Source organism: Xenopus laevis, chromosome 7L (genome assembly GCF_017654675.1).
Source record: "Xenopus laevis strain J_2021 chromosome 7L, Xenopus_laevis_v10.1, whole genome shotgun sequence".
In the NCBI taxonomy this organism is placed as follows: domain Eukaryota; kingdom Metazoa; phylum Chordata; class Amphibia; order Anura; family Pipidae; genus Xenopus; species Xenopus laevis.
The window spans coordinates 29,036,320-29,108,408 of NC_054383.1; the positions used below are offsets into that span (position 1 = coordinate 29,036,320).

At 39.9% G+C, this 72,089-nt stretch overlaps 3 protein-coding genes across 4 annotated transcripts; 1 reads left to right on the forward strand and 2 right to left on the reverse strand.

The window, feature by feature from the left end:
* Positions 1-2,659: 2,659 nt before the first annotated feature.
* LOC108696163 (MORN repeat-containing protein 4) lies at positions 2,660-22,079 on the reverse strand. 2 transcript variants are annotated; one of them, XM_018225262.2, is made up of 6 exons: positions 21,759-22,079; positions 12,920-13,061; positions 12,313-12,410; positions 10,176-10,290; positions 7,555-7,664; positions 2,660-3,423 (listed from the first exon to the last, which is right to left on the reverse strand). In XM_018225262.2, the coding sequence occupies exons 3-6, from the start codon at positions 12,377-12,379 to the stop codon at positions 3,266-3,268; spliced, it is 450 nt and encodes a 149-aa protein (XP_018080751.1). In that variant the 5' UTR covers positions 12,380-12,410; positions 12,920-13,061; positions 21,759-22,079; the 3' UTR covers positions 2,660-3,265. The 2 variants fall into 2 exon arrangements, with proteins under 2 accessions (XP_018080751.1, XP_018080750.1); XM_018225261.2 differs by lacking the exon at positions 12,920-13,061.
* A 168-nt stretch (positions 22,080-22,247) lies between these two features.
* pi4k2a.L (phosphatidylinositol 4-kinase type 2 alpha L homeolog) lies at positions 22,248-47,965 on the forward strand. Its single transcript, NM_001127807.1, is given in 9 exon segments — positions 22,248-22,721; positions 39,507-39,707; positions 40,976-41,107; positions 42,335-42,488; positions 43,860-43,921; positions 44,696-44,792; positions 45,886-46,019; positions 46,583-46,642; positions 47,010-47,965. Coding segments are annotated over 9 exon segments (1,410 nt in total). The 5' UTR covers positions 22,248-22,313; the 3' UTR covers positions 47,172-47,965.
* An 11,019-nt stretch (positions 47,966-58,984) lies between these two features.
* Positions 58,985-67,229, reverse strand: avpi1.L (arginine vasopressin induced 1 L homeolog; the record flags this gene model as incomplete). The annotated part of the gene is made up of 3 exons (XM_018225263.2): positions 58,985-60,085; positions 61,893-62,239; positions 66,984-67,229. Coding segments are annotated over 3 exons (786 nt in total), but the record flags the coding sequence as incomplete, so codon positions are not given.
* Between the last annotated feature and the right edge of the window lie 4,860 nt (positions 67,230-72,089).

The window sequence follows — 72,089 nt, forward strand, 5'->3', positions numbered from 1 at the left end:
CCTTTCTCATAGTAAGTAGGGAAGCACCGAATCCACTATTTTGTATTGGGCCGAACCCCTGAATCATTCTCGAAAGATTCAGCCAAATACCGAACCTGCGTATGCAAATTAGGGGTGGGAAGGGGAAATAATTCTCCTCCCCGCTCCTAATTTGCATTTGCAAATTATGGTTCAGAATTCGTTCGGCCAGACAGGAGGATTCGGCCGAATCCGAATCCTACTGAAAAAGGCCAAATCCTGGCCAAATCCCGAACCGAATCCTGGATTCAGTGCATCCCTAATAGTAAGTGACCCCTAACATTTCAAGCTGTACAAATGCCATTATTTGTTTTGAGAAAATATTTGATATTGCTGAGATGAACTGCCTTAAGGCACACTACGATTTCCATGATCCCTTACAAGAATAAATACAGTTTCGACACTGAACAAATGCATTATATCACTGTACTGTGATTGCCTGTTAATAATGAGGCAAAGTGGAGAATATATTCCAATACATTCAACTAGTCATAAACCTCGGGTAAGCACTAGTTTCTATATGGGGGCATGCTGTGTTCACTTTTCACCTTGACCCCAGGGATTTGTACAGGCAGCCTATAGTCATATGTTTTTGGCCTTACAGAATGGAGCACAAAGCATCACACCTGTTAAGGTAAGTTGCTAGTGAGGGCTGGAGAAACTCCTGTCTACAGTAGAACAGAATCCTACCAGACATTAAATGGGTTGTTTAACTTTCAATTAACTATTTGTACGATATAGATTCTGAGACAATTTGCAATTGGCCTTAATTATTTTTATTATTTGTGGTTTTTTAGTTATTTAGTTTTTTATTCAGCAGCTCTCCAGTTTGCAATTTCAGCAAACTGGTTGCTATGGTTCAAATTACCCTAGTAACCAGATATCAGATATCCAGATATTTTACAACAGGGGGTACAATAATCCCTATATCTTTATCTATGCACATGCCTTTAAAGGTAACAGTTTGATTATGATTCAAAATAATATAAAATTATTTGTTAAAGGGGTTGCTCACTTTCGAGTTAACTTTTAGTATGATGTAGAGAGTGATATTCAGAGACAATATGCAATTATCTTTATTTTTTATGGTATTTAAGTCATTTAGCTTTTATTCAGCATCTCTCCTGTTTGCAATTTCAGCAATCTGGTTGCAATTGTTTAAATTACCCTATGGAATAAAAATAGGAGGGGGACTGAATAGAAAGATGAGTAATAAAAGTAGCAATAACAATACATGTGTAGCCTTACAGAGCATTTGTTTTTTAGATGGGGTCAGTGACCCTCATCTGAAAGCTGGAGATGAGTCAGAAGAAGTAAGCAAATAATTTAAAAACTATAAAAAAGAAAAATGAAGGGCAATTGAAAAGTTGCTTAGAATTAGCCATTCTATAACATACTAAAAGTTAACAGTTAAAATGTATGACACGTCAACAGCAAACATAGCACATTTATTTTAAATACAGATCCCCTTTACTGTTCAGAGTAAGTCAACGTGTTTTACAAATTGATCGAAAGTCAATTCTTTGGGGCAAGAGGATTAAGCCGGTCGCTCATGGGCAGTAATATCCACGTTCTATCATTTCGTGAGATGATCAGCAGGATATCAGTGCAAACTAGCTACATGTTTGGATTGTGAAATTGGGCTTCTTCTCTCTGGCAAAAGTGTTGACCGTATCTTTCTGCCGGCAAAATACACTGAATGTAAAAGTGAAGAAGGCCTGCTCATTTAATTAATTGTTTTTTTGTTCTTAAATTACCTTTTTTCTTAGCTGTCCAGTTGGTATTTTAACTTCTATTTGGTTGCTAGGGTCACAACCAAGAATAGTTTAAATTAGGGATGCACCAAATCCACTATTTGGGATTCGGCCGAATCCTTGAATCCTTGGTGAAAGATTCGGCCAAATACCAAACTTAATCCTAATTTGCATATGCAAATTAGGGACGGGACAGGAAAGGAAAAAGTGGAAAAAATCCTTCCTGGGAAAAGTCACGTGATTTCCCTACTCGCCCCTAATTTACATATGCAAATTCGGTTCGGCCAGGCACAAGGATTCGGCCAAATCCGAATTCTATTGAAAAAGGTTGAATCCTGAACTGAATCCTGGATTTGGTGAATCCCTAGTTTTAATGAAAACTTGGAAAAAAATACCATCTAAACAGAAAGGCAATTAATAATACAGCCTCTCAATTAATCTGCTTCATTTAAATAGCATGCAGTTTCCTTATTCAGAATGGCCTCCTGGGGAAGGGGGAGTAATGTCCAAGAAGAGTCAGACTACACTGGCCAGTGAATTTTTGTGGTGTTCTGTAGTGTAATGTAAACATTCAGATTTTAATTTAATTACAGGTACCTATCAACTTATTGAGAAACAATGACCATATCCCCTATTTTTACACTGTGTATGTGTAATACTTACTACAAAGAACAATACTAAGGTATTCCATTCTTCTCAACGTGTGCAGGTATGGGACCTGTTATCCAGAATGCTCCGGAGCTGGGGTTGTCCGGATAATAGATCTTTCTGTAATTTAAGTCTACTAGAAAATCATGTAAACATTAAATAAACCCAATGGGCTGGTTTTGCTTCCAACAAGGATTAATTATATCTTAGTTTGGATCAAGTAAAAGGTACTGTTTTATTATTACAGAGAAAAAAAAATAGCAATTATTTGATTATAATGGAGTCAATGGGAGATAGCTTTTCTGTAATTCGTAATTATGGATAACGGGTTTCTGGAAAACGGATCCCATACCTGTACCTGCATAGTTAACATATCAGATATTTAGAAACTAGGATTTCCCTTTACGTTAGAAGTAATATGCAAGTAATGGCTGAAGCATTATTAAACAGAACAAATGAGCGAGTGGATAAAGCATTCAGTTAGTGGAACAGTACTGTACTGTATATTATAAAACACGATTTACATGCATTTAAATAACTCCAGTGAGTGTTTCTTGATTTGCAAATACTACTAACTTCTGAAACATGAAGACATGGTAAATTTTCATGTAGAAGCGGCCTTCCGATATCCGCCGTCGCTGGTGCAGAAGTCAGCTTTTCAGTACGAGGCACTGTCTGTGTTCCATTGCACTTGAGTGGAGCTGTAATGTAGCTCAGTCTATAACATTAGGTAAACCGTTTCCATTCTCCTGACAGCTTTTCCGTTATGATCTCGGCTGTTCAGGAAACAGTGTAAACAAGCCAAACAAAGGAAGAAACGAGTGATAAATGATGATGCTCTCCCGTTAAACTTGGTTCACTGCAATAGTGCAGGCAGCTTTCGAGGCACTTAAAGCCCTCTGGATTGCTGTTTGACATTTTTCTCTCTTTACTAGTTTGTTATTTTCAAACAAGCCTTCGTTTCTTGGAATCCCATGGGAACCATCAGAATATGTCAACAGTCCTGTGTGCATAAAAACAGAACCACTTCTTACCCAAGGCGGAAAAAAAAAAAGGGTTTTCCTGCTATTTTTGTGTTTAGAACTGTAAAGGTGGCCATAGATGTTAAGATTTTTAAAAGATCTTTTTCGTTATGAGAGGACCAAGCAAATCCTGAAACGATTGTTTAAATGTTTGATTTGTCCTTCAACTAAAATGGCTATTTCAAGTGATATCTGTCTATTTGAAGCAAGAAAAACTGTGGGTAGCTGCCTGCTTGGCCCTGCAAACAGTTGGACAACGGATCAATTTCACTGTGAAAGATGAAGATTTTCTAACCTGAATGATCGATTTTGTGAGCGATGTTGGACGAAAAATTGTTTGATGCACAATTATTCTTTGCCCACTAACCTCTAACCACTAAATCGATAATTTGATGAATTTGTCGGATTACACGAAAATTGGTCTTTAGGGAGAGAAAACTCTTAGGGGCAAATTCACTATGCGCCGAAGCGCTTAACGCTAGCGTCAATTCGCTAGCGTTCGTTACTTCGCAAATTCACTAACGGACGCTGGCGTAACTTCACTAGCGTAACTTCGCACCCTTACACCTGGCGAATTTGCGCAACGGACGTAACTACGCAAATTCACTAACGTTCGCATTGTTCTGAACGCTACCTTTTACGTTAGATGTCCTTCGCCACCTCAGACCAGGCAAAGCGCAATAGAGTAGATAGGGATTTCTTCAAAAAAAGTTAAAAATTTTTCTAAGTCCCAAAAAACGCTGGCGTTTTTTCTATATTATGGATGATAGGCTGAAAAAGATCGAAAACATTTTTGGGGCTCCCCTCCTTCCCCCCTACATTTCCTAACTCATGGAAACTTAACCATACAGTGGGCACATGTGTAGGGCAAAATAAAAGTTTTATTTGATGTTTTGAAGGTTTCCCAGGCATTTGTAGTGCTGCTACATATTCCTCCATTAAATTTGAATTTGGCGGCGTGTGCAAATTAACCATCGCTAGCGTAACTTCCCATCGCTTAGCGAATCAACGCTAGCGCAACTTCGCAACCTTACGCTACCCCTGAGCGCAACTTCGGATTTTAGTGAATTTGCGGAGCGCTGGTGAAACTATGCCTGGCGAAGTGTGGCGAAGTGCGGCGAAGTTACGCCTGGCGCAACTACGAATCTTAGTGTATTTGCCCCTTACAGTCTATGGCCACCTTTACAGGTAGAACAGATAAGGGCATATGTATTAAAGCTTCAGTTTCGCCAATCATATATTATGCAGGCAAATTTAAGGCAATCAAGGTTGCGTTCTATATATAAAAGCTTTTACCGCTCAATGCATTTCAATTCGAGTTTTTGCAATCCCAAACTTATGATTTAGCATACACTATATAAATTTGAAATTGACCAGCTCTGTCGAGATATCATAGAAATCAATGGGAAGCAGTCAAGCGGATATTTTCTGAATTATGGTATGTGGATAATTGTCTTTTTTTTCCACCTCAAAAACTATAAAATTGCAATTTCACCTATCTCTTCAAACAGCTTGAAGATAATGGGAAAGCTGTGATTGTTTACTTCTAGCACAATCCTGAATTTTCTTAGATAAGGTCAGATTTGAATACATTTGTAATGGAGATTGATCACAATAATGCCTAGCTACAAAATGTTTAACAAATGTGCTCCTTACTGCAACTATATGGGTTACAGCAAGCAGCGATCGCAACAATAAACAAGAGAGGCGACATGCCTGAACCCATCCATTTCCCCTCCTTCTATTATCCTCTTGATTGTCGCCAAGCTTCGTCCAGTTTCTCAGGAAAATATTTTCGTCAATTTACCATGGCTCAAAAAAACTCCCCTTTCAATAAATGTTATAAAACTGGTAGGAAAATAAGCAAAAAAATACAACCTCATTTTCAAAAAAAGTTTTGAAATACGTAAAGGCAATGGTATTATTTTGAAATGATTTAAACCCTATGCAGTTTAATTGCAAATAGTACATAAACAACATATTGAAACTGAAAAATTGTATTGTTTTATGAAAAATATATACTTGTTTGTGGGCATATTTCCCACTGTGCTGCACCACCTCTTCTTTTAACAACACTCTGTAACTAAGGAGACCAATTGCTATAGTTCAGAAAGTGAAATGTCGTCCTATACTTGCCAAGGGGTTCCGCTGCTCAATAGTCCAAGGTCTCATTTGTTCTATTTATCCTTTCATAATGTGCCAAATGTTTTCCATGGATCAGGACTGCAGATAGGCTAATTTAGCACCCGGGCTCTCATGGTTCAGAGGGGTATTACGTGCTGAATGTGGTTTAGCATCATCTTGCTGAAATAAGTAAAGCCTTCATCTTGATGGCAGCATATGTTGCCCAGTATACAACGTATATTGTTTAGTGATGACTTCCCAGATGTGCTACCCACGCCAAATGCACTAATTCAGCCCTACCGATAACAAGCTGAATAGTCCTTCTTCTCTTTAGCCTGGAGGACGCAGTGTCCATGATTTTAAAAATATTGCAATATTTCCAGTTGTTTGTTGCCAGTCCCACATTTTCAGTTAATTTGATATGTTGTCTTCATACTATTTGCAATTAAACGGAGAGTTTAAATGATTTGCAAATCCCCCCATTCTTTTTTTATTCGCATTTTACAGTTTCCCAGCTTAGAAAATGGGGTTGTATTACATTTGCTTAGGATAAAAAAGTGATACAAAAATGCAAAAAATTTCACTTTTAAACAAAGTAAGAAAATAAAACACAAAAACTGAACCAAAAATGTCCCATTTTTAACGGCTGATATAAGTGAAAATAAGAATATTGTGACATTTTCATTTTAATTTTATGCTGGCCACAGACACACAGATTCTATCGTACGAATCAAGGATTAGTACGATTTTCGGATCGTGTGTGGAGTGCGCCAACGTCTTTCGTCCGGCGGAGATCGGTCGTTTGGTCGATCTGTCAGGTTTGATTTTGACCCGACCGATCCCGCCGGAGTCCATTACGCATCATAATCGGATCGTTCGGCCATACACCCAAACAATCAGATTACCCCCGATATAGCCATGCTTGTTAATGGCATATCGGGGAAAGATCCGCTCGTTTGGCGATGTTGCCAAACGAGCGGATCTTTGCGTCTATGGCCACCTATAAGTGTTGGTGCATTGCTGAGTAAACGTTCTATATCTATGAGAGATGCTGAGTTTAAACGCTAGTGGGGCCAATTCACTAAAGGTCGAAAAAGTGAGTGTTTATTTATAGCATGCCTTAAAAATCACTTATTATATTTTTTAAAATTAACGATCGATTCACTAAAAGTTCACTTGTCTAACTTAAGAAGCAATATTTTAAGTTCATTTTAGCTAAATTGTGTGTGGTATTTTATAGCATGCGTTTTGTGCGATATTTCAATGCATTTGATATTGTCACACGTTATTAGTGCAATCTATAGCACCTAAGACATTCGGGATGCCACTGGCAGAGTAGAAGTCTCTTTTTACAATATTCTAGTCATTCCTTTCCCTGGGAAACTTAATATAATTCCATGACACAGAACATAGTGCATTCTGGACCTGCCCAAGGTATCATGAAAATGTGTTAGTGGCTGTAGGTAAGGCTCCAGTTCCTCATAAAGGTTTTTAATTGCTGGCCTACAGCTCCTCACTACATCTTCCTCTATTAATCCATCTGATGTTGTTTAGTAACGCCTACTGCTGGGAGGTGTTAAATTTTACAGTAACTAACGCACTATTTTTTGCTTTTATCGCTTAAAAGATGTTACTGAATAATGCGTTAGGATTAATTCATTTCTATAAGTATCGCACTGCGATTAGAATACCGCTGTGCAGAAATGTGCAGAAAATACTTTGATGAATCGTTCCTTAAATAACGCGTCTTAAATAACGCACAAAATTGTGCGTTAAGGATTAACGACCTTTTGTGAATCTGCCCCATTGTTTTTTATAAGCAAAGACGTCACCATTTTTCATGTTAGTTTTGTCACCAGAGGGCACTGTGCTATTAGACTGAGCCTTGGACAAGTACATTATGTTATGGAGAAATTACGCCTGCTTCAAGTCAAACAAATAAACAGAATAATGCAGATAGATAGGTTTGATCAAAGATTTCTACTTACCATACCCTTCAACCCGACCCCCTTTAAATTCTCCCTCAAATTTCATGTTATCATAGCGGGTGAAAACACCAGTTCCTTGAAATTTTCCTTGAACAAACTCCCCTTCATACCTGAAAAGGATACACATAAATATTTCAGTTCTAGAGTCTGAACCATGTAAAAAATTATAGCTCTTGTCGTAACAATTCTTCTTATAATTCGTGTAGTAATGGGTCACTTAATTGTTAGTTAACAGGAAGATAAAAACCACCCCTACCATACAAAGCCAATAGGGGCTGCCCTAACAAATTATTCTAGACATGACCAGACATACTGTAATTGTAGAGTGAGATCCTATTTGTATTAGGGATTCAGCCGAACCCCCGAATCCTTCATGAAAGATTCGGCCGAATACCGAACCGAATCCAAACCCTAATTTGCATATGCTAATTAGGGGTGAGAATGGAAAAACATTTTTTACTTCCTTGTTTTGTGACAAAAAGTTATGCGATTTCCCTCCCTGCCCCTAATTTGCATATGCAAGTTAGGATTCGGATTCGGTTCGGCTGGGCAGAAGGATTCGGCCGAATCTGAATCCTGCTGAAAAAGGCTGAATCCTGGCCGAATACCGAACCGAATCCTGGATTCGGTGCATCCCTAATTTGTATGTCCCAAATGTTATTATATGGATATGTCTATGAAGGTTTTCATTCATGTCATGATATACAGTATCTAGTAGTGAGAAATCTAAAGTGAATGGGCTGGAGAGATTTTGAAGTTTCACCTCTCAACCTAAGGGCCATTTTCAGTGGTACAGAATTCCCTGGCACTTTAAATTTCAACATTCATTGTACTACTGAGACTGGGTCAGACTCTCAGCTAACACCTACCTGTTTAAGTTCAGTGGACCACTGTGATTGGATTTTGGTGACTGTATTACCCATAAGGGGTTAAAATGCTGTGGAATTCAATAGCACTCTGAAGTAGCCCCTTGGATGAATTATGAAAAATTTTTTGAGATTACACAGCACGTCCAGTTGCTCAAGACACATCAATATTAGACAAATAATATTTCAAATAGGCTCGATCATTGCCATGATATTGCCTATTTACTTAACTTATGAACTGATGTAAAGGATCTTTTTAAAAGGGTTGCACGCCTTTAAATTAACTTTTAGTATTATCTATAGAGTGATATTTTGAGGCAATTTGCAATTGGTTTTAATTTTTAGTAGTTGTGGTTTTTGAGTTATTTAGCTTTTGATTCAGCAACTCTCCAGTCTGAATTTTCAGCAATCTGGTTAATAGGGTCCACATTACCCTAGCAACCATGTATTGTTTTGAATAAGAGACAGGAATATGAACAGGAGAGGGCCTGAATAGAAAGATAAGTAATAAAAAGTAGCAATAACTAAAAATGTGTAGCCTTACAGAGCATTTGTTTTTACATGGGGTCAGTGAAGCTGGAAAGAGTCAGAAGAAGATGGCAAATCATTCAAAAACTATAAAAAAGAAAAATGTAGGCCAGTTGAAAAGTTGCTTAGAATTAGCCATTCTGAAACATACTAAAAGTTAACTTAAAAGTGAACCAACCCTTTTAGAGTAATTTCTAGTATGTTTGTACTGGATACAACCAGAGCCATGGGAAGTAATAATGCTTTTGTCAGCTTGCTGTCACATGGATTTCCTTGTTTTGCAGCTCTGATAATGAGTCACTTGTTTCAGTTGTCAGTGAGGGAGACTATTCATACCCTCTCTATAGTTATAAGAGGGAAATGCCTACTTTTAGTTAATCATGAATAATAGAGTAAAAGGGGCACTGGGGGTCATAACACAGAACCAATTTACATCTAACTCACCAATGCCTTACCCTCGGGGGATACCTGCGTTTTACAGGTTATGCCTAGCACTAAAGACTGAGCCGCTTGGGTATGTGAATGTGTGGGATAGGACTTGTACAAACAAATTACTGTATACACAAACAATAACATGTGGTAATAGGGAACTGGAAAATATTAGTCACCATGTGGGCTTCAGTGCCCCTTGGTACACTTCTACAATTATCTGGTCTAATGAAGGGAAGCAACCCATAAGAAATTCTCTTGCATTTATTGGGCCACTGACCCAGAAAAGTGTTATTGAGAGATGTAGCGCTATGTCGTTTTAAAGGGGAAGTTCACCTTTACATTAACTTTACACCTATTCTAGTCCCCTTTACTTCTTGTCTTCATTAATTGTGTTGTTTGCAAATTTAAATTATTACACTTCATATTCTGGCTTATTCCAGCCTCCAACTCAAAATGGTTGTCAGACATTCACCCCTGCAACCAAATAAAAGACTGATTGTAAAGCTTTAGTATACTGTTATATTATTCTTATTTTTTATTGTTTATTTTTTTTCCTCTTCCATTTTGATTTTCAAGACCAGGTTGCTACAGTAATTAACAGTTAGCAACCAGATAGTTTAAACTACAACACTGGCTTTAATGGACTACAGCAATATTATTTGCTTTACCAATTAAAAAAATAAAAAAACAGAAAATACATAGAAAATGTATATGTAACAAGAGCCAGCTTGTCCGCTGCCACTTTGCCATGGCAAAATGCCAATCTAAAACATTAATTGATTCATTTTTGTTAACCTTGAGCCATCTGGAAAGGTCAGAACGCCACATCCGCTGAAAAGTCCATTTTCAAACTGACCCACATAGATGCTTCCATCAGCAAATAACAACTGACCAATTCCGTGCCTCCGGCCTGTAAAAGCGACACAAGTTTGCTTTACTCTACAGCACTCTATCTTAAGTCAAAAGTAATACAGAGGTTAAAACAAAAAAAATATTGTTATATTGCAGTTGGTGAAATTACCAATCTTCCACATATTATATAAGATTACATTTTTGGCACCTACAGGCTTCTGTTTTCAGTACTGTGATCAACTACACATAGTATCCTCTACTTCATGTTGCATATCACCCAACTAAACACATAGGGGCAAATTCATCAAGGGTCGAATTTCGAGGGGTTAAATCCCTCGAAATTCGACTGGGGAATAGAATCGAATAGACAATTCGGGCGAATTTACGCGCTGGCGAATAGGCGCTCGATCGAATATTCGCTCAAAGGATTTTCATTCGATCGAATGCCTTTTTATTCGATCAAAAACTTGGAAAACAAGCCTATGGGACTTTCCCATAGGCTTTTAAAGCAATTCGGTAGGTTTTAGGTGGCGAAGTAGGCAGTCGAAGTATTTTTAAAAGAGACAGTACGTCGACTATCGAATGGGCGAATAGTTGCAGCGTTTTTGCGCTCCATCTATTCGAATCATTCTACTGAGGCGAATTTACGCCAATTCGATAGTCGAGGAGCACAAAAATTCGAAGTTTTTTTTACTTCGAATCCTTCACTCGAAGTTAGTGAATCGGCCCCATACAGTTAGGCCCATAAATCTTTGGACAGACAACTTTTTTTCTAATTTTGGTTCTGTACATTACCACAATGAAAACTCAGATGCAGTTAAACTGCAAACTTTCAGCTTTAATTCAGTGAGTTGAACAAAAAGATTGCATAAAAATGATTAGAGGAACTAAAGCCTTTTTTTTAATACAATCACTTCATTTCAGGGGCTCAAAAGTAATTGAACCATTAACTCAAAGGCTATTTCATGGGCAGGTGTGGGCAATGTCATTATCAATGAAGCAGATAAAAGCCCTGGAGTAAATTTGAGGGTTCGGAAAATAAAGTCCCGCTAGTGCCATCCCGCTGGCGATTTTTCATTCTAGCCGGCGGGAAGGCAGTTAGGGGAGATTGTCGCTCCGAAGAAGAGGAGATTTCTCGCCGGGGCGACTAATCTCCCCGAATCTGCCAGTGTGCCCTTACCTTTGATAAACAACCTCCCTAGATCTTTATTGTACAAAAACAGGTAAAGGGTTTTTTCCCAAGCTGCTGCCAAAAAGTAGAAATCATGGGATTGTCAAAAATATCATTCTATGCTGTAGAATTAATATTTGTTCTTACTAAATCCAAGGGCCCTACACCAAACAATGCAAAGAGTACCAGTACATTATTCCTTCTGTGCCAAACTTTACAACATATTTAGTTGGGTAGTGTTCTCCTGGCAAACGCCAAAGCTATACTTGCCCATCATAGTGCTATAGTGTCAGACAATGGTATGCCACTCTAGGTGTGAGGATGCTAGAAAAAAAACATGTTTTCTGGCAAATAGTGTTCATGTTGCTTCCAGTGTGTAAGGGCCACACACCCTTTTGGGTCAGGACTTTAAAGGCAGCTGACACAGAAGAACAGGCAGGGACACAGTTCAAATCAAAGGCAAGGTATCCAAAGGGTTAAACAAACAAAGAGGTAGTGTAGTCAGAAACTTGATGCAGGGTCGGAACTAGAATATCAATCAAAATTACAAATAACAGTGCACCCAACTTACTATATAAGTCCAAAAATCGAGCATCTAACAAGGGTCTCTTTTACCTCTATTCCTTTAAATGTAATAACTGTTGTGATGACAAGTGCAACATGGTGACATTGACAGTCACAGTGCTGCTTCCAACACAAAGACAGTTTGGAGCTCCACATTGAGTGTTCCAGCTGAGGGAATGCAATTTAATATTGGAGTTTGGATACTTTTGGTAATATAATGCACTGAAATTCACCTGCACCATGATGCTACACAGAAAGCTTTTTACATTCTCTGCAAAACACAATTTGTTTTTTATTGCAGAAAAAAATTCCATCATTATTTATTTCCCATGATGCTCTACCAACCTTCCTTCCATTCTCCATGATATTCTTCCCCACTAGTGTACTTAAAGGAACCTTTAATAAGCGTCATGTTTCTGTTCAGTTACAGACAATGGGGAAATCTGCAAGAAAACAAATTAACAAAACAAGTTAAAAACAATAAATATGGTAGGTACACAAAAAAAAATTCCCAGAACTCACCGACAAACAGAGCCTGTACAATACACCGACAGATAGGACTCTGTATAAGAGAACAGCGTGACAGTGGGGCTGATTTACTAACATAGCAGCTAAATTGCACCCGCAGGGAGGATCCATACAAAACACAGTAACATATAGCACTACACAAACACCAAAAGAAAGGGTCCATAAAATACAACAGCAAAAAGGATCAGTACAGCACACACTGAAAAGTTCCCTACAACACAATAAAGGGGAAAATCTGTACGGTCTAGAGGGGCTGCACTCATACATACTGTGCCATGTGGGGCTGCTTTAATATATACTGTGACACATATATACTGTGCCATGTGTAGTGGGGCTGTACTGATATATACTGTGCTATGTGTAGAGTTGTTGTACTGATATATATATATTATGCCATGTGGGGCTGTACTGATAAATACTGTACCATGTGTAGCGGGTTGTACAGGTGAGATTTCAGTTTATATCGTTTGTAGTTTCTGCTCTGCTGTCATATCCACTTAGTCTCTATGCATATCTGTAACACTCTCTTTTCATCTGGTATACTGTATGCGACAGAAGGATGTTGGCTAAGAGGGAAAGAAGACAAAGGGTGACAGGAGACAGAGACAGTGGGTGGAAGAGATCTGACAAGACATAAAAGAATGACATTCACAGCTGGAAGCTGAGAGAGAAAACATAGGCAAAGACAGACAACGCAGCATAGATCACAGACAGATAATTGCAATAAATGCTGAAGGCTGGCAGAGATACAAGGATGTGAAGCCAACAACAAAGATGTTTTCATACGGCTTTTCTGCACTGTAAGCCAACTATATATGTCTTATATTTCCTAGCTAAAGTTTATTTAAAAGCATATCATAAAGTAAGTCAGTGGTGCCCCGGGGCAGGATGAAAGACATACAAATGCATTGGTGGGCTACTTCTGACTTGCGACCCTTAGTTAGAACAGTCCTGATTCCATGTACATCTCCATAATCGAACCAATAAATGCAAGGCCATCCCTCCTTGGACATTAAACCTTTGGTCAGGACCCCCTTAGCTTATTAAAAAGGTTACAGACATAAGAGAACATTATCTATAGAAGAGACCTTTAAGCTAGGCTTGCAGGGGTACCCAAATATCACCCTAAATTGCCTTCAGGATAAGCTCTCCTGCCACTGCTCAGAACCCTAAGACAAGTATGGAAGCTACTGGTCTTCAAGTTGTAGAAAGATGTTGGGCATGTGTATCCCCCAAACTGCGGCTGAACAACTGACAAGGTATAACCTAGATGTGGTGATTTACTGCAGGCATGTGGGCTGAATATGGCAGCTCTATATCACTCTGGTCCATTTGCTTTATTTTATTTCAGATGATATTGGTGATGGTGATATTTTGTTCAGGAACCATTGCTTCTCATTTTACCCCATAGTCTGTATCATAATACAGTAGTTGTAGAACTAACCACACCAGTACTATATTAGCATACAATCGAACAAGCCACAAAACCAAACAAGCAAGGGTAAGAGAAAGGTGGAGGGAACTCTACTGTATGGGAGGCTATTTATTAGCAACTGTGACCTACACAAATGTATAGGGTCAGTGCAAAGAGAGTTACAACAAAATTCCCCAGATTAGATAGCCTTTTAGCTACACTTCATTATTATTAACACATATTTTAGTCCACCAACATATGATGAAGTGTGGTACAACAGAATGCTGTATACAGATACTGTACATTGAGCATGCCAATACAACAATACAACCAATACATTCCTGTTTTTTGAAGGTCAGTCAAGATTCTGACAGCTCAACTCACAGTCCCGGATTGTTACTGAAATGTCTCAAGTTTATCTTTGATCTCCTGCACTGAACAGCCAAAAAAAAAGAGATGCAATGCTTCTAAAATGTAATTAAATAAGAGGCTTTTGGCATAGAGCCCAGAATACTTGGCAACTGCACATGCATACATTTGTAACATTTGTGTGCCAAGTTTATTGCCACACCCCCTAAATACCGGCTCTATTTTACAAAATTTGGCAGTTTATGAAAAGTGAACACATTTCTGGGGGTTTTAGGGTTTGTGTTATTACAGTTTTGCTAATGAAATTGCCCTTTAAGCTGCAAGTCTCAGTTTTCCCCAATAAACCTGCATCTAAAATATTTAAAATTGTGATAGGCAATAGGTGCAGAGCTTCTCATATTACTTCCCATTAGAATAAAGAATGTGTTTCATTTCAAGTAGCCAGTGTGTTGATCATTTTACAAAATGCCTCACCTGCTGAAGAGACTTTGCAATAGGGTTGCCACCTTTCTGCTTCCGGAACTCCGGGCTGGGACAGGCAGTGATGTCACAGGGGTGGTGATGTCACGGGGAAGGACTACTATGCGCCAATCGGTCTATTAATTAATGAGAGTCCTGTCTGGTTTTCCAAATTTGGAAAACTGGGCAAGCAGCTTTGACCCGGACAGCCCTTACAAAAGCTGGGCTGTTTGGTGTCAAAATCACACAGGTGGCACCCTACTTTGCAAATGAGTGAACACAGTATTTAAATGAACAGTAACACTAAAAAATAAAAGTCTGTTAAAGTAATGAAAATATAATGTGCTGTTGGGCTGCACTGGTGAAACTGGTGTGTTTGCTTCAGAAGCGCTGAACTAGATTATATAAACAAACTGCTGTGTAGCCATGGGGGCAGCCATTCAAAGCTGAAAAGGGAAAAAGGGCACAGGATACACCGCAGATAACAGAAAAGTTCTAAAGAATCCCATTGTATACTACAGAGATCATCTGTGTGTATTATCTACTGTGTATCCTGTGCTTTAAAGGCTGCCCCCTGGTTACCCAGCAGCTTGTTTATATTAATTATATAGTAATCTTTTTGAAGCAAACGCACCAGGGGAGATTTAGTCGTCTGAGATAAATGTTCGCTACTGCGGGAGACTAATCTCCCCAAAATGCCTTCCCACCAGCAAGAATGTGAATCACAGTTGCTGGAAGTTTCCTTGTGATGGCTTATGCCATCACGCTGTTGATTCACATTCTTGCCGGTCGGAAGGCATTTTGGGAAACAGTGCATTATATTGTCATTCCTCACACAATTTTTTGGTGTTACTGTTCCTTTAACCTATCCATTAAGTTTGCTCACCAGGGCAGAAATAGGCAATTTAACCAGCTAGAAACAATATTTGTTGTAAGTCTCTCCACAACATATTACATTTGATTTGTGTGTTAATTTTGGCTTTAAAATCTGAGAAATCAAAGAAATATGTTTGTATATGCTACATGAAAGGCCATGTACATTGTAAGCTCTTGTGAACAGGACCCTCTGATCCTATTTTAATTCATGCTTGCTATAAAAGAAATGTAGTGCTGCATAACTTGCTGCCACTATATAAATAAATCATGATGAATATCCTGTAAAATAAGTACTTATAATACACAAAAGCTATGAATATCTTGTAAATTATATCCTTATAATACACAAAAGCCATGAATATCCTGTAAATTATATCCTTCGGCCTCGTGAAACTCCTCGGTAATTTATAATATCCTTATATTTTACAAGAGGGGGTACTTTATTCACTATATAAATAATGCTTAGTGATGTAATTTATGTGACTCATTTTAACTTTTGTATAATACAAATGCACAATCTGTTGTAAAGTATGAGGATATTAGTAACCTCAGAGTTCCACGACCTGTATAAAAGCTTTTGGCCTTCGATGACATATAATACCCTGATATTTTAGGGTACATTAATCCCTATATCTTATCTGTATCTATAACTATGCACATCCCTTTTAGGGTAGGGGCACACTAGGCTACTCGGGGAGATTTAGTCGCCTGGCGACTAATTGCCTCGTCTTTCTGGCAACCAATCTTCCCGAACGCCTTCCTTCTGTCTTGCGCCAGCTAAAATGAAAAATCGACTGTGCTAAAGCACACGCGGCGCTTCGTTTTCCGAAGTCACCCGAAGTTGCCTAACGAGGAGATTTTTCATTTTAGGCAGAGGGAAGGCATTTGGGGAGATTGGTGCCGCAAAGACGGCGACTAAATCTCTTGGAATCGCCCAGTATCGCCCCTACCCTAAAGTTTACAGTTTGATTATGATTCATACTGATGAATATGGCTGATATGTTTAAGGGATTGTTCACCTTTGAGTTAACTTTTAGTATGATGTAGAGAGTGATATTCTGAGACAATTTGCAATTGGTCTTCATTTCTTATTATTTGTGATTTTTAAGTTATTTAGCTTTTTATTCAACAGCTTTTCTGTTTGCAATTGCAGCAGTCTGATGGCCAGGGTCCAAATCACCCTAGCAACTATGCACTGATTTGAATAAGAGAGTGGAATATGAATAGGAGAAGGTCTGAATAGAAATATGAGTAATAAGTAGCAATAACAACACATTTGTAGCCTTACAGAGCATTTGTTTTTTAGATGGGGTCAGCGGCTCCCGTTTGAAAGCTGGAAAGAGTCAGAAGAAGGAGGCAAATAATTAAAAAAACAATACAAAACAAATAATAAAGACCAATTAAAAAGTTGCTTAGAATTGGCCATTCTATAAAATACTAAAAGTGAACTTAAAGAAGTTATAATAAAGGCAGAATAAAAGAATGCCTTCTTCCCCATAAAAATTTATCATGAGTGCCTACCTACAGCACGGTTACAGTTTATATGAATATTGTCTCTGCTATGTCACCACAAGCCATTTTAAACAGGGTATATCCTGCATACTACAACCATAATTGACATTCCAAAAAAGAGAATAATTTTCTAAAACACTAAAAAAAAACTGAACTGAACACAATTTTGAAAACATTGGTTCTCTGCATCATCATTAACTGTTTTATTCTCAGTGTCTCTTTGGTGGCAAAAGGTTTACATTACTCTGTTACAGAGAAAAGGTGCTTCAGAATGATTAGATCTAGACAGCAGGATCAGATGATTTAATCGACTAATGGATTCTTCAGCTTCCTTCCTTCTCATAAATGATGGCAGAAAGCAGCCGTCTCAGTACTCCCCTGATACCACTTGTGTTAATAACAGCGAAGAATAGAACATGAGACCAACTCCTCCGCCTCCTGAAAATTCGTTTATGCTGAATCGTACCAAGCCCACCTATCTAGCAGCGCAAAGCCCGTTTAGAAAAGGAGACAAAGGCTTCCAGCTTTTCTGTCCACTTTACTGATTATATAGATTTAAAGCCTGAGATCTTGCTTCATATTGGTATTAAATAAAAATGAAAAAATAAATATTTAATGGAACTGAGTTAATTGCTAACATAGGTAGATAGATTCAGTTAGTGGTGTCTGGTTGTTGTGAACCACACATTAAAAAAAGGTAAAATGTTTATAATATCTGTTTTAAAAGTACCTGAGACAACTGAGTGTATTTTGCTTATTGAGAAATACCTCCAACCATGTTGAATGCATTCACACTGAACAAATGAGGGCTTTCCAGCTGTGCAATAGTGGGATTTTCATGCATGTGCTGAGTTCATTCTACACATCCCACAGAACATTATTATTTACATTACTGTATTCAACAAATGTCCTGAACCCATATTCCAAGGATGTATTCCCCGTCTGTGTATGCCATAATGATGCCATAGAGTTTAAACTGGCCCCAAAATCGCAATCGCAAACTGTTTTTGCAACAAAATATGTAACGAAACTCCAGAGCAGGTGTTAAAGGTTTGCAATGCGCAATTAAGATTCGCAATGCAATAAAAGCCTAACGAGGTATATTACATTGCGACAGGCGAATTTTTATTCACAAAGTTTTGCTCTTTGGGAATTTTATTACACCCCCCCAATAGATTGTTATTTTTTTAATGGAAACTGGATGTCTTTTGTTCTTTTTAAAAGACCTATTTTCCCATCAATTTGCCTTTTGTGACACCCCCTCAGAGATAGGGATCTTCAGATATTGACTAATCTCATTTATTCAGTCTCAATCAATAAGTGTTACTCAATGTATGCATTCTATGTGTTGCTGCATATGAATTTGTTGTAATTTACAAAGCTAATTAATTATAATTATTGTTCCCTAGTAAGTCAGCTGAGCCTTCTTTGTCTTTCTGTACTAAGTATGGGCTGATGCAAAGCTGGTGTTTGAGAAAAGGGAATGAAGGAAAAAAATTGGATTAATCTGGGGAGGGTGAACAAAACTCATTGTTGTTAATAGGGATGCACCGAATCCACTTTTTTGGATTCGGCCGAACCCCCGAATCCTTCACGAAGGATTCGGCCGAATACCGAACCGAATCCGAACCCTAATTTGCATATGCAAATTAGGGGTGGGAAGGGGAAAACATTTTTTACTTCCTTGTTTTCTGACAAAAAGTCATGCAATTTCCCTCCCTGCCCCTAATTTGCATATGCAAATTAGGATTCGGATTCGGTTCGGCCGGGCAGAAGGATTCGGCCGAATCCTGCTGAAAAAGGCAGAATCCTGGCCGAATCCCGAACCAAATCCTGGATTCGGTGCATCCCTAGTTGTTAATGAACTAAAATTTACAGCATCCCTCTGACAGCTGCAAGTTGGACGGCTGCAATAAGTATACTAAACATATCTAACAGCTGTTACAAAATGTTATGTTTATGTGTTATATACTGTTACAGAGTATTACAGGTATGGGAACCATTATCCAGAAAGTTCCTTTCTTTTTTCTCTGTAATAATGAAACAGTACCTGCTGCTTGATCCAAACTAAGATATAATTCATTCTTATTGGAAGCAAAATCAACCTATTGAGTTTATTTAATGTTTACATGATTTTCTAGTAGACAAAGTAAGAAGATCCAAATTACAGAAAGATCCATTATCTGGAAAACCCCAGGTCCTGAGCATTGTGGATAACAGGTCCTGTATATGAAGGAATGCAAGGACTCCAGGATTTGGGTCTGGATTTGGCCAAATCCCAGCATTTTTTTTAAAAGATTTGTTGAATCCTACATTTTAAGCCAAAACAAATCTGAACACTTGGCTGGAGTTTTTCTAGCGGTGTATTTCAGCGGGGGCGAGGAAATGCCATATATCTCTCCAAGCCATATCAACTGACGGTATTCATTCGTCTAAATACAAGGCGGCATTGAGAGGTGTCATTTAACATTAAAGCCTGTTGAGTAGTTAAGAGAGCAACAGCCACCTTGAGATATCCTTGTTGGATGGGTGCTCAAGCAGCTTGATGCTTGTCAAGGGTATGAAGTGATAAAGTAAAGAACAGGCTGCGGCACTCTCATTTACAAAAGTGAAAAAGTGTTTAAAGGAGAAGTAAAGCGTAACTAAAGAAGTAGCTAGAAAGGTTGTACATTATGTTTTGAGCTTCGGTACCAGCCCAAGGCAACCACAGTCCTTTAGCAGTAAAGATCTGTGTCTCCAAAGATGTCCCAGTAGCTCCCCATCTTCTTTTCTGCTGATTCACTGCACATGCTCTGTGCTGCTGTCACTTACTGAGCTTAGGGACTCACTCGCAATATACAGTACACATAGAATAGAAATGTCACAATATAATGCTGATTAGTAATTAATACAGATAATTACTACATGGCAGCACAGAAACCAGTGCAATTAGCATCAGAATTTAATAATCGGCCCTGTAGCATCAGCTTTTACTAAAGGACAACCTCATTTTCTGCTTAATTATTTGCAACAACCCCTAAGTTTAGCTTCTCAACAGCTGCTCAGAGCCCACTGAGCATGTGAGTGTCGCAGACACTTTCCAAGATGGCGACCCCCTGTGACAAGTTTGAAGTCCTGGATCATTGATGCTATTGAGATGCTAAAACTTTAGGCTGATGCAGTAAGTCCAGTGTACAAAATATGGCATTTTTAGGGTTTAGTTCTCCTTTAATTGTGGTCAAAGACCAGGCAACGTTTTGGGCCTTTCCTCAACCTTTCTCAAGCCAATATTAAACAAGCCATTAAAGCTCTGAACAACTGGAGAAACGACTTTGTTTACAGATCATTCCATTTTTAATAAAAATTCTAGTATGAATATGCACATTATGGCATGGATTTACTTTGGTATTCGTCTGTTTTTCTGTAGAGGATTCGGTATTCAGCCAAATGCCTAAATGATCAATTCAGTCTCAATTTAAGCACGTCGATTAAAGGAGACATATAGGATAAATGCAAGAAACCTAATTTTGTAGGTAATTATAAATAATATATGGTGTTGCTTTTACATGGTGCTAAAAATGAACATTATCTTTAAAAATAGCCCCTTTATTGTAGCTCCGTATAGATGATCACCGGTCCCCAGGCCCGGCAATCTGTGGGTTCTGGCAAATGCAAGTGGGGCTGCTATAAGGTCCCATAGAAAGGCAGTATTTAGTGGGCAGGTGAGGGCTGTTTGGGCCTATATGCGGGCTGATTGGGCCTCTGTGTACCTGAAATGCCAGGGCCTATTTTAATTCTCAGTCCGGACCTGCCGGTTCCTGTCTGTGTTTCATGTCCTAATGTTCCCTGCCAGAAGCACAGTAGGAGGGGTACAGCCTATCACAGCCCTGCAGTCACACAAGCACAGACAGGCTTCAGTTCCCTATCAGGTCCTGCTAGCTGCTGATTGGTTCCTGTCCTACAGTGCAGTGAGCTGAGAGCCTCTGGCTCCCCTGCACAGCCTGGGAATTCAGGGAACATGACGCGAAAGGGAAAGGAGGGATTATTAGGGTTTTTGCAGAAATAATTAACTATTTTTTAAGCATAATTCTTCTATATCCAAATGAGTATAACAGACTGGTACATTCTTATTTTTTACACAAAAGGTCTCCTTTAAGTGCTTTCCTGGTGCACATAAATGATTCCTAATTAGGGGCATAACTATGGAGGAAGCAGACCCTGTGACTGTGGGGGGCAGGGGGTACAGCAGGATAACCTATTCTGCCACAGTTTAGGTGGAGCCCTAAAATGATTTATTGTGTGGGGCCCAGTAGCAGGTATTCAAGGCACTGTTTCTGGAGCTAAGCACAATATATATATAGGCTGGGAGGAATGTATGTGGCTGGTCACTCTCCTGTGGAATGTCACAATACAATGCCACTGTCCCATGCTGCTTACTCCCCCTTGGCTTCTCTGCGCAGTTATTGAAATGCCTTTCAGTCTGTAGCAGACAAAACCCATTAGAGGAGATTGTGCGACACGACTTACATCACCTTGTGCTACACTGCCACTTGCCTCACTGGCTGCTCCTCCCAGCAGCACGGTTACCGTCCTATCGCTCCCCAAGCCCACAAACCCCACCGGCTCCACCACAGGCCCCCTTTTGCTTACTCACCGTAACCTCCTTAGGGGTAACTCATTCCTTCTGCATCTTCTCTTCACTACCAGAGCAGACTACCCGGCCAGGCATCGCTCTTTCTCCTCAGCATCCGTCAGCTGAGTCCCCCTCGACCGTCGCCATGACGACCACAAGACATCTCTGCTTTCGATTGGGTGGCGCCATCATGTGACGCAGGGTGACTAAGAAGTAGACAGCAATAGTTTAATTTATTTTATATTTATTTAAATCACATTCTTCTACAGTTGCTGCACTAACAATGATTGCCAGCGTAAGTCACCAGCTGAGTATGAGTTAAACAAAGGATGTATAGCTGAGACAGCAACTTGCACGTCGCTCGAGATTGCTAAAGTCGCCATTTTAGTTATTGGCGCCAGTACCAACCTGACGTGTGTTTTGCTTCGCACCAGTTAGGTGTAGCCCCTCCTTTCAGCCTCTCCATTGGCTGGCGGGATCCGGAAGTTTGGAGTCCCACTTGTGAGTCAGCTGATTGTCACCTGTCCTGGGTTAGTGGTGTCCCTGTTTGTTTGTGTGTCACTTCGGGAGGGGAGAATGGATGAGACCAGCCCGTTAGTATCTCCGGACCGGGACCAGACCGAATACTCTTATCAGTCTCAGTGCTCTCCCGGAGCCACAGTTCCGCTTAGTCCCAATGGGCGCTTCTCAGCCTTACCGGGGGTAGTAGTTCGAATACCGGGCACGGCTACATCATGCGGATCAGCGGCGTCCGGACCGTCTCCTCCTGGTTCTCCATGTGACCAGGAGAGGCAGCCTCTGCTGGAACGTTCCCAAACCCGAGCAGCGGCAGCCCAGGCCGAAAGAGAAATGAATAAGTTTCCTGATGACCCCGCGTTTGCTGAGGTGGTGAAGAAGGCGGAGAAGGCCATCATGAGGGATATTTTGCCCGAGAGGATCTCCCAGGGATCCAGTGGCAGCTACTTTGTGAAAGATGAGCAGGGGGTAAGTGGCAATCCATAGGATACAGCTTCATCTTGCTCATTGTTCCTTCAGTCATGGTTTCCAAGCATTCGGCTGTGAGAGGATCCTGGGAGATGGACTGGATAACAGATCATGTAGGGCCACAGGTTGCCATCTTGGCTAGGAATCTGGCAGTGCACCATCTTTAGCTTCATATGCTGCTGATCTCAACACAACTCTGCCCTTAAAGGAACAGTTCAGTGTAAAAATAAAAACTGGGTAAACAGGCTGTGCAAAAAATTTCTAATATAGTTAGTCAAAAATGTAATCTAAAAATGCTGGAGTGAGAGGATGTTTAATATAACAGAACAGAACACCACTTCCTGCTTTTCAGCTCTCTAACTCTTGAGTTAAGTCAGCTACTTGAAGGGGAGCCACAAGGGACATAACTGTTCAGTGAGTTTGCAATTGTTCCTCAGCATTCAGCTCAGATTCAAAATCAACAGTTATGACCCATGTGGCCCCCTCAAGTCACTGATTGGTTACTGCCTGGTAACCAATCAGTGGCAACCTAAAGAGCTGAAAAGCAGGAAGTAGTGTTCTGTTCTGTTAGACACCCAGTCACTCCACAAGTAGCAAATGTGCTAAAACCTTAGTGTTTTTATTTCGATCTCCAACACAACGTTTCGAAAGGTACAACCTCCTTTATCAAGTGTTCCTGATAAAGGCGGTTGTACCTCCGAAACGTTGTGTTGGAGATCGAAATAAAAACACTAAGGTTTTAGCACATTTGCTACTTGTGTCTGCCATCCTATTTCTTCAGCGTATGTAACAAGGGAACCAAGTAAAGCGGCAAGGTTTCTGGATAGAGCACCACCATAATATAGCCATAGCCTTTTGAACTATTGGAAATTACCCAGTCACTCCACCCTTTATATATTACATTTTTGGCTAACTAACTATATTAGAAACATTTTTTATTTTGCACAGCCTATCTATTTACCCAGTTTTTATTTTTACATTGAGCACTTCCTTTAACTAAACGGCCATGGCTCCATCAATAGCTTTGGATGGTAAGCTGTCATGGCTCCATCTTTAGCTTGGAATGCTAACTGTCATGGCTCCATCCTTAGCTTCGGATGCTAACTTGTCATGGCTCCATCCTTAGCTTCGGATGCTAAGCTGTCATGGCTCCATCCATAGTTTGGGGTGCTAAACGGCCATGATTCAATGCTTAGCCTGGGATGCTAAGCGGTCATAACTCCACCCTTCACTTGGGATGCTAAGCTATCATGGCTCCATCCATAACTTTGGATGGTAGGCTATCATGGCTTCATCCTTAGCTTTGGATGCTAACTGTCATGGCTTCATCCTTAGCTTCGGATGCTAACTTGTCATGGCTTCATCCTTAGCTTGGGATTTAACTGGCATGGCTCCATCCTTAGCTTGGGATGCTTTCTTCATGTCAAGCTAAAAATGAACCCCTGAATTGCTCAGCAGCAGCTCAAGCTAGGAAATGGGCATGACAGGTTCAGTAGCATGCCAAGATAAGGATAGCCCTGATACGTATAAGTCTATCTTTATCTTGGGATACTGCTGAACCTGTCATGCCTGCTTCCTGAACTTGAGTTGCAGCTGAGCCTCTCAAGGTTCCATCCTTAATTTATGTTGCTGCTGAGCCTAATACAGCTCTGCCCTTAGCTTGGCTCCATCTTTAGTTTGGGATTCTGCTGAGTTTGTCACTGCTTCATCCTTATTTCATAAGCCTGACACAGTGCTATCTTTATATTGGGGTGCTGCCCAGCTTGTCATGTCTGCTTTCTTATCATCATTTGCTGCTGAACCTCTCAGGGTTCAATTGTGGCTAGGGTAGGGATGCTTCTAAGCTTCACATTACCTTGGAATGCTTCTGGGTCTGACCTACTTTCTTATATATCTTGAGGTTCTACAAAGTTTATATACTTTTTGTCCTAACAGATTCCCACTATATGCTTGGGATGCTGATCTGGTTACTTAGGTCAGCTTGCTAAAGCTGCTAGGCATAAACATAATCACTTGAACACCTGCCTAAGTTTGGTTTTTTGGTGCTCTGTCACCACCTATTCCTTAGGTTGAGATGCTGCTGACCATAATGTATCTTATTTTCCATTATGAGATGCTGCTGAATGTAATGTTTCTCAATTCTTAGTAAGGATTGCTGCTGTGAATATTGCAGCTCTTGCTCTTATGACAGTGTGGGAAGCTGCCGAGCATAATGCAGCCCATTACTCAGCATGGGATGCTGCCCAAATCCAACACAGCCTTCCTCGTCTAGGGATTTTAGGTCATTTGCCAAGGGAATCAGGATGCAGTTCTAAGCTACATTCTATTTTATTTTTATTCTATTGTATCACAGTATGTTTTTGGGCACACAGTCCTTTTACTGAATCAAGAGTACTGTCAGTGCTGCGACATGAGCACAGGAGAGAGAATTATTCACCAAGTTTAAACGTCCACACAAAAGTCAGACTTTTAGACTTGGTGCATATGAAGATTTGTTGCCATTTCTGTACTGCACATGTGTCAAGTCTAAAAAAGGAGCTGGCCATGCCTGGGAGGTAGGGGAAGATTTTGGTGGTCTGCCCGCCCAACAAGCAAATCATAGTGGGGGGCTACTGAGACATGTGAAAAGAATACTGCATTAAAGGGGTGGTTCACCTTCAGATTCTAAGCAACTTTAGACTTTAGTTTATGAGTTATTTGCCTTTTTCTCCTGACTCTTTCCAGCTTTCAAAAGGGGGTCACTGACCCCGTCTAAAAACAAATGCGCTGTAAAGCTGCAAATTTATTGTTATTGCTACTTTTTATTACTCATCTTTCTGTTCCGACCCTCCCCTATTAATATTCCATATTGTCATTCAAATAAGTGCATGGTTGCGAGGGTAATTTGGACCCTAGCAACCAGATTGCTGACACTGCAAACTGGAGAGCTGCTGAATAAAAAGCGAAATAATTTAAAAACCACTAATAATAAAAAATTAAAACCAATTGCAAATTGTCTCAGAATATTGCTCCCTACACCATACTAAAAGTTAACTCAAAAGTGAACAACTCCTTTAATTTGCCAATGTGGTCCTCACCTGACTGAATTTTCAAATCTGTCTCATAGATTTTGGGCAATTTAAATTTTTTGGCATTTGAAACAAATTACCAGTTCACTGAGAAGCCCTTTGTACCCCTCCTTTCTGGCAGCTGCAACCTTTGTGCTTCTCATTATACAGATGGCTTATGATGTGGACTGATAATTTGCCGATAAGAAGTAGCATGTGACTTTACATACAGTTTCAGTTTTTGCCTTGTGTAAGAAATAACAAAAACATGCTTATTTCTTACTTTTTCATTATGTTAAAGGGGTGGTTCACAATTGAGGTATTTTTTAGTATGTTAGCAAGTAAGTCTTCATTATTATATATATTTTTTGAGTTATTCTCTTTTGTCTCTTTCCAGCTTTGAAATGGGTGATCACTGGCCCTAAAAAACAATTGCTCTGTAAGGCTACACATTAATTATTGTTGCTGCTTTTTATTACTCATCTTTCTATTCATGCTACTCCTATTCATATTCCAGTCTCTCTAGACCAGATCACTGAAACTGCAAACTGGAGAGCTGCTGAATAAAAAGCTAAATAACTAAAAAAACACAAATCATAAAAAATGAAAACCACTTGCAAATTGTTTTAGAATATCACTCTCTACATCAGACTAGAAAATCATTTACAAACCCTGTTCATAGACTGTCCTATTTAGATTTTTTTGTAATATAAAACACATTTTAAGTTGAATTGATTTAATCATTAACCTGATACCCTGGGCCTGTGCTTCTGTTAGCAAGCACCATAGAGCAATACCCTTCCTGCTTCTTCTTTCTTCAGTGGCCCCTGGCCAACACATGTGCAGTAGAGTGAAAAATCTGCAGTTTTTTGGTTAAAGCTTGGCTTTCAGGTCTACTTTGCATTCACACTGTTGCTAAGAACGAGGAAGCAGGAAGACTCTCTGTGTTGCTCGCTGAGAAGTACCCTGGGCTACTGCAGTTTTCTGCTAACAGAAGAACCGACCCTGGTACCAGGCAAGTGACTATAATCACTGGGGGGGTGCATAACATTTGGCACCCTTCGGTGATTAACCCCTCTCATTAAAAATGTAACATTTATTTAAAATTTCTTTTTAAGAAAAATTACATTTCCAGTGTGTTATTCAGTACAATATTGGCCAAGGGTCTGAATATATTTGCATAAATAATATTTAATATTTGATATCATGCATTTTTAAGACAAGCCCTTCTATGGAGCACATATTATTGCAAGTAATTAATGAGCACAGCAAAAATTTGAGGCCGTACTTGAAAAACAGTTAAGTGTTTATTTTTATAATTCCACTATTCCTATTGTTGGTTAATATGTCATTTTCCAAGAACAGCCATTTCAAAACCATCACATAACAATGACGAGAATTTGCCCCAACCAGATTAACCAGATTAACCAGATTAACCAGATATGCTTCCAGAAAGATAAATTGACTAGTGCATGTATGGGATGTATAAAACAGGAGGCTACAATAAACAAACCTTACTTTTTAATTGATTTAACTTTGACCTTTTTTCTGGAATAATAATAAACTTGGTTTAATGTATTATATTATGCTTAAGGTCTGGTGATTCAAATTACGGATAGAACATTTTCAAGCTCAGTGAAAATGTATTTTCTTTGTGAAGAGCAGGGGTCCCCAATCTTTTTTTACGCATGAGCCACATTCAAATGTAAAAAGAGTTGGGGAGCAACACAAACATGAAAAAATTTCCTAGGGGATGCCAAATAAGGACTCTGCCTATTTTGTAGCCCCTATGTGGATTGAAAGCCTACAGGAGGCTCTATTTTGCAGTACACCTGTTTTTTATGCAACCAAAACTTGTCTTTAAACCAGAAATTCAAAAATAAGCACCTGCTTTGAGGCCACTGGGAGCAACATCCAAGGGGTTGGTGAGCAACATGTTGCTCACAAGCTACTGGCTGGGGATCACTGGTGTAGTAATAAGGCTAAGGCCAATGGCAGATGGGTAATTTTTTGTGTAAAAACAAACCCGTCTGCCACTGCCAAAGCACATAGGCCTTCATATGGTCACTGCTGGCTACCAGTAAAAAAATGGCATCCTGAGTTTTTTCAAATGGGAAATTGGATAAAATGCAATTTATACTCCGATTAAGTTAAAGGAGAAGGAAAGTCATTTAGCACTTGGGGGTGCCAAATGTTAGGCACTCCAAGTGAATGTAGTTACTTACCTGAAACCCCGGGCCAGTGCTCCCATCAGCAGAAAATTGTGGTTATTCCAGGGAGCACCACGCAGTGCTCCTTCCGGCTTCTTCTTTCTTCGGTTGCATGTGCATTAGAGTGAAAAGCCAAACTGTAGCTAAAAAGTCGGCTTTTTCATTCTACTTAGAATGTGTCTGGCCCAGCAAACTTGAAGAAAGAAGAAGCCGGAAGAGGAGTGCTCAGTGGTGCTCGCTGGAATAACCCATGGCCGGTGCAGTTTTCTGCTGATAGGAGCACCGGCCTGGGGTTTCAGGTAGATAAATACATTCACTTTGGGTGCCTAACATTTGGCACCCCCAAGTGCTAAACGCCTTTCCTTCTCCTTTAAGAAAAATTTTTAAATGTTAGTAAATCTTACTCCAGGTGATCCAACAGTTTTACTATTAGCCCGAATTATAATTATTAAAAAAACCTGTGAGACGAGAATTGCTGGGTTAACACTGTAGTGCATTTCAGGGTTCTTCCTCAGGATAATAATGGAAGTGAAGACTGAAAATAATGAACTGGAAGGAGAACATCCTCTTTTGTTACTGATTACATACAGCTCACATGATAATATTCAGTCCGCTGATTTAAAGTGCAGTGTCATTTGTGGTTTTTCGTTTTAGAGCATGATTTGTGTTAGTGAATTAATCTTCAAGAAGGCAGTCACATTTTTATCGCATTCCCAAATCATGTGATCACGGTTTGCAGCATCTGATCAGTGCAGTTCCTTTGGTAAAATAACACAATATTATAGCAATTTCCATCCAAGGGTTCTATAAGCTATGCATACCTGAATGTAAAAAATGGACAGCAGTGCATTAAAGGGGATCTCTAAAAGAAAGTGTCTGGCTTTTATTATTACAGGTTTGGGATCTATTAGTCTATCAGTCTGTCCCTTTCTCTTCTCTGCCCTTCCCTGATGGTTCTAACTTTTGAAACAATGTAGCAGAAACTAGCTGATTAACAACTTGGAATATGTTATTTTGGATTGTTCACCTTTGAGTTAACTTTTAGTATGACGTAGAGAGTGATATTCTGAGACAATTTGCAAATGCTTTTCATTATTTATTATTTGTGGTTTTTGAGTTATTGAGCTTTTTATTCAGCAGCTCTCCAGTTTCTACTGTCATTTCAGCAATCTGGTTGCTATGGTCCAAATTACCCTAGCAACCATGCATTGATTTTAATAAGAGACTGGACTATGTATTGGAGAGGGTCTGAATAGAAAGATGAGTAATAAAAAGCAGCAATAACATTACATTTGTAGCCTTACAGAGCATTTGTTTTTAGATGGGGTCAGTGACCCTGATTTGAAAGCTGCAAAGAAACAGAAAGAGAAGGCAAATAATTAAAAAACTGTAAAAATAAATAATGAAGACCAATTTAAAAGTTACTTAGAATTAGCCATTCCATTGCATACTAGGGGGGTTATTTACTGAACTCCGAATGGCAAAAACCCAAATACAGGTATATGTGTTTTTTTTACTATAAAATCAGAATTTTTTGGGATTTATTATACCCCGAGGATTGAAAAAGTAAGAATCTGAAAATCCGGCATCTCAGACCTGTTGAGGTTGCATATAAGTCAGTGGGAGAAGTCCCAAAGATTTTTTTTTTATCTGCGCTTGGTTTCGTTCAATAATCCAGGGTTTTCAGGCAAAAATTCTGAAAAAACTTTTCGGGTGGAAAATCCGAAAAATTCGTAGGATTCGTCTTTTTTCACAATCTTTTCAAGTGTTATCCCCACAAACAAAATTTTCAGGAAAGTGTATTAATAAAAAGGCGAAAAAACCAGTGCAGATTTGGTCAGTCTTTTTCAGAAAATATTTAGTTAAATTTGGACTTAAATAACCACCTACAAGTTAACTTAAAGGCGAATCACCCCTTGAACAGGTAATTTTTTTTTAAAATTTACATTGCAGTTAAAGATGGAAGTTTGTAGATCTTCGCTTTTTAAGTTTCCCGCGTTGCAGTTCCCTGTGACTGCAGATATATGCTGTGCTTGCTTAATACAGCCATATGTAAACACTTTTAGGGCCTTATTTATACAAATTTGAGTTTGTGGGGGAAAAAAAACCTGCCAACATGGAAATAACCAGACAAAATGCATGTGACTTTTCTTTTTTCTCAGGTGCATTTTTTTCCACAGAAGAAAACTTGCACACAAGTGAGACTCATTTTGTTCCATTCATTTTCAATCAGGCTGAAAAATATTCCATGCTGTGGCACTTGTCCATTCATTGGCTGCATCTGCAAGGAGTGGTTTGATTTATTATTGGAGTTTATTTTTACTTCTGTTCCTTTTTTTTCCCCAAAATAAAGTTATAGAATATTCCCATAGATATCTATACAACCTTGCCAGCTTTTACTTGCTGTGGTTTTTCTGTTTAGTTTTCACTTTTTTCTTAAAGGGCAGAGACACAAGCTGCTATTTCGGAAGATTAGTCGCCCAGCGACTAATCGCTTCTTCTTCTGGCGACTAATCTCCCCGAACTGCCTTCCAGCCGGATAGAATGTAAATCGCCGGTGGAATGCACTCGGAACACTTTGTTTTCCAAAGTTAACTCACGAGGAAACTTAGGGCGACTTTGGAAAGCCAAATCGATCTGAGTGCCATCCCACCGGTGATTTACATTCTAGCCAACGGGAAGGCAGTTCAGGAGATTAAACGCCCGAAGAAGAAGCAATTTGTCACTGGGCGACTAATCTCCCAAAATAGCAACATGTGTCTCTGCTCTAATAAATCCAAACTTTTGGTGATTTCAGAAATACTCACAATTCTCAAATTGCAAAAGCCTCCAGCATATTCAATTTTTTAAATATATCTGCCCCTTAGGCCTATGGCACACTAGGAGATTAGTTGCTCATGATAAATCTGTGCTACAGTGGGCAACTAATCTCCTGCAAATGCTTTCCTATTGGCAGTAATATAAATCACTGGTGGGAAATCATATGCAGCGCGTCGTTCTTCTGAAGTAACCCGAAGTTGCTATGCGAGGAAACTCCGGGGATATTTTGCAAAACCGAAGCAACATGTATGTTTTGCCTCTAGCGATTTACCTTATTGCCAAATGGGAAAGCATTTGCAGGAGATTAGATGCACGCCCCCTCATTTCTGGCAGTCTGTGACTTTCATATAAATGCATTCAGATATAGCTATTTGCATTCTTGTGCCCAAAGCTGCATAAATTTGATATTGGCATTTCCTTCTCGGGTGCCATGTTCTGTGCATTGCGAGTCTTAGATTTCTATCTGGATAATTCTCACTGCCCTGATTCTCTTGTTTCACGGTGCAGCTGTTACCTATCTGTCGCTTTCTCTTGCTGATGGCATTGAGTGATATTTAAGCCGCACACTTCCTGTGTATGTGGCCAATGTGGGTTTTTTTTATATAACCTTTTACTTTCCTTGCAGTACCTTGCTAAACGAAACTAGTCTTCGCTTACCTGCACTTCACATTTACGGCATGATAAGGGACTGCTTCAAACCCCATCTAACAATGACAGTAGTGTTTTGTTTACAGTTCCTCAATCTTCAACTGAGGCATTTAATCTTCTATCTCACAGAACCACTTTACCGCATAGAAAAAAAGCATTGTTCCTTTTGTGAAAGAGACTTTGTTTTCAATGAATAATGTCGTAAGTGCTTGAAAAATAAAATATATCATTGTTATGGTGTTATAAGCAATTTTTTAAATAACGGGAACATAATAGAGAGTGCACATCATTCTATGCCTCCTCCTGCTTTGTTCTCCTTAAGGGTCAGGGCACACAGGCAGATTCGAGGAGGTTAGTCGCCCGGCAACAAATTTCCTCTTCTTTGGGGCGACTAATCGCCCCGAACGGCCACCCCTGCCTTCCCACTTGCTAAAATGAAAATCGCTGGCTGGATGGCACTTGGATCAATTTGTTTTCCTAACTCACCCGAAATTGCCTCACAAGGAAACTTCGGGCAACGTTGGAAAACAAGCGCCGCAAGTGCCATACCGCTGGTGATTTCTCATTATAGCCGGCGGGAAGGCAGTTCGGGGAGATTGTCGCCCCGAAGAAGAGGCAATTTGTCGCCAGGGCGACAAATCTCCCCGAATCTGCCCATGTGCCCTTACCCTTACAGTGCTTGTATGAGTCTGTGCCTCTGGCACATCAGGAAAATGTTCATGTCAATTCAGTTGCACTGTTTACAATTGCCTGTTCCTATAAGAGCTGTTGCTACTGAATCCCTGATGTTGACTTCTGGCCTGTTACCTGACTATCCCTGCTAGACTTGTACTCTGCTTGATCCATTTGTCCTGATCTGATTTGATCCCTACCTAGTAGACATGTGCGGGTCAGGAAAAAATCAACCTGCACCAACGTTAACCCATGGTCACCCAGAGTTCAACCCAAACCTGCCAAGCTGCAGGTAAATACGCGGGTCCTGCGGGTTTCAGTTTAACCTTAACATCACTATTACCTAGCTGGTGGACCGTTTCTACTTTATATAGAATATGTTGGGTTTGCACAGTCCGAGCAAATATACAAACTAATATACAAATAAAAGGTGGTATAAAAAAAATCTCTTTATATATAGTATAGCAATACAGTGTACATCAATTAAAGTTATATCTCATAGCAATAAATACACAACAGTTTAGTCAGATATAGATCCATACCACCCAGTCATATGTTTGATGCAAAAAGAACAACAAGGAGCGGACACACCAGCAATGAGAATACCCCAATGTTTTGGCACAATAGCCTTTTTCAAGCCTTTGTCAAGAATCCCCTCATTGCTGTCAAGTGTATCCACTCTTGTTGCCTGGGTGTTATGTATCTATGTCTGACAATACTGTTGTGTATATATTGCTTTGATAAAATATAACATTGATTGATTTACATTGTGTATATAAAGAGATTCTTTTTTTATAGCACCTTTTGTTTGTATATTTTCTCTGAGTGTCCAACATACTGTATGCTATATAGAGTCTATGGGTTACTTAATGTGGGGGTACCTTTGTGTTGCCTCGTATAAAACTATTGCAAATTTTTGCTCTGTTGCTGGAGTGCCCGCCACGTTGATCTGTATTTTTGGACCTTTTCTACTTTGCCAGTTTTACCTGTTTTGTCACATCTACTTGTTACTGTCCATCTGGCTATCAGTGCCAATCCTGCCTATCTTGACTGTTCTGCCTGTAACCAGGGTCGACTTAGTCAGTGGGACACTGGAAATAAACTCGGTGGGCCCCCAGCCCTCGTTAGCCCTGCCTACACAGACCCGCTTAGTGATGGAAACTCTCACCTTTACCTGTCCCCTGGCCCGATTGCGGATGCAACAAGTTAAAAATATGGTATGGAGTGGCGGGGGGGGGGCTTTGGCAGGAGCCGAAGGGCAGAGGGAGACTGCAGCTTTGGTGGGTTGCCTGGGGGTGGTAGACCCAACCTGCGCAGCGGTGATGTCACAAAAGGGGTGGGACAGATGCTTGTCTACAAATTGACATGCCAGAAGCTGGCAGTGTGAGGTTGCGGGTTTGGAAGGGACCTCTCAACCCAAACCTGCCCACAACCCAAAGATTTTTTGCAATAGCCGTCTCGAACCAGTGGGTTTCGAGCCAGCCAGCGAGCACATCATTATTCCTCTGCCATTACCAGTCTTTCCTGTCATGCCTATTCTGTAGTACCTGCTTCATTCTTGGTCCCTGACCTAGTGGCCATTGTCCCTTTCAGTAAAATTAGCCTCTCCTGAAGGTTATCACCCAGACAATACCTTTGTTTTTTTATTGTTAAAGGGTAGAACTACATGGCCGAATTCAATGCATTTTCGGCAGATCCGACACGTTGCACCAAAACGCAGGCATCAAGCTGGATGCGACGGAAAATAAGCTAAGAAATACAAATGTCGGATGGTGTTGCAGCATTCATCCAATGCGACACGACTGTCGGATGCAGACGCTGCACAATGCGTCTGCTACCTACAGTCGTGTCGTGTCCGATGAACGCTGCGACACCATCCAACATTGCAATAGCTTGCCTTATTTTCTGTCGCATCCAACTTGACGCCTGCTTTTTGTGCAGCGCGTCAGATCTGCCGAATGTGCAATGAAATCGGCCGTATAGTTCTACCTTATCTGTATAATTAGGAGCAGATCTATGTTATCCCCCCAATTATAGTTACTCCCCCATCTTCTTGACTACTCGTGGACATGGACTAAACAGGCCATAGATTTCTTTTAAATGGTTAGTGTCAATACTAAATAAAATCTATTGGACATATATGTTATCTACATGATGCAATTTCATGTTTGTGTTCAAACCAAAGGTAGCTTCAATTCAAGTACTGGATAGACCTCAGGCATTGCTCTGGGTTGGAAACAGGAGTGGTTAGGAGAGGGTATTGCATTATGTGGGTGGAATTTATGGTGCAATAATAGATACACTTCAAGTTTCGTTTCCTGGAACATTTCACATGATATTTAACATTCCTAGCAATATCACACAGCTTTTCCAGTAATGAATGTTTAGGCAATTCATCTTTTGAATTTTTTGAGTTTTATCTGCTCAGTGCAAATATGATCAAGCAGGAAATTAAAGTTTTATCTCACAGACAAAATCATTTTCTGTATGTTTCTGGTGTTATTATATTTCAGTTCATCTGTGCAGTCTCTCAGATTAACAGAACCTACATGCATTGATTATGCTTCCAATAGAATGTATATAAGGAAAAAAAATACTTTGGTCAATGGCATATTTTTAAACTTAAACTTTTTTTGTCCGGTTTTTATTCATGGGGTAAGTAGCCCAGTTCCTGGGGGATAATGCTGGTGAACTAGAACCCCAAAAATATCAGCCTGCATAGGAAATCTTCAACTGTTAGTGATTATTTTATGAAGGGAAGTCCCAATGCCTAAAGAAAACAACTATTTATATACAGGTATGGGATCCATTATCCATTATGGGATCCATTATCCTGAAACTTCAAATTACGGGGAATGCTATCTCCCATAGACTCCATTTTAACCAAATAATACACATTTTTAAAAATGATTTCCTTTCTGTCTGTAATAAACATTACCTTGTACAGGAGTAGGATCCCTTATCCGGAAACCCATTATCCTGAAAGCTCTGAGTTACGGAATGGCTGTCTTCATAGACTCCATTTTATTTGAATAATTCAAATATAATTTGTAGACTTAAGGTATGGAGATCTAAAGTACAGAAAACTCCTTATCCGAAAAAGCCCAGGCCCTGGGCATTTCGGATAACAGGTCCCATACCTGTATAGAGAAAAGGTCAGGTGTTCTAAGGGACATATTTATAATGCAGTGTATTGAATGCACAATAAAAGACCAACCTTAACCAGAGGTACCCCCTGTACTGGCCCCAATCCCTAGCCGCAGCAAAGTCACACCCCAGTATGACCCTGCTCCCCCTCATACTGATAAATACTGAAAATCTTTGCTTTTTGTTCTCCTTTTATTTTATGCTAAAAACATCTGCTGTAATGTGAAAATACCTGTTTGAAAACCTGCATATTTCAAATGTAAGGGCTTTGGGCTATTCATAAAAGTGTATATGTCAGTTATTCTCGAATTTACCACAAACGTATACATTTTGATGACGTTAGGTTACCTTCTCTGTGTTTGATTTTTTTGCGGCTTCATAGCTACTATTTTTTGTAATCTCTTTATTTTCATTTTTCAAAAGGTAATCACAACAAGCGTCGTACAGTATCTTTGATCATCCATCTGTATTCTTAATGGGATACTGTCATTGGACAACATGTTTATTTCAAAATGCATCAGTTAATAGTGCTGCTCCAGCAGAATTCTGCACTGAAATACATTTTTCAAAAGAGCAAACAGATTTTGTTATATTCAGTTTTGAAATCTGACATGGGGCTAGACATATTGTCAGTTTCCCAGCTGGCCCCAGTCACTTCAATGTGGATCTAAGAACAACACTCAATATTAAAAGCCAAGTCCCACTGAGAATGAGTCAGTTACATTAAGTAGGAGAAATAACAGCCTGCCAGAAAGTAGTTCCATCCTAAAGTGCTGACACAAGTCACATGACTGGGGCAGCTGGGAAACTGACAATATGTCTAGCCCCATGTCAGTTATTAAAATTGAATATAAAAAAAATCTATTTGCTCTTTTGAGAAATGAATTTCAGTGCAGAAGTTTGCTGGAGCAGCACTATTAACGTATGCGTTTTGAAAAAAGCATGTTTTCCCGTGACAGTATCCCTTTAACAAACACAGTACATTTAGTTTAATGGTTGCATTTTTCCAGTTATCATTTTAAAGAACGCAGTAAAGTGTCTATGGTTGCCATATTGCCATATGGAATCATCTAAAGTTGTGAGATATAATTTTTTCGTGTTAACCCTGTTGCCAATACAGTAAATACAGTGTTTGGCTAAATTAAAGCGGTTGTTCGCTGTCCCCTATTTATATTTCTACCTCTTTTTCTAATCAATGTATGGTTGCTAGGATAATATGGGCCCTAGAAACCAGATTGCGGAAATTGCAAACTGGAAAGCTGCTGAATAAAAAGCTAAATAACTCAAAAACCACAAATAATAAAAAAAATTAAAACCAGTTGCAAATTATCTCAGAATATCACTCTCTACATCATACTAAAAGTCAGTTTAAAGGTGAACACAACCCCTTTAGGTTGGGGGAAATGGTTCCTTTTCTGATTTATGGAAATACAGGGCTTTTTAATGTTAATGTTTTTAGCTGTACTTGAGAGTATTGGCACTTCTGCAAGTACACATAATTAGCAAGCCACAGAGTTTTCCATCATCGTCTGTTCGAAGAAAATGACTTTCTGTTCCATTGGAAAGGACAGCAGTGTCAGCCAGGTGATCTGTTTCAGAATAATGAGGTATCAAGTTTAGTGCTCCCCGGGTTTAGACATTTATGAGCTGTTAAGTGAACTCTAAGTTCCTCTCCAGCCATAGAATGAGACGGTTATTCTGCATCGATATGGGTTGCACAAACTGAGCCGAAATCTAGGTAGCTGCTTTAGGGCACAGCATTCTTGTTCAGTTAGCAAGCTGTGTTAGAAGAGCAGTTCTGCATAAATACTATTATTCTACAAACTATGTGATATTTTGTTGCTTTCTAAAGGGAAGATATATTTTGATAAAAAGTAGAATTTCACTTTGCAGAATTTCAGTATATCATAGTGCCATTGTAAATTTTGTCCAGGGATCTGTATCCGCTTGGTATAATGGATATAGTGACTCAAATTCATAGGCACTAATGATAACTGATGACAACTGAATTGCTATGAAGCTCTGTAGAAGGAGCTTTTTTTCCTTTAGGTACCCACAGGTTTGGGATCCATTTTCCAGAAAACATCCAGAAAGCTTCCGAATTACTGCAAGTCTCTCCCATAGACTCCATTTTAATCATATAATTCACATTTTTAAAAAAGTTTGTTTTTTCTCTGTAATAATACAACTGTACCATATACTCAATCCTAACTAAGATACAAGTCATCTCTAATGGGGGCAAAAAAACTTATAGGCTTTATTTAATGTTTACATGATTGTCTAGTAGACTTAAGGTCCCCATAGACGTGACGATTCTTCTTTGTTGAACGACCGATTTCAGTGCAGTCCGACCAATCCGTCAAATTATCTTGTGGTTAGTGGGATTCGAACGATCATACATCTTACTATTTTTTGGCCGACATCTGTCAGAAAATTGATTGGCCAGGTTTAAAAATCTTTATCGGTCCCAGTGCAATCTATCTATGTTTGCATGGCCAAGCAGGCAGCTACTCTTCAGTTTTGCTGGCAAAATCACCTGAAATGGTCTTTTTAGTTGATGGACACATCGTACATTTAAATGATCATTTCGAGATAATCGTGGTCTCACGATAACGATTGGATCTTTTAAAAATCTACATCTATGGCCAGCTTTAAGGTATGAAGATCCAAATTCATGGAAAGACCTTTCTTTAATCCAGAAAACCCCATGATCATTCTAGATTCAGGTCCCAAATGTGTAGTTTAATTATTAAATAGATTCTGTAATGGCATGTGAAAGTATGGTATCTGGAAACCTGATATCCAGAAAGCTCCAAAATACAAAAAAAGACCGTTTCCCACAGACTTAATTTTAAGCAAATAATTTAAGCGTTTCCATATTATTTCCTTTTTATCTGTTATAAAAAAAAAAAACAGTAGCTTGTGCTTGGTGGTAACGAAGCTGCATAAATCCATACTCCTGGCAAAACGATCCTATTGGATTTATTTAACGTTTAAAATAGGGATGCACCTAATCCAGGATTCAGTTCGGGATTCAGCCTTTCTCAGCAGGATTCGGATTTGGCTGAATCTTTCTGCCCGGCCGAACCGAATCCTAATTTGAATATGCAAATTAGGGGCAGGGAGGGAAAAAAGTGACTTTTTGTCACAAAACAAGGAAGTAAAAAAATGTTTTCCCCTTCCCATCCCTAATTTACATATGCAAATTAGGACTTGGTTCAATATTCGGCCAAATCCAAAATAGTAAATTCGGTGCATCCCTAGTTTAAATATTTTTTTAGTAGTCTTATGGCATAGTGATCTAGATAAGAGTCCTGCGCAGGTCCATTTTTTGGGACCTGTACCCGGACCCGCAACCCACATTCTTACCCACTTGGAACCGCTACCCGACCCTACCCGCAAGTACCTTATCCGCAACCCGGACCCGCGACCCACTGACCATCAAGAATCAGGAAGTGTTGTCATTGTAAACCGGAAGTGACATCACCGGAAGTAGACATGACCAGAAAAAAAGGACTAAATATCGCTATTGAGAAGACCCACGGCCCGACCCGCATCTTTACCCGCACCCAGAACTTCTACCTGCAACCGGCTGGGTACCACAGGTTTTTGCGGGTACCCGACCCGCTGCAGGACTCTAATCTAGATTACACTCTTATCCAGAGAACACTGGGTACTTTGACGTTAATATGGTCAACATAATTAGGGCAGCGCAGTTCCTTGGCAAAAATGGTTAGCTTGATTTTGGGAGGTGGGGTTTTGGGTTTTAATCTAAACACGGCATTCTCTACATAGAGTTCCCCTACGTATTAGTAGGTAAGCTCCAAGTGAGTTTGTGGTATGAAGTATGCTCCACATCAGTGTAAATGTGCACTGTTGGGGAAAAAATAATTAAGATAAATTAGAGAAAAGGTAGGTAGCACCACCCATTGATAGAGATGTGAAACAAAGTGGTAGTGTGCAAGGTCATTAATAGTATATAGTTGCATGGAAAAAGGAAAAAAATATGACCCATATAGTTGCACCTTAAGGTGCAACTATATGGGTCATACTTTTTTCCTTTTTCCGTGCAACTAAATGTGCACTGTGTAATGTGCATAACCAAGAGCTCCTGACAGTGTTAGATTAATATTAATTATAGAGATATAGAAGAAAGGGTATGCTATCGCTTGTGGGGATATATCTAGTACACTGATATGAGTTAGTTTTTTAAGAAACTGTCACCTACTCTTTCCATACAGGAAATCATCGCTGTCTTCAAACCTAAGAATGAAGAACCTTATGGGCAGCTTAACCCCAAGTGGACTAAGTGGCTGCAGAAGTTGTGTTGCCCTTGTTGCTTCGGAAGAGACTGTCTTGTTCTCAATCAAGGATATCTCTCTGAGGCAGGAGCCAGCCTAGTTGACCAAAAATTAGATCTGAATATTGTTCCTCGAACCAAGGTAATTTGCTGTGTCCTAGTAAATATAAAGTAGCAAGCTAGATAATACCTAACCTCTTTTTTTTGTGCGGTTTGTCGGGAAAATGATAGGGTACGTGTGTTGGTAGCTTTCTGCTGAATGATCATGCATGTTTTATCACATAAACATAGATTAGATTTATGGCTGTGCTGTGTTATTCAGGAAGGGATGAATATTTTCCTTGGTGAAAAGCAACAGAAATTAGTTTCATAAGACATGCTCTGTAGGTAAATCTGATCCAGCGAAATCAAAGAGCATTTTAAAATAACTTCATTGCAAATTTAGGGATTAGAAATGATAGTGTATATTCCTACAGATGCCTTGCAACCCTGTGAGATATGATAGTGTATCTAAGCACAATTCATTAGCGTTACTTAAAGGATAAGTAAACCTTAAAGTATAAGTTAATGTAAAATTGATGGGAGTGCTATTCTAAAAACATTTGCAATGTACAGTCATTATTTTTGTTTTAAATTTCAAGATATCAAAGGGGACCTGTCACCCAGACATAAAAAGCTGTATAATAAAAGTCCTTTTCATATTAAACATGAAATCCAAATTCTTTTTGTTATTAAAGCATTCATAGGTTTTGTAAACTCATTTAAAAATCTTAGCTGTCGGTCAAATATTGCCTGCCCCTCCTTAGGCATAGAGGCGGGGCAAACAATTACTTTCACTTTCCATTCAGCACTTACTAGATGTCACTGCTCTCCACACATTCCCCCAGTTCTCTTAACCATTTAATTGTGTAGCCAGGGCATGGGGATGGACATCAGGTCCCCCATTCTGGTGCACAAACAAGATTCTGAGATGATACAAACTTACCTTAATAACAGTGTCCACAATATGGCTCCTGCCTGCTTGTTATAATTATGAATTACCAGACTGATGGAAACACGATTCAACTAATTTTTACAGTGTAATTAAAGTTCATTTAAAGTTCACTTTATTATTTGATGAGCTAATTAATTTATCAATTAGTATTTTTCAATTAGTTCATAAATCCTTTAATATCTTGGAATTCAAAAAAAAAAAAATAATGACTGTACATTGCAAACGTTCTTAGAATAGCACCCTCATCAATTTTATATTCACTTGTATTTAAAAAATTGCCATTATGGGATATCGTCAGTGAGCCTGCTATTTAATAAAGATTTGTAATGTTCCTGTACTAATTACTGGTAAATATTTGACACTGATGCAGTTTTTGCCCCAAGGCCTTACAGATTTGCGCTGCTGTTTTCCCACAGGTCGTGTTTCTTGCAAGTGAAACATTTAATTACAGTGCCATTGACAGGGTAAAATCACGAGGCAAGCGCCTGGCATTGGAGAAAGTGCCAAAAGTGGGTCAGAGATTTAATCGAATTGGATTGCCTCCCAAGGTGAGTGAAATGGACAATTTATTGACATTTATGAAAAGCCATATCTAAAATGGTTCCGAAAACAAAGATAAGAAGCTCTTTGAAAATAAAGCTGCTGCCAGAAGGAGCAGATTCTCAGCCAGTGTATAAAGGCAGGCTGAAAATCAGCTGCTCTGTTGGCCTCTTCTCAATTCTGTACTGAGAGGCTCTGCTTTGGCCTAAGTGCAGACATATGAAACGGATTATGCAGAATATGCAGGCCGAAAATCAGCCCCATTTGGCAAAGCAAAGCCATTGACAGTAACTCTAGTCACTTACCTGTTACCATACCGGCCAGGGGTAGTTTTGTGTATACCACCGCCATTTTCCCGCAGCATCCCCTGTGTTTCTTTAGATTTCTTGCATACACAGTACAGAACTGTTCAGAGAATGCTATGCCTGTAAAGATAGAAGGATATGGTTGTGGTCTGTCCTGCAGAAAGCTACTCAGGCTAGGGTCCTGCGCGAGGTCCATTTTTTGGAACCCGTACCCGACTCATACCCGCAACCTGCAATCCGCAACCTAGACCCGCAACCCGCATTCTTACCCGCTTGGACACGCTACCCGACCAGCAAGTACCTTATCTGCAACCTGGAACCCCGACCCGCTGACCATCAAAAATCAGGAAGTGCTGTCGTAAACCGGAAGTGACATCATCTGAAGTAGACATGATCAGAAAAAAGGGGTAAAAATTGCTATTTAGAAGACCCGCAGCCCGACCCGCAGAACCGCCGATCCACGTCTATACCCGCACCCGGAACTTCTTCCCGCAACCTGCGGGGTAACGCAGGTTTTTGCAGGTAACCTGCGGGTACCCAACCCGCTGCAGGACTCTAACTCAGGCCCAGTGTACGTTTTAAAGATGAGGAGCTGCAGCCTGGTAACAGGTGAAAGTTTACCCCTCAGTGACTTGGGCGTGCCTTTTTCTTGAATAGTAAATGCACAGTGTATGATGTTTTAGGTTATATTGACTGCACAATAAATACTGTTTTGCAAACATTCAGCTGCATCCCATTATCAAATATGCATCCTTGGCTGTTTCTTCTTTTCCTTTCTATGAAGCCAAATTGAGAACCAAAACAAAAGAAAAAGAGAGGATGGTGAATGTTATCATAACATTCAGTGCATTATGACACCCTGATTTAATATGGTGTCACAGAGCTCTGTCATGTCACAGTCCATTCATCTCGGTCTTTCATGAATTCTAGGTTGGCTCCTTCCAGATCTTTGTAAAAAGCTACAAAGATGCAGACTATTGGCTTCGGAGATTTGAGGCTGACCCCCTTCCGGAGAATACCAACAGACAACTTCAGCTACAGTTTGAGAGATTAGTGGTTTTGGACTACATAATCAGAAATACAGGTGTGTGTGTGTGTGTATATGTGTATACATTGTAGCAGTGTTTTTTTTTCTTTATTGTTCCTTTTCTACACAATTGCATGTTTAAGGGCCAGATTATTTTTAAAAAGTTTCTTTCAAAATCTTGCACACACTGGGGCTCAAAAATCTGTTCAAGGGCTGCATCCAGTCTGTTTGCCAGCAGTTACACAGTTCTTCAAGAGCACTTACTGTATGAGCTGTATTACCACCCTCATGGCAACCCTTGTAATATTGCTTACTATAGGGACAATGTACAGTATGTGTCTGTTACTTAAGGTCTCCCCCATTCTGTGGCCCTTACAAATAGCTGCCTAACGGCAATGGGTTAATGAGGCACTGTGTATGGAGCTTGTATGTTCTCCCTTCTACAGTTAAAAATATAGACTTGCTCGTGATAAATTTGAATTTTGTGTGTTTTTGAGCCTGTGATGGGAGGAATTAGATTGTAAATTTCACTGGAACAAAGACTGTTGTGAATAACTGAGAATTTTCTGTTCATTACTGGTTAAAGGAGAACTGAAGCCTAACTTAGGAAGTAACTAGAAATGTTGTACATTATGTTTTGTGCTTCTGTACCAGCCCAAAGCAACCACGGCCCTTTAGCATTAAAGTTCTGTGTCTCCAAAGATGCCCCAGTAGCTCCCCATCTTCTTTAGTGCTGATTCACTGCACATGCTCTGTGCTGCTGTCACTTACTGAGCTTAGGGACCCACTCACAATATACAGTACACATAGAATAGAAATGTCACAATATAAGGCTGATTAGTAATTAATACAAATAATTACTACATGGCGGCACAGAAACCAGTGCAATTGGCGTCAGAATTGAATAATCAGCCTTGTAGCATCAGCTTATATTACAGACAAGGAAATCGTCAGTTTGGCACGCACTCAGCAGGACTCCAGATAGCGGTAAAAAATCTCTTTACTTTATTGCACAAACATCTATCGTCCTTCCCTAATTGAGTATATTACAGACAAACCTCATTTTCTGCTTGATAATTTGTGACAATAGCTGCTCAGAGCCCACTGAGCATGTGAGTGTCTCAGACACTTTCCAAGATGGTGACCCCCTGTGACAAGTTTCAAGTCCTGGATCTTTGCTGCTATTGAGAAGCTGAAACTTTAGGCTGGTGCAATAAGTTCAGTATATAAAATATGGCACGTTTAGCCATATTCAGTTTTAGGGGTTAGTTCTCCTTTAACTTGTATGAACTTTAGCAGTAAATATTGAACAGTTAACAATACAGTAAGTAATGCTAATATGAAATAATCTTTATATATGCTGCCTGTTTAAGAACAGTGGTGTTATGTGCCTAAATGATGATAATATATTCCTGTTTTGCTTTACAGACAGAGGTAATGATAACTGGTTGATTAAGTATGACTGCCCCATGGACAGTGCAAGTGCCCGGGTGAGTTTTTGTGTCACTTATAATGATGTGTGTTGAACACTAATTAAAGAATGAATCCAACACCGCAGAGAAAACAGAGTCAAACATTTAAAAGTTATTGTAAAGAATTAATGAATTTTATTTTTAAATCACTAAACTAAATTACAGCATATGTGTATATGTTGTATATAATATATATATATATATATATATATATATATATATATATATATATAATACACAAAAGCCATGAATATCCTGTAAATTATATCCTTATAAACGGTGAGTTCTGATGTCATCAGTTATAAACGGTGAGTTCTGATGTCATTTCTGTCACATGACTCATTGAAATATGTGTATTATAATAAATAAAGTACCCCCAGTTGTAAAATATGAGGATATTAGAAGTTACCTCGGAGTTCCATGACCTGTATAAAAACACTCGGCCTTCGGCCTCGTGTTTTTATATGGTCATGAAAATCCTCGGTAACTTATAATATCCCTATATTTTACAAAAGGGGTACTTTATTCACTATAAAAAGTATGAATGAATGCCCTGTTCTTTTTATAGGCAGACTGTGTATCGGGTATTGTGCATTAAAATATAGATTTGTACTATGCACAGAATTCTGTAGTGTCTTATGTAACATATGTAAATGCACATACTTTTCATGTACTGTACATTTCAGACTCCAAACACCTAATGATTTGTTAGTTAAAGCAAGAGGCCGACATCAACATTTAAAACATAAACGTTTCTGATCAACAGCTCATTAACATGCTTATTTTCCTTAGGATGACTGGGTCATGGTAAAAGAGCCAGTGATTAAAATTGCTGCTATCGACAATGGTTTAGCTTTCCCTCTTAAGCATCCTGACTCCTGGAGAGCCTGTGAGTTTAAATACCATGTATTATTGAGGAAATCTGCATAATGTTATACTTGTTTCTTGTACAATGTATGTTGTGTCAGATGAGCAGATTTTAATTTAGGGATGCACCGAATCCACTATTTGGGATTCGGCCGAATCCCCCGAATCCTTGGTGAAAGATTTGGCCGAATACCGAACAAAATCCTAATTTGCATATGCAAATTAGGGTCAGAAAAGGAAAAAGTGGAAAAAATTCTTCTTTTGTGACTAAAAGGCATGTGATTTCCCTACCCGCCCCTAATTTACATATGCAAATTAGGATTCGGTTCGCCAGGGACAAGGATTCGGCCGAATCCGAATCCTGCTGAAAAAGCCCGGATCCCGAACCGAATCCCGGATTCGCTGCATCCCTATTTTCATTACATTTCCGTACAGCATGTAAGCCCATCAATTTATCTAATAATTCTAAAACAACTGGACTTGCTGAGTAATCATTGAAGACGTTCAAGTCAAGCCCATCAATTCCTCTTTTTAATGATAAAGCATATTTAGTCAGATAATCGCCACTTAATACATTTCTATAATGTTACCCAGGTCTATGTAAACTCTGCAGTCCACCGGCCAGCGATAGAAGCGGTTTCGCCATGCCACAAATGTGATCCAGTATGATCACTCCAAGCACCAATCATACCTCCATCCCAATTGGGTGCTTATCAAATTCCATGTGAAACTATTTGTTTTTCCTGCTATTTTGTTTTTTAAAAACTTGTATCTGACAAAGATGAATAACGCCTACCCAATTTAAGTGTCAGTGGGATCAATTGGGCCTTTAGGTTCACGTACTTGGACTCTGGTAGTGGGATTCCAGCAGCCGGACACTAGTTATAAAAATGGCTGCTGGCTGCATTCTGTCTTCTAATTTGCAGAGCATTGTTAGAAAGTTGATTTCAGTCATGTCACTGTTTCGGCTGAAAATACCTGGTTGTTTAGATAGACACATTTTAAATCGTTTTGGCTTCCATTGTTACTTTCCCATATCCTTAAAGCTGTTCTTTTTATATTTGTCTCCAGATATTTTGAGCAGTTTTACAATAATACATTTCTCTTTTATTTAGATCCGTTTTACTGGGCATGGTTACCACAAGCCAAAATTCAATTTTCCCAAGAAATCAAAGATTTAATTCTTCCAAAGATTTCGGATCCAAATTTTGTCAAAGATTTGGAAGAAGACCTGTATGAGCTGTTTAAGGTTAGCCATATTGCACAATCTGTCATTTTCTCAAGTCAAATTTATAATCCTAAAAAGTTTCTTTGCAGGTAGCAGGATGAAGCTGGCCATAGATAGTCAGATATTCCTTGTAGGACGAGCGTTAGGACATTGATCGGTCGTTGTAATGCAGCTAACCATTCAGATTCAAATTGTAGGATTAAAGTAAAAATGACAAGTTAGACAATGTTCTGGCCATTAATTGGCAGCAATTGTACAAAAGTTATGTCCCAGAAATAGTAGTGACTGTCACCCAAAGATCTTATCATTATCCGGAATTTTCTAACTTTCAGATCAACTAATAACCAATTGCTGTGGTACGAAAATTGTCAGGACAATTATTCGAAGCCCACACACAGTCGGAAAATCTTAGGAAACCTCGTTTTGTACAGTTATATCTGTATTTTTGTTGTAAATGCAACAAAACAAAAAAGGAAAAAAAAAAACCGTTCTAATCCTATCACCTCGCCTTCTTTCTCCGTATCTCAAATTACAGCTGGTAGCTAGAATAACCCTTAATATGCCTCTTGTTTATTTTCCTTTAGAAAGATCAAGGATTTGACAGAGGACAGTTTCGCAAACAGATAGCAGTTATGAGAGGGCAGGTACGTTTTATTGCTTTATGTTTCAATTTACATCTACCGAATTGTTCTATTGAAACTAGTCGCTCTCACTCTCTGGAATCACATGCACATAATTATACCAGATCCCCTGATTACATGATTATATTGTGATATTGAGAACAGCTGAGAGTAAGAACCATGTGTTTAGACAATTTGACAGCTTCAGAAAACATACATTTTTATTAGAACTTTGCTGGCCACAGTCCATTTTACTAAATCCACTGCATTTTCCGCTCTATTTATTTCATAATTCGTAACAATGTGGCCGTAAGGATTGTGCATATGTGATAAATAAGTGAAAGTACTGGTTGTTCATCAATGCTCTAACCTGATACCTCCTCCTATCCAGATCCTTAACCTGACACAGGCTATGAAGGATGGGAAGAGCCCTCTGCAGCTGGTCCAGACCCCGCCAGTCATAGTAGAAACTGCACGGTCGCATCAAAAAAGCACCAGTGAATCTTACACACAAAGCTTCCAGAGCAGAAAACCCTTCTTTTCCTGGTGGTAGTTAAATGAACAAGATATCTGACACAATTAAGGACAAAACGAAAAACTTTCAATGCAGGGCTGTAATGAAGGTCGCTGGGTATAACCAAGCACTGGTAGTGTTCACAATGCTGACATTTCAGAAGGGAACATTCTGATACTTTGGGCTGGTTGGGCACTGACTTACTTCCTTGGAATGTATAACCAGATATAGGAAGCTGCCCATCACAGACCAATGTGCACTTAAAGAAACATTCCAAGTGCATGCATGTGGCATTAGAGGAACACTATGGAACTGTTGGGCATGACTTAGTGACTTAAAACCACTAACAAAGCTTTATAAGGTAAGATCACAGGAATGTAACTAATACAGGCCTACTTCTTACACAACATGCACCACTGCATACACCTTAGTGTTTATCCTATTCTCTTACTGCAAGCTAAACAAAAGCGCACTCGGACTACTTGCACATAATCCAATTCCTGCCAACTGTTCCAATAAACATGTACAATACACAGATGTACAAAATCCTAGCCATGCACGCTTGCCTAGAACTATTACAGGGGTTGCTACGAGTGCATGTACTACCTTATTCAGGTACTGTATCTGGGTTGGACTTACTGACAACACAAGCCTGGAAATGCAAATCGTAAGTAACTGCATGCACTACTTCCAGTGCAAGTGCTCAAGGAAGCCGGTCATGTGATATCCTGCATTGTGTTCTGTTTACAGGCGTATGTGGAGAATGCACACATACTTAGATCTGCTCATTGTCCATTTGCTTGTACCCAAAATAAATAACCTTTAACAACTGATAACAAAAGTGTAAATATGTGCCAGAGAGGTCTACAAAGGATTAGCTTATACCAAAGGGGTATAGCAAGGATCCTCTATAATCTTGGTAACATGAAAACTATTGTAGCTGTTGTGGTTGTTCGTTTAGGGGTATTATACTCTTACCGATATTCTGCATCAATCATTTCATATTTGTAACATGTTATGTGCAACTAAGTATGGCTAAAGCTTTTAGGTTGCCAATAATCAAGTGCTTCTGTTATGGTGTAGAGTGGGAGAAGGTAGGCTGGTAGTAGGCAGGCCAAAGATAAAGATGGCCCAGGGTATGGTTTCTGTATGCAATTTTTGAAGAAACAGGTCAGAATCCCGATTGTACAAGTACTATAAATTGCGCTTCATGAAACTGCCACTATAAGAAAGGCTTTTGTATCATTCATAGTAAAAAAGTGCAGTAGACATAGCTTTGGGCAGGCTGAGTATGGGATGGCAGCCCTTGGTGGTGCAACCAATAACTTTAATGAAGGTCTCACATGGTTGGTTGCTTTATAAATTGTTTATCACTGCATGTGACAGAGCTGCTGGGAATCCCATACCCATTGCTTATGTTTGTGTGCTTGTCGCTATTTCCAAGGTTTGTTATGCCTTTGTTTTATGACTACTCATAAATATCCCAGTGTTCCATCAATCAAACGCGTTTCTGAAAACATTCTTGTTCTGTTTGTTAGTGATGTCAGCAGCCCTTTTATTGCCTTTATTGTTGGCTTTAACCTGCTGTAAACATAGGGCCAGAAACACTATAAAACAAATTGCTTTTAGGGTATAAACAACAGGGGAAACGGTTACCTCAATTCCCACGATACATTTGCTAACTGATTTGTAAGATTTCTACGAAACTGCCACACCCTCTGTCCCAGTCTTCAGTAAATAGACTTTTGCATTGTTCAATATGAGTAATGTCTCCACCAATCACCAGGGCCTCATTAAAGGAGCAATATACACCTATACACACACTGTTGTTTATATTTTTCTAAAAAAAGAGAAGAAAACTTTTGTTTCTATTAGGGATGATACTGAATCTTGGATTTGGTTCGGGATTTGGCCGAATCCAAGCCTTTTTTTTGCAGGATTTGGCTGAATACAAAAACCTGGATAAACCGAATCTGAACCCTTGTTTATGTGCTTAGGATTTGGTATTTGGCCAAATCCGTTCCCAAGGATTTGTGGGTTCGGCTGAACTGCCGACACAAGACCTATTCATTGATCAAGGGAGTATACCAGCCTTTTAATAATATAATTTCTGAACACTTTGAGCATTAGAGTAGAACTTGGTTCCTCTCTGCACTATTCCTTGCATGATATTGGTTTGCACAGACATTAATCCTTATAAGCACAGGGTGAATTGCTGACAACCAGTGTGTGCTCTTTAATCTCATCACTGAGGTGTAAAAACAGGACCTGCTTTTATGAGATAGCCACCTGCAAATGAATCATTTCTAAAGCAGCTGCCAGTGGGGATAATAAAGTTTTATGTTATATGCATCAGACCAATGTCTAATTTATTAAACAGTTAAAGGGCTGTGACCATCTGTAGCTGCAATGATAGCTGAGATGCTGCTCTATCCGCAGATGCACTTCTTTAGGAACAAACATTTGCTGGTTTGCAGATCTTATTATAAGAAGGGAAGTGGTTTTTAAACATTGTGTCCACTTTGCCTGGCTAACCACACACAATAGGCTTTTTGTTGTGTAATGCATGTTATACATGTTATTGGCATTGATGATTCAGATAAGAGGAAGTTGCTCTGTCTCTAATCTTACATCACAATTAATCTGTGTATGAATTTCAACGTTTGTGGATTAGATTTATTTAAAGATGAACAATTAAATGTACACAGGGTACAGGGTTTTCATTGCAATCTATGTGAATACCAATCAGAAACGCTCCTTGTAACTACTTGGTGCTTATGTACTAATGATGGCGCAAAGGGCAAAAAAAAAAAAAAAACTGCACAGAATCATTAAGGTTGATGGAAATAACCTCATAATTTGGCCCTTTCTCTAGGCACAAGTTGTGCCAGAATGCAGGAGCTAATCTTATAAATGGTGCACAAGTTGGAAGGGCATCACACAGACAAGACAAGGGCATTTCTTTCAGGCCCTTGAGCTACACAATGGCTGCTCTGATGTTCTTCTAGTTAGGATTTGAGAAAGACTAATGTTTTTTCCTAACCCGAACATCAGAGCAGGTCTCTTTCTTTCTCCTGACAATTTGCTTGACTACTTAGTGGTCGCTCATCTTATTACCCATTTTTGATCTCATATAGCAAAGAGAAATGAAAATAAAGGGAGTTTTCCTGGTATCTGGATGGTCCAATCCCACACTGCACATTTTGGAGAATGCTTATTAGGTGTATGCCATTAATGTATCTTTCACTAAAATGTTCTATTGCCTCTAGGTGCTCCCTCCATTAACTAGTAATATCCTGTTAAGTATTCTTAAAAGCTTAAAGGAATAGTAACATCAGGTCAACAGCTGATTTGTACGAGTAGAGCGAATTAAGTGCAGAGAAGATCTGCAGGTTCCTACTGAGCAGGCATTCAGACTGGTTAAAGGAACAGTAGATTTTGTAAAGTGGTTAAAATATAATGCACTGTATATTTTATGTAATATAATGTAAGGTATGCTGTTGTAAAACTGATATATTTGCTTGAGTAAGACTACTATAGTTTATACAAATGTGCTGTTATGTAGCTATGGGGGGCAGCCATTCAAGCTCGAAAAGACTAAAGGCTCAATTTTACATTGCAGATATCAGATAAGCCTTGTGGAATACAGTTGGATTCTACAGAACTTTTATTTAATGTGTAACCTGTGCCTTTTTTTTTTAGACAGAATTGTTGCCCCCGCAGCTACACAGCAGTTTTAACCAGTGGGAAGTCTGAATGCCTGCTCAGTAGGAATCTGAAGAACTTCTCTACACTTAATTGGCTCTGCTTGTACAGGTCAGCTTGCTGAGCAGGCACCAATAAGTGGGATTATTATATATTTGTTAAAGGGGATCCGTCACCCAAAAAAATTATTTAGAATCCTATTTTATAACATTACTCAAGCAAAATAAACTTTGATTACACTGTATAAATTATTTGTATCTTGTTTCCTTTGGTCTGGGAATTAATAATTATAGCAAGCAGGCAGGAGCCATTTTGTGGACACTGTTATTAAGACAAGCCTTGCATCATCTCAACATCTTGTTTGTGCACCAGAATGGGGGACCAGATGTCAATCCCCATGCCCTGGCTACACAATTAAACGGTGAAGAGAACGGGGGAATGTAGGGAGAGCAGTGATATCTAGGAAGTGCTGAATGGAAAGTGAAAGTAATTGCTTGCCCTGCCTCTATGCCTAAGGCGTATAGGAGGGGCAGACAATATTTGATTGACAGCTGAGATTTTTAAATGAGCGTACAACAGCTATGAATGCTTTGATAAAAAATAGAAATTGGATTCCATGTTTATTTTGAAAGGGACTTTTGTTATACAGATATTTTTGTGTCAGGGTGACAAGTCCACTTTAATGAGCAGAGTTGAACTCATTGCCTAGTACTGCACACACTATGAAGACCCAATAATAACACAATCTTGTAAAAGGTATCTTTCTGTGTTTGACTCCTTCATGCTTCCTCTATGCAGAGGGCATGGACTGACATGGGAATGCAAAAAATTTTGCAAGGAAGACCAGATGATACGAAACGAAATGTACATTAGAGCAACAATTTGTTGCGACGGGGCTGCTATACTGACAAAGTCAATATTGGCTTTAGTTGTCCTTCATTTAGTTTTGCAGAGCAATAAGCATTTCCCCTTTTTTCTCTTTAAGTTGAACTTTGAGCTTGTTTGAGTTTCCTTTCCAAACCTTTTTAGTTTTCAAACACATTATGATTATTAGTTCTTCTGACCAGTGAATGCTTTCAGGGTCCTCTCAGATGAGCACAGGTCATTCAGTATGTGCATAGTGCTGTTGTGTGGATATTCAAGTGGCACACACAGACATTTCCAAATGGGCAATGTACAGACCTCCAGCTGTTGCTGAGGAATGCTGAGAATGAAGCTCAGCCACAGGTTGTCTATCTATGAGCATCAGGGCACAGAAATCGCTGATAAATGTTTGTGACACTTTATATTTTTAGCCAGTTTTTTAGTCAATTAAATACATTTATTTGTGAAAGAGGGTGTGTAGCAACACAGTTTTTTTCAGTTTCATTGGCTCTGACTTTTTTTTATTAATCTCTTTCATGATTTAGTTGTAGACTGGACATTTGGGATTATTTTAATGCATTATTTAATACTCTCACCTTTTCCTTGACATCCTTATATAGTGAATCCCTCCTAAGTAAGATAAAATGGTACAGCAAGAACACCTAGGAACATTATGCAAGGTGTTTTGTACTGAATGGAAAACAAAACCACTCCAGGTGGGTTGCTTTATGTATGAGAAGAGGAACAACATTTGTATTTTTGTTAGTGGTCCTTTTAGTTGATATTTTGAGTTCCTCATATCTTTTTATTGTTGGATCGCAGGGCTCTGAGAGATGCAGGGTGAGTAGTTGAACATCTTTATACAAGCACAAAAATAAAACAAAAAAACCCTGAAAATGGAGTATGCAAAATAATGCTTTGACAGGAGCCTTCCCAAATGTTTTGAAGCAGGGCTTGCCAACTAAAAGCCCATGGGCCAGGTGTGGTTCTGCAAAGGATTTTTATGGCCCCCCAGTTGGCTCCATGAAATTCTTTAAATTACAACATCCTATTCATTTTATCTATGTTACAAACCTGCACCAAGACTCTAGGTCCATTATGTGTAATAAGTATCAGATAGTAGCCAGTCAAGGTGGCCATAGACATACTGATAATATCTTACAAAGCAAATTTTCATACGATATTCAGTGCGAGTATGGTGGAAGACAAGCTGACCGTTATCTGCAGAAGACTTGGATATTGGTCGGCTGGCCGGAAAGTTTTGATCCGGTGACTTTGAAGGCCTTTGAATGAACAATGACTTTATTAGTGCTGAATCATCAGATACAGGTAGAATGTATATCTGTATATCTATATCACACCTGTATATCTGACGATGCAACTCTCTACATGTGTATTGAAACCAACAATCTTTCTTGGAAAGATCTTTTCCAGGAAAGATCATAATTGTAATATCTATGGCCACCTTTAGATTTAGGTTGCACTCATTTCCATTTAACCTATGAAACCTCTAACCGGCATGTGGATTTTATAGGATCCAAGAATGTATGGGGAGTCGATTTCTCTGTTTCAGGCTGCGTTGCCTCCTTATACATTTAATGGGTGTTCAGTGGCATCTGAATTCAGCATAGAGTCCAGTTGGTGGGAGAAAAGCAGTGGTGTGTGTTGGTTTTGGGCATGTACAGGCTTGTGGGTTGATAAACCTGAAAGTCTAGGTATAGAATTTTGCTAATCCTGTATCAATACAGTGTTGACTTTATCATCCTCACTGCCCCTACAATGTCTGTGAGAAGAGTTGTGGGTCAGGAGTTGGTATAAATAGGGCAACTATGTGAGTTTTATGTATAGTTCAGGTGCAGCAATAACCCAATACAAGCACAACACGCAAATGCAACGTCTATCCATATAATAGCAAATGTAGGGGTGCTGGTAATATGAATGCAGGTAATTGCATCTTATGCAAAGATACATTGCTTTTTTTTTTTTTTTTTGTTGGTTTTCATTTTCATTCTGTACCAATGCAGGGTTCACCATTATAGCGATAGGTCCTGTGTTAATGTTTCAAAGGGTGTTGGAAAGAATAGCAAATATTTTTATTATTACACTGGTTAAATGGGTGATCTAATCATCTTATACAGTCATGAGGTTCTCCAGCCCTCTGATGGTGCAAGAAGGGACGGAGGATTATTATAAGATCAGTCCATATAGAAATGTTTACCTTTGCACAAAATGAAAGCCTCTGGAAATGCCATAATAAATGACTTCACGTTTATTTATCAATCTCTCCATGATGCCCTGCTAAGGAACAATCAAACATAAATATTTTTGGTTTATACCTCTGTGTCTGTGTAGAGAGTATCAGCCTGACATATTGTACCTCAGACCTCTTAATGGTAGCTGGCTTTCCAGGCAGTCTGGAAAAAATCAGCAATGAGCCTGGTGCACAGACCAACAATTCGCACTTAGGAAATCCATTGAAAGGTCACATAAGGATTTTGTGAATTTGCTACCTCCAAGGCAAGTCTATGTAAGGCAAAAAGCATCAGTGCACAAATCCCGTTACACAGAAACCTTTCAAGGGCTGTTTTATGTGGCATTCCAAGCATTTTTTTCAGTTGGGCTAATGTTTAATTTTGCAAGGTCCCTGAGCACAAAGCCTACTGCATGAAAGGTACTAGCAAGTTAAAGCAGCTATTTACAGCAAGTTGTAACAAAGTGCATTGCTTACAAGAGCTTACAATAAACACACAACATCAAGATTTCTTTTTTTAATCATTTCTACATTAAGAATAATCCCTCTGGATTTCCCAGTTTTATATGTTATTAAAGTGCCCATGGTATGTTATTCGTTTAACAAGTAGAGAGTGGCTTGTCCTCACACTGCACTTCATTGATCTGGAACAAAAAAGTCTATATTCCCAAGCTCATTAAACCAAAAATCCCTCTCTCAGCAGCTATACCAGTCCTATTGCTGGAATGTTGAAGAGATACAGTCATCATGTAATTACGCTTTAGGCATACTAGTAATTCATATGTTTTATTGCTTTAACTAAGCCTCTTTTCTCTCTAGTTGTTAAGTGAGCCAAGGGCATTCCAAACAGAACAGTACCTGCTAAAGGAGAACTATACTTACTTTTTCAACGTAAGTTGGATTGTAGAATTTTTTTATTGCATGTTTGTGATATATGTATCATTTTCTGTTATTTCTTGCACCAAATGGAGCAAACTGTGAAACAAACTAAAGTCACATTCTACTTCCTCACTCATATGAGCAGTCAATAAAAATACTAGGGGGCAGATTTATCAAGGGTCGAAGTGAATTCGAGGGAATTTTCGAAGTAAAAAAATTCGATTTGAAGTAAAATAGTTTGAATATTCGACCATTCGATAATCGAAGTACTGTCTCTTTAAAAAAAACTCTGACTTCAATACTTCACCAAATTAAACCTGCCAAAGTGCTATGTTAGCCTATGGGGACCTTCTACAGCATTTTTCAAAGTTTTTTGAAGTCAAAGTAAAATCGTTCGATGGTACGATTTGACTTCGACCGCAGAATACCCAAATTCGATAAAAAAAGTTTGAATTCGATATTCAAAGTATTTCAAGTCGATGGTCGAATTTCGAAGTATTTTTTACTTCGAAATTCGACCCTTGATTAATCTGCCCCTAGGACTTGATGCTCAATTAGTAGAAATATTTTGAAATTCTGAGTTTCTTTCTCTGTACTCTTGAAATTGTTTGTGTCACTTAAAGGGGTTCACTTTTAGTATGATTATAGAGAGTGATATTCTGAGAAAATTTGGAATTGGTTTTCATTTTTCATTATTTGTGGTTTGAGTTTTTTTTTCAACAGCTCTCCAGATTGCTATTTCCAATATACCCTTGCAACCATGCAGACTGGAATATGAATAGGAGAGGCCTGAATAGAAAGATGAGTAACAAAAAGTAGCAATAACAATACATTTGTAACCTCACACAGCATTAGTGATGGGGTCAGTGACCCCCATTTGAAAGCTGGAAAGAATCGGAAGAAAAAAAGCAAATAATTAAAAACTATAAAAAATAATAATGATCAGTTTAAATTCTTTTTTTTTTATTTTTTATAAAAGGCCATTCTTTAACATATTAAAGTTAACTGAAAGGTGAACCACCCTCTTTAAATGGCCATGATTGGCATAGATTTGTTGGGCAGACACTGGGGGCAGTTTCAGCAGTTCTATAGATGCTCAATTGCTCTGGGACTATTTGCGGATGGCATAGTTGCAAAAATAATATGCAAAAGAGCTGATGAATCAATTGGTTTGCAAACACAAGGGATGCACCGAATCCAGGATTCGGTTCGGGATTCGGCCTTTTTCAGCAGGATTCGGCTGAAACGAATCCTTATGTGCATATGCAAATTAGGGGTGAGGAGGGAAATTGCGTGACTTTTTGTCACAAAACAAGGAAGTAAAAATGTTTTCCCCTTCCCATCCCTAATTTGTATATGCAAATTAGGATTCGGTTCGGTATTTGGCCAAATCTTTCGCCAAGGATTCGGGGGTTCGACCAAATCCAGAATAGTGGATTTGGTTCATCCCTAACAAACACTGACATTGGCCCCTGTATAAATATAATATACTCATTTTACCTTGAGTAAAAGCTTCCTCCTCATATGCCGTTAATTGATGATAAAACCTCGTCCTTCAGTAGAAGTAAAAAATAAAAAGCAACAAAGCCACCAGTTTGCCTTATTCCGTTTATTACAAATGTTGCCGTCACATGCAGTTAAACATTCATCGCGTGATACAACTATATTTATACATCCAAACACACACACATGCCTTAGATTTTAATCCTATTTGCTCAGTTTTATAAAGACATGGGATCTTCTATTACAGTCATTAATGCCTAGAACTGAATATAAAGGGGTCCCTCTCTCAGAATTTCCTTTCTTTTTTTCTGTACATTTTCCAAAAAGAAAAAAAAAAGCACTCAGGTCTATAGGTTTTTTTGACTGCCGCTGTAATCTGGCCAGAAATAGAAGCAGTCAAAATGCCATTTTCAACCTGTCTGAAAAACAATAGCAACCCCATTATAAAAGCAAGAATAGCAGTTAAACCATCTATTTATCTTGCCACACAAGTTTGACACAAATGAAAGCTCCTGCTTGTTGCCCCAGTTCTATCCGCTGGCACTTAGTACCTTGTGAAGCAGTGACACCGACAATGCCAGGGATCGGGGCTTATCGGCTTGGCCCACAAAGCTGGACAGGCACAGCAATCCAAAGCTTGATTTAAAATTATGGGCAGTTAATTGTTTTAATATCTGTCATCACAAAACTATAGAATCTGAACTCTGAATTACATTAATTTGCAAACATTGGACAAGGTATTGCTTAACTATAACACACTTACCTGTTTATATCTAAACCTATTGTCGCCACTGCAGAACTCAAAATAATTGAAATCCATATGCAGTTTTTTGTATTTTTTTTAACTATTGCTTGCTACATTTTATAGTACAGGTATCGGATATGTTATCTGGAAACTCGTTATCCAGAAAGCTCTGAATTATGGAAAGGCTGTCTCCCATAGACTCCATTCTATCCAAATAATCCAAATTTTTAAAAAATGATTTCCTTTTTCTCTGTAATAATAAAACAGTACATTGTACTTGATCCCAACTAACATATAATTAATCCTTATTGCAGTGATCCCCAACCAGTAGCTCGCAAGCAACATGTTGCTCCCCAACCCCTTGAATGTTGCTCCCAGTGGCCTCAGAGCAGGTGTTTATTTTTGTATTCCTGGTTTGAAGGAAAGCTTTAGTTGCATAAAAACCAGGTGCACAGCCAAACACAGTCTCCTGTAGGATGTCAGTCCACATGGGGGGCTACCAAATAGCCAATCACAGGCTTTATTTGGCACCCCAGGGACTTTTTTCATGCTTGTGTTGCTCCCCAACTCTTCTTACTTTGAATGTGGCTCACAGGTAAAAAAAAGGTTGGGGACCACTGCCTTATTGGAAGAAAAATCAGACTATTGGATTTATTTAATGTTTACATGATTTTGTAGTAGACTTAAGGTATGAAGATCCAAATTACAGAAAGATCTATTATCTGGAAAACCCCAGGTCCTAAACATTCTGGATAACAGGTCCCATACCTGTAGTCGTAAACCAGGAGCACAGAGAGAGCTTCCTGCTTTAGAGGACAGACGGTGTGCAAAGGAATCCCTCTTCATATAAACACTCTGCTTAAAACAGCAAATAATATTTCAAATATCTTTTTTTCTGCTTTTGCCATTTCCTCTGGACTGCTGTTTATTATGTGGGGCTCATTTATAACACTCCTACTAAACAGCAACATCTGATTGGTTGTATGTGGAACTGCAGTTTAGCACCAATATTAATAAATCACCCCAATTTCAGTACCAAGCAAGCATAAAGGTCACTGAGCCTTAAATATATTGTTCTCCTAAGAAAGGGGCAGGTGGTATAATATTTATATAGAAATTTGTGCATTTTCCATCTTCCATCTTTATTGCATCTTTTCCCTATAACGATCATTTGATTCGTAGTGCAAAAAAAAAAAATGAAACCTATATAATATCTGCTTCCCCAACCTGCTGGAAAGGATAGGGGCCTGTGCTTGTGAAAATAAAAAGGCACTAGACTATTATTATTATTATTGGGGGGTGGTGCTGTTACAGTGAAACTGGGACATATTTATTGCATGGGTTACAATTCTCTAATAAAGATACTGAAAGCAGAATAAGCAAATACAGTCGTAATGTTGCACCTCTAAAAACCCACTCATAGTAGGCAGTTTGAGTTTTTGCTAGGGATGCACCGAATCCAGGATTCTGCCTTTTTCAGCAGGATTCGGCCGAACAGAATGTACATATGCAAATTAGGGGTGCGGGAGGGAAATCGCGTGACTTTTTGTCACAAAACAAGGAAGTAACAATTTTTTCCATTTGCATATGCAAATTAAGATTCAGTGAGTATTGGCCGAATCTTTCGAGAAGGATTCTTGGTTCGGCCAAATCCAAAATAGTGGATTCGGTGCATCCCTTGGTTTTGCTACGGTCAGTTTAACAGAACTAGACCTGTAAGGTTAATTGCAGATTGGTTAGTATGGATTTGCAGTGCAGGTGCTAAATATATGCATGTCTGTGTATTTTGCAGTCAAAGTAGAGAGACTCAACCCCATAATGAGGAGAATACTTTGGGGGGTTACTTCGCCAGACCTAAGCCATGAAGGCCAAGAATACCATAAATAATGATTCCAACCAAATTCGATCGATGAATTGTACATTTAGTGCAATGTATTCTTTTAAATAAGCAGCGATTAGTTTAGTAACATTTACAGAACACAAAGAATTTCTAGGTTTAATTAGTGCACTCAACTTAATAATGTAAAAGGCATATAGCAGCATTTGCCTCCTAGGTCTGAGATGCTTTCATGACATCTTGTAACCCTTGCCACCAAATTCTCTGCATCCGTTACATTAAAGCACTGATTTCAGCCTGAAGCTCTCCATCTGTTATTGAACTATATAACCCTCTGCCATTCAATAGATGTCAGTGGAATGCAGGGAGTTGGGGTTCAACAACAGCTGGAGAGGCAGAATCTGAGAGATATGAACACAAGCGTCCTTGGCATCTACCCATGGATAGCTGGACTAAACACGTATTGCTTTGACAAAGGCTGCATACAGGCGCTGCACTTGTCTGTATATTACACAATCAGCTCTCCTAGGGGCGAAGAAAGCACCCGGGATGCTAAATACATCAGCCTGTGTTCCATGATGGCTGCAAAATATTGTACTTCTCAAACAGGCTTGTTTCATGCAATACTATTAGATTAGGGTCTTCTTTACTATATGTGTTCAGTGTATGGTTATGCCGACTAGCCCATTTCATATTCCTATTATAGTTCTAGAACCCATGGCATGTGAGTCCACATGAAACAAAGCTGAGGCCATGTTAAAGATGTGAAGGATTCTGCAGGGGAAACTTTGGCTTGTTCGGTTAGTCTTTTGGTTCCAACAGGCCAATCCGTTGCAGTGGTACAGTTAGTTGTCCAGTATTGTTTGCTGAATCCTCCAACAAATTGCAATAGAAGTCTTAAATCACCTTTCCCAAGGCATTTTATTGCAATAAATAGCAGCACTGACACGTATTTCTCATTTTTAAATGTTTTAGATCATCGCCTTATCTGATGCAGATAGTCTGAGAGGCGTTCCTGTGTCTCTTTCCTAACTTTACCCTTCCCTCTTCTAGTTGTTGCTGTCTCTTTCTTTGTCACACAAGGCTGTGGTTCTTGGCCAGTGCTGCTCGGTTGTTCAGGGTTATTATCCTCAGTCGCTGGACTTCCTTTGTGGTCAGCTTCATTAATACTGAAAAGACCAAGAAGAAAATAGAATGGTTAAAGGCAGATACTGACTAGTGCCACACAATGCAACTTTTGTTTGTTGATTATGTGTATAAACAGCTGTTCACGTTGAGAAAATAAGCCCTTTATTGTTGATGAAATCATATTTGTGCCAAGCTCTCATAAAAGTCTGGCAGAATATTCCCAGACAAATGCCCTAGCATGCTGCAAATCATTCCTATACTGTTAGCCTAATCAGGTATAACTGCAGAGTTCAATTAGATAATGTAATACTCAAAAGACATGTTGGGTGCAATCAACTAACTGGATTACAATTGCACCAAAGTATAGCACAGTGGATTCCCTCCCTAGGAAGCTCAGACAGTGTCGGACTTGGATGCCAGGGGCCCACTAGAAAACATTAGACCCACTTCTTATGTTATTTTATCTCTTCTCCTATCTCAGCATCTTTCTTCCCCTATCCTTATCAAACTTCTCTATCATCTAAACATCACCCCCTTACTCCCCATCCTTGTTCTCATATAGAAAAGAGAAATGATAAAGCTATAGGCATTCAAAGCACAATGGAGCCGGAGGGCCCACTTACACCTGGGCCCCTGGAAGTTTTTCTGGTATCCTGATGGGCCAGTCCAACACTGGGCTCCAGTTAGGGATATAATTGTATTTACTCTCCTAGAGGAAGCTCATCCTAATAGTCAGTGTAACAGTCAGGGAACCCTGGATGACAGCTGGAATGATCACACTCCAGCAGGGAACAAGAGAACCTCATGTTAGCCTTGGAACTTTCTGGTGGAACCTACAAAAACAAAGTAGTGCTACACAAACACTCTCACCGCTTTTTGTAGCATCGGGTGCCGACTGTGACTCTGTCTGCTCAGGTCTAGTCCATATTCAAGAAAGTATTTCAGCAGCACTCCAATTAAGTGAAAAAATTTAAATTGTATTCGTGCCTCAAGCTAAGCTCGAAACGTCGCTTAGCTTGAGGCACGAATAATATTTCTGGTGGAACCTGGAACACGTTGAAGGCCTTAAACATCTAACCTTTGGTGTAGGCTTCCCTTAGCTTACGATAGTATATAACAGTATATATAGTATACAACAAATATATCCTAATCTCATTCTAACTTACCTTTCAGGTAAATCTAAAACAGCCCATTGTCTAAAATCTAATGCCCACTGTCTCCAAGTCATACCCTAAGGCCAAGGGCAGGCTGAAAGAAGTGGATCCGCTCTGTGCCCCATCACCATTGATTTAAATAAGATCCTCTTGTGTGCAGTCACGCGGCTGGATCAAAAATGCGAAAGCAGGCATTTTTGGGCATATCTCAGCTCTGATGCATGTGATTGCACACAAGATGAAGCGGTTCAGATGAATGGAGATGGTGCACAGAGTGGATCCACTTCTTTCAGCCTGCAGACTATACAGGCTGAGAGCAATGGAGCCAACCTTCCATGTGCCTTTGCTCTAAATGGCCTCCAGGCTGAGCCCCCTCTCCACGCCATTGCTCCAAGTCCCACCTAGGTGGCCAGTTTGGGAACCACTTCCCGAAGGTCGGTGGCACAAGAGCATTTTGACCAGTGCTGCCTTTTTCAATGGAGAACAACATTATTCAAGCACATTCCTTGAGCAGAGGTCTGTCTGTCACTGCTCTATTTGCTGAACATGTGTTACTGCTCATTCCATTAACGGCAGTGGCAGACAGAGGCATTTAGACTGGCATTGTTTATTGTTCAAAACTCCCTGTGTGCCACTTGCTCAACTAACAGTAACTTGAATTCACTAGAGTAGTGCTGTAACACATAAAACCTACCACAGCTCACTGAAATGCTGCACAGACAGATTCCCGATTCTATCATTGCTTGACCTGGGAGACTGCCTGTGGGCTCGTTTGCCCTTTTTCTTCCTTTTGAGCCGAATCAAGGCCTCTGCCACCTGCTTGTCCCCTGCATATTCACATATGATCCGTGCTCGCTCCTCTGCGCACTCATCGCCACTGGTGCGGAACAGAGTCTGTATCTGAAGAAGGTTTATGTCTTTGAAAATATTAGCAGAAGCTTTTTTCCTTGATCTTGGCACTGGTCCTTGCCAGGGGGCTGACGGTGAGCTGACCACGGAGGCTGGAGTCCCCATAATGCCTTCTGAGCACTCAGCAAAAAACTGTGCGAAAAAAACAAATATTATATGCACCTTGTTAATCAAGCTGTTATAATTTATAAAACAGCAGCAGACATTTAATAATAAAAAAAAACAGCAGCAGACATTTAAAAATGGCAGATTATATGGGACAATGTGTTTAAATGAGAAGTTCGTTAAAATGAAGTTCTAGTTATGTTATACATTGGGTTTTCCCAACTTTTTGGGCCAGCCATAAAGATTTGGGAATCGCTGTTCTCTAGGGAATACAGCATTGCAATCTGTAGTTCACTTTAGCAGAAATAATGTGAGCCTTTATAGAAAGAACTGGGATATCAATGTGCAGGCCTAAGGTTACTTTGGCTTTACTGCTGAATATGTTGGGAGATGCAGCTCACAAACTCAAGATCGCTTGCAATGCTGATGTACAAGATGAGCAAATGACTAAAGGTGGCCATAGACGGAGAGATCCGCTCGTTTGGCGATGTCTCCAAACGAGCGGATTTCTTCCCGATATGCCCACCTTGAGGTGGGCAATATCGGGCTGATCCAATCGTTGGCCCTAGGGGCCAACGATCGGATCCTAACGGTGTCTTTACTGGTGGTCGGATCGCGGGACCGCATCAACGAACAGATGCGGCCGCGATCCGACGGGATTTTTAGTCCCATCCGATAGAGATCTGGCCGACTTTCGGCCAGATCTCGATCAGAGAAGCCCGTCGGGGGGCCCCATACACGGGCCAATAAACTGCTGACTCGGTCTGTCGGCAGCTTTTATTGGCCCGTGTATGGCCACCTTAAGTAAATCCACTTTTTCACTATCACCATCCACATGACAAACAACACTGTTCCTCACATCGCATATCCTGACTAACGAATGTCATGCATTCACCGCTGGAGTTGTGCCAGTCCCCGATAATCAACTGTGCTTCCGCTGCTGTGAGTAACTCCAGCGTGTAGATCTTCCCTAAATCAATTATACTGGCTGAACAATATATGCACAGACTCCTGCCAAACTTACTTGACGTCACTCAATTAAAGAGCAACTCCACCTAAATCTTTTAGCCGTGTATAAATGTAATTGCAACTAAAAGCAGTATACCTTTGCTGCTTTCTGCACTGCTGGTTCTAACGCTTGAAAGAAAGTAGCAGACGCCGGCTTATCTCAAGCCAAAGCTCCAATTCCCCACTATGCCTTGCATGCTTCTTCGTAGGACTAGCTAGCATCTGCTACATTGAATCAGAAGTGCAGTAAAATGAAAGGTACACATTGCTTTCAATAGCATGTACATTTAAAAAGAACTCTGAAAGAATCCTTACAAACCCTGGAAATCTTCAAAACCATTCCCCTAAAACACTTTGCTTAGAAAGGGATTTATAACAAGTGACATAGTAATGCAGTAAATCCTATACCTTTACTTTTGTTTAGAAATGAATTGAATATACTGTATGAATAATGTTAAGAAGAAATACATGGATTAGGTGCTGTTCTGATGAATTCCTCTAATAATAAAGTGCCGTGATAATATATGCTGGAATAAAGTCGGACTATGCCTAAATAAAGCTTCATCAATTGGTAGCAACCCTCAGTTGAAAGCTGGAAAGAGGAAGGCAAATTTAAAAGCTATAAAAATGAAGACCAACAGAAAAGTTACTAGGAATAGGCCAATTTATTAGATATTAAAAGCTAATTTAAGAGAGAACTAACCCATTAATTAGTGCATTGCTTGCAGTTTTTTCAGTATAAGTAGGCATGAGCTACCAAATCATCACAACTGATCCACTGTTTTATTAGGAAACCTGTGCCACAGTCCCACATAAATAACTGTATACAAACTGGCATGGCTACACAACCAATGTAAACTGGATTACATTTACACTGGATTAGAACATTACAGAGTAATGGAATTATAGTATCCCCTTAAATAAGACGTGCATGACAGAGTAAACACATGTCAAGGGAACGTAGAATAATCCCTCATGCACAAATCTCATAAAGCTTTAGTAGTATTCCGTCTCCAACATGTGTTATATATAGACCAGCACCACCTGCTTCCTACACCCCCTCCCCTTATTATATCATCATGTACCAATATCAACAACATACACAGGAATCAGAGCACCCACTCACCCTCTGACTCATTTAGTCATGAATTTGACCCCACTAGTTATGTACCTTAACACGGTAAAAAGTTTACATACAGGTATAGGACCTGTTATCCAGCATGCTCAGGGTCTTTGCATAATTGGGATCTCCATACTTTAAAAGTCTACTAAAAAAAACTATTTAAACATTACATAAATCCAATAGGATTGCTTTGCCACCAATAAGGATTAATTATATCTTATTTGTGGTCAAGTACAAGGTAATACAATGTATACAGGTATGGAACCTGTTATCCAGAATGCTTAGGACCTGGTGTTTTCCGGATAAAGGATCTTTCCGTTATTTGGATCTTTATACCATAAGTCTAATAGAAAATCATGTAAACATTAAATAAACCCAATAGGCTGGTTTTGCTTCCGATAAGGATTAATTATATCTTAGTTGGGATCAAGTACAAGCTACCGTTTGATTATTACAGAGAAAAAATTGGAATATTTGGATAAAATGGACTCTGTGGGAGATGGCCTTTCTGTAATTCAGAACTTTCTCGATAGAGGATTTCCAAATATCGGATCCCATACCTGTATACATGTTTGTCAATGTCAATTGTTTGTTTAACAAGGAGTCTATGGGAGATGGCCTAACTAGGGATGGGTGAATTTTTTCACCTTGCTTCGCTGAAAAAATGACGCCCATAGACTTGCATGGCATTGTGCGTCAAAATCAAAAGACGCGCATCAAAAGAATTTGGGCGCACAATTTTTTTTTGACACCCATAGACTTTAATGGGCGTCGGTGACATTTCGCCAGCGGCAAATTTTTGGCGAAACGGGTCAAATTCACCCATCCCTAGGCCTAACCCGTAATTTGGAATTTTTTGGATAATGGGTTCCCAGATAATGGATCCCATACCTGTATTTTATGGATGTAACCTGAGTTGGGGGATGCTAGTGCAGCAATCCCAAAACATGTTGAACCCCATTAGAATATAAGATATTTTACTGAAGCACATATCTCCATAGCCGACACCCAAAGCAAATACAATTCTAATGGAGCAGATATAATTATTATTAATATTATTATTGGTCGGTGTATGGGGCCCTCAGACGGGCTTCCCTGATTGATATGTGGTCGAAAGATGTTAATCGGGTGGGTTTAAAAATCCGGTCAGATCAAGGACTTTGATGCGGTCCTCAAAGCGACCGCCTGTGTTGTCCTCGTTGTGATCCGTTTGTTGGGCCCTAGGGCCCACGAATGGATCAGCCCAATAACGCTCAACTCAAGGTAGGCATATCGAGGAGGGTGACCTCGACAAATGAGCGGATGACCATATGTATAGCCAGCTTCCCAATGTACATTCATTCAAATGTTTCAAAGGTTGTAAGCATATCTGTAAAATGCAATATTATAGCCCTTTCTGTTTCTGACTCTTGAAACAATGTAGCAGTTGCTCATCGGTTGGCTTCGACCACAGATTCATCAGTCACAACCAGCAGTGCAGAGGGACTAAACAGCCAGCCATATCCTGTTTTCAACTGCAATTACATTTACGAAGACATTTAAGAAAAGAAAAATAATAATGCAAACGTCTCGTGAATGATTCATTCTGCAAAGAAAAACTGCTTTTGGGTAGAGACCAGAAGTGGAGGAGGGGCAGGTAAACAAACCTTACATGGCATTTATGAATGAAACATGGAGACGCCCTGTGGCTGTACTACAACTCCAAGCACCCCAGCCCAGCTGCAGATTGCACTTACTGTACATTAATAGGATTTGTATGGCAAACCTTTCTTCAGGGTTTGGGGTCAGCGGACCTTTCATTAAGAATCCTGATCCACGGCAATAGGCAATGCACTCTTCTCTTGGTTCTGCTCCAGTTCCCTTAATATATTTGAAGTGTGACCTATAGCCACAGCCAAGACACTGTAAAATAGCCATTCAACCTGTTGCCCACCAGCAACTACAGCTCCCAGCAGCCCGCGGGCAACTACAGCTCCCAGCAGCCCGCGGGCAACTACAGCTCCCAGCAGCCCTCGGGCAACTACAGCTCCCAGCAGCCCTCGGGCAACTACAGCTCCCAGCAGCCCTCGGGCAACTACAGCTCCCAGCAGCCCTCGGGCAACTACAGCTCCCAGCAGCCCTCGGGCAACTACAGCTCCCAGCAGCCCTCGGGCAACTACAGCTCCCAGCATGCACGGCCAGTGATCATTCAGCCCCAAGGGGTGCACTGTTTTATTGCAGTCTGGGGCATATAGATGATTTTAAGGAAAGCAGCAGATTACAAGTGCATTAGATCAGTATACAATTAAATTGGCTTAAAATTAGTTTAATGGTTTAAAATGTACAAGCTAGGGTTAATAATGAGGATAGAGACTTTTAGTGCAATCACAGGAAGAATTGAGAGCCATAATATTAATAAATACAAATATAAAAACATATGGGGCCCAGATTAGGAACACAGCTTCTGCCATGCATGGAAAGTAAGATAGATTGTCTGTTATCCCTGTTTGCAAAGAATCTATATGTTTCCCAATGTATGTGTTTCCTGGCATTCGAGCTGCTGGCTGCCAGAGACTGATGGGAGTTGTAGTTCACAAGCGCAGCGACCTAAAAAGAGAGAGAGAGAGAGACTTAGTCGGTTAGCGGGAAGGTAAGACACACCTGATTCAACTGGGCGATACGGGCATCTCGCAGACACAAGACTCCGTGCAGCTTCAGGATGTGCCAGGAACACACGCTCATTGCCAGCAAGTGAATCGCACCCAACAGCCATCCACAATCCAATCCTGGGCTCAGCCGGAGCAGCGTTCGGAACCGTGACGCCGTAAAGAGGAATGACCAATCGCAGGCAGCGCAGGGCGTGGCTTCTCCATGGGACGCAGAGGCACACGTGGCGGCGGGGCTTAGTCATTGACGTCAATAGGCGGAGCCGAGAGTTGCTGTGTGGAGCCGGGCGCCTGGCACTGGGTTTGGCTTCTGTCCAAAGGAAGCGGCGCTTGCGTAGGAGCCTCATGCGAACCCAGGACGCCTCCCAACTCCCATGAGGCGATGGTTACTGTGTAAATAGCGGTGATATCGGAGCTGTTGTAGTTCTGAGGGTTTAAAACCATAAGGGCGGCCTGAGGTGTTACTGAAGTCTTGTCTTGTGCAGACTGTGCAGTCCTTTGTGCACCTAAAACATTATGTCATGAGCTTAAAGGGGCTGTTCATCTCCAGACACTTTTTTCAGTTTAGTTGGTCTCAGACAGTTCATCAGAAATAAAGACTTTTTACAATGACTTTCTATTTGTGGTCGTTTTTCTAATATTGTTGTGTAAAGTTTCATTTCTCCCCCTCTAAAGCAGCTGGGGGGTCGCCGACCCTTCAACTGTTCTAAATTGATACATTTAGTTGATACATTTATTTTTGTCCCCACTGAGCAGAATCCTTGAGTTTTGTTAAAGGCAGCTGTTAGAATTGATACAGTAGTTGCTGATGTTCCACAGACACTGGTGATGTGCAGGTCAGGGTTTCCCTAACCCGACCCTAACCCGCACTGCTACAACCCGCACCCGTGCTTCCGGGGTCCTTTTATAGACCAACTCCACCAATGACATCACAATGATGTCACAAAGGGGGCAGGGCGAGCAGGAGAAGAGCTCAACCTGCACCAGCCCACGAGGAGCACTGCAAGGTCGACCCGAACCCGCCTGACCTGCGGGTATTGGGTCGGCCCACACATCACTAACAGACACTGCTGATAAATGTATTGACTATTTGTAGCAACTAAATGCAGCAAATTGTAACAGTTCAGATGCTCCTGGATCACAGAGCTGCCAGACTGAGACACCAGCGACATGACCAATAATCTTTAAATTTACATTTTGGAAAAACAGTACAAAATAAAAGATGGAAAGCAATTTAAAAAAATCTTTATTTCTGAGGAACAATCTGAAAACAACTCAACTGAATAAAGTGTTTGGAAGGTGAACAACCCCTTTAAAAGTAAACCCAAAAGTAAAAAAAAAAACCCTATCCTACATAGACCTCCTCCCCCCAGCCTAAGTGTTACCCCTGGCAAATGCCCCCAAGTTCCCGGGCGCCATTTTCTTCTCTTCGGAAATCTTTGGAATGAGACCGGCGGCACATGCGCAGTTGGAGCAATTTTCTGTTTCGGGTAAACTGCGCATGCGCTGAAACTCACAAAATTTGCTCCGATCTCATTCCAAAGATTACCGAAACGGCTGGAGATGGCGGCCGTGAACTCCGATGCCTGAATCTGCACTGAAGGTAGGGTTGCCATGTTTACATAAAAGGGGCGGAGTCACACACCATGATACAAAATGGGGCAGAGCAACACGCGAGATGGACAGAAACCTGAAAAAAAAGGTAAGTAATGAGCTAATTGGAGGCGGCCAAGGGCTTTTTCTTAAGATTATTACAAATTACCGGCAACTACATTGCCGGTAAATTTGTAATACCGGCCCCAGCCTTGGCAGGTGTTTTACCGGCTGGGCCAGTAAAATACCAGCCGGTAGGGGTAAGTAAAAAGTTAGGGCCATTTGGCCGGGGTAGTACTTAGGCTGGGGGGAGGAGGGAGTGGTAGGGGGGTCCGGTTTTTTTAACTTTTTGGTTTACTTCTCCTTTAAGGCTGTTGCTTACACACATAGGAAGCGTTACTGTTTCTGGATAGGGCGATTGGGGCATTTGCCTAAGGCATGTAGTGTTGCAAGGGCCCGTGGCTAGCTAAAGCCAAATAATGTGGCCATTCTTGAGCCAAAGGCTTTATGTGGTAGAACTTTCCCATGGGGGGCTAAGCTGCCCCTCTCCCCCTGTATTGGTACATGCCTGATGTTTATATTATTTCTCTCCAACATTAGCAACAACAACTGGAAGGTTGCAGGCTAGAAATAGGAAACCTCCCTGTAAACTTGCTTGGGGCTCTCTCACACCCACAGCCTTATCTGCCTATCAATAAGTCTTATGATTAGAGCTTTTACAATAAAAAGAGAACACAGTCTTCCTGCCTGCTTAGTCTAGTTCAATTCCCATCGGCCTTACTGTGTATATAACATTTGACACTGTATATTTGTTGTGAGAGTGGGCACTAGTAGGTCCAGTTCAATCCCGATATTTTAAGCACATATGGGCGGTCTCCCATTGTTGTTATACATTCAACTGTCAACTCGTGACTCGGCTGCATCATGTGATTTCCTGCACATTTCATGCGAGTTGGTATCTGATTTTTTAAAACAATAGAACCTTTGAATTTAGAACTGGATCCAGCTGGTGCTATGAAAATGAATCCATAAAGTTTTCCTTTAAATCCATAGGGATTATTACAGATGTCAGTGCAACTGGTTGGGCTGGAGCAATCTTGCCAAATGCCAAATCTTTCCATCACTCTCTCACCCGGCCGGTATTTTACCAGCCTGGCCAGTAAAAATGATGCTTGATGCCAATGTTATTAATAAGGAAAAAAGAAAAATATATAGGAATATATAGGAAGGCCGGTATTTTTTTTTACAGAAAAGGTGGCAACCCTACTCCCAGGTGAAACACGCGGTGAACAGTGGCCCATATGACCCTCACATGCCCCGAAAGACAAGCAATTAACTGTAGCAGTCACATTAAAATATAACAGTAGGAGAGGCCTTAAAGGAGAACTAAAAGTTAAAGAACTTGGATTATACACCCCAGTTATTTTAATTCTGAGCTTCCTACCCTGAGTCAGCATTCCTCCTCTTCAAAAAAAAGCACCAGTCTTAGTACTATCTTCTGAGCTCTATGCCACCACATTCTAAAATGAATATTTCCCAGAATGCTAGGTAGTTTTGCCCATGTGCCTGTCACATCTGCTGCATTTTACTGAATATATTAGAAGCTGGGTGTAATCTGCATTTAGTTGTGCAATGGGCAGACGTACGTGGATTAAGAACCCTGCAATTACAGTGGTGTCAAGTAACTGCTGCCTAATCTGTATGCTTTGTGCAGGTAATTTAGCAAACCTCTCCTGATCACACAGTTGTAGCCAAAAAATGCAGCTCGGAGAGAAGATTCTCCAAGTTACATACTTATATAGTAAATAATGCTGGAAAAGAAGACCAATATCCATGAAGATCAACCCCTCCAAACCAGGGTCAGACTGGTGGGTGCAGGGCCCACTGGGGTTGCCACGACCCACACACCCCAACAAGGGCCGCCGCTACCCACCCTCCCTAAGTGTGCGTAAGTTAAACCTACCTTCAGTGCGTTAGGGAGGGAGATCAGCAGCATGGGGGAGGGGGTTCTGGTCGGGCCCAGTCAGACCCTGCTCCAAACAAGCATCAGTGCGTATATATATATATATATATATATATATATATATATATATATATATATATCTGTGCTTTGAAAGTAACAAAGTGTCTACAATACTCAGTATATAATGGCTAAAAGTCATATGAGTATTACAGAACTGAAATATTGGGACAGTTATCAGACGCAAGTTGTTACTGTAAACTAAGCTATGACCCTACTCTCAAATTTCAGACACAGCTTAAGATTCTGTTGGAGGAAGCATGCACCCACGGATGGATATCGGAGACTTTATACAATGGACTATACGTCGAGCATCCGGTAAGACCTGTGATTTATACTATACCAAAGGTCCATAAATCGTTAACCCAACCCCCGGGGAGGCCAATTATATCGGCCAGGGGTTCCCTGACTGAAAAAATATCGGGATATGTGGATATGTTACTTCAGCCCCTAGTAAGGCAGCTGGGTTCTTATCTAAGCGACACAACAGATTTTTTAAAAATGGTTGCTAGTATTGATACAGCCAACATGAACTTCCTTTTTGTAACTATGGACGTCCACAGTCTCTACACGTGCATACCACACGACAAAGGAATAGATGCAGTGAGAAAACTGCTGTATGAAAGCCCAACATATGCAGGTCCCCCATCGGAATTTGTGATAGATTTACTTGATTTCATACTGCACAAAAATTACTTCAAGTTTGAAAACAATTTCTACATACAGCTGTCGGGGACCGCCATGGGTTCTAATGTAGCGCCTACTTATGCAAATACGTTTATGCATGATTATGAAACAACTTACATATATGGCCATCCAATGTTTCGCAAGCATGGTGGGTACTATAGGCGCTACATAGACGATCTATTCTTTTTGTGGTATGGCACTGAGGAGGAGCTATCGCTCTTTATATCCGATCTTAATGGGACAGCATCTCCAATACGGTTTACTGCACAGAAAAATTGTAACAGTATAGACTATCTTGATGTAACGGTGTATAAGGACATAGAATCACACGATTACATACTAAGATATTCCAAAAGCCTACGGATAGGAATTCGTTACTGCAATACAGCAGTGGACATCCCCGTCATTTGCTCAATTCGTTGCCAAGATCACAGATGCTCCGTGTCATTCGCATAACGAGTAACGAGCTAGAAAGGGCTAAGGCATTGGAGACTGTGGCTCAGAAGTTTTGTGAGAGAGGGTACCCCAGTGATCTAATAGATAAAACAAAAAAATGGGCAGAATCCCAGGATCGAGAGTTTATCTTGAGGGGTCCAATGGGTACTGTTGAAAAGAAAAATGCGGAGGACATAATTTACTATATGACCACATTTGATGCATGTACTCCTTTAATCAAGCAATCTGTATTACAGCAATGGCCTATTGTTCAAACTGACACGGAACTCACGGGCATTAACCGTAAACGGATTCGTTTTGGACACAGGAGGCATAGGAATATAAAAGAACTTCTGTCACCGGCGG

Excerpts from the sequence above, each read along its gene's own strand:
- LOC108696163 (XM_018225261.2), bottom strand. The coding sequence starts at position 12,379 with ATGACGCTTATTAAAGGTTCCTTTAAGTACACTAGTGGGGAAGAATAT. Across the intron at positions 7,665-10,175 it reads ACCTTTCCAGATGGCTCAAG|GTATGAAGGGGAGTTTGTTC; the intron begins GTTAACAAAAAT and ends TATCCTTTTCAG. Across the intron at positions 3,424-7,554 it reads GGGTCGGGTTGAAGGGTATG|GACTGTTGACATATTCTGAT; the intron begins GTAAGTAGAAAT and ends TTATGCACACAG.